The sequence below is a fragment of the Lissotriton vulgaris genome, chromosome 2_1 (genome assembly GCF_964263255.1).
Source record: "Lissotriton vulgaris chromosome 2_1, aLisVul1.2, whole genome shotgun sequence".
NCBI lineage: Eukaryota > Metazoa > Chordata > Amphibia > Caudata > Salamandridae > Lissotriton > Lissotriton vulgaris.
The window spans coordinates 1,694,702,728-1,694,774,816 of NC_141687.1; positions in this window are offsets into that span (position 1 = coordinate 1,694,702,728).

Here is a 72,089-nt window from a genome sequence, read left to right on the forward strand (position 1 = left end):
AAGAATGGACGTAGTAATACTAATCGCACATTATGAGTGTGGGGAATTCGCGATCGGTATTCTCAAGCGCCATCTTTAATGCCTGTAGTTCAGCTCGCTGAGCTGTACAGTTTCTGAGTGATTGAGTTTTAGTGACCATTGGTCTGAATTTACCTATGCGCCAGCGACCTTTTACAATCGCGCACGCAGCACTATAGGCTTGTTTACCCCCAATTGCGGGCTGTGCTGATCCGTCTGTATATATTATACAGCCATAATGTTCAAGAGGCAGAATTTCGGTCGTCAGAGGAAATTCGTACTCATATTGGAGAAATTCTTGTGTTTTCAAGCTAGGGTCAAAAACGTATTCAACATCTGTTGCAGCAAGAGAATTAACCCATTGTATCCATCTTGGATGTAAAGCTTTAGCATTTGGAATGCTCGCTCTTGTCACTGCCTCTAAGGCAGGTACAGGTGTAACGACCGATATGCGTTTTCCCTTTGCTAGGGCTCTTTCTTTTGCTATAGCAGTTTGAACCGCTGTCAGAATTTTCTCAGTGGAAGTGAATTTTATTTCAGCTTGTGTGTACAAGTGTGATTTGTAAGCTATGGGTACTGTTTCACCTTCGTTATAGGTCAGGTACGTGAATCCGCATCTTCCTGAGATTACACGCATTACAAGGTTGCGTTCGTTTACGCGTGTTTGCAGCTTTGTTTTAGCTAACATGTCTGTTTGTATTGAACGTAAAATTTCTGTGTGATTATGAGTCCAATTAGTTTGTTTGAAATCACGTTTTATTAATTCGTAGAGAGGTTTAACCCTCTCTGCGTAATTCGGAACGTAAGTTCTTCCAAAATTCAAGAAACCTAGAATTGATTGCAAGTTTTTCAGCGTTTTTGGTGCTTGGAGCAGCGCACATTTCTCTAAGACATTGGCTACCAGGTTTTCCCTTCACTTGATAACTCATATCCTAGAAATAGGACCGTGAGGTGGGTAATCCGTGATTTATTAAGTTGAATTTGTACCCTTCAGATGCGAACCCAAGTATAATGGTGTTCACTCTTTTCAAGTGCCTGTCCAAATCATCGTCTGTTAGATAGATGTCATCGACATAAGATAATGCCTCATCATCATACATTTGTAGTAACTCTGTTACTCTGGCTGAAAATAATCCTGGGCTATTCTTGAATCCCAGGGGGAAACTGCAAAATTGCCTCTGAACGAAAGCGGTCAAATACCTGATTTCTGGTGCAATGTTTTGACAGAAGAAACTATTTGAAATATCTAATGTTGTTTTATATTTTTTGCGCACAATGTTATTCATCGGTGCTGCACTATGTGGATTTTGTACTGAAAATGTTTTGCAACAAGAGTTTAAATGTCTGTATTCCAATACTAGACGATATGAATTGTCTGGTTTGGAGACAGGAAACAAAGGATTGTTCATTTGTGAGGTGCATGTTTCAATCACCTCCTGGTACTCAAGTTGATTTAAGATCTCCCTGACTTGTTTTTTAGCTTCTTGCTTAACAGTATACTGCCTTTGTGCAGTAGGTTGAGTTTTTTAACTGGATTTTATGGTGAGGAGAATCCTCAACCCATCCTACATTATTTTTTATATAATGCAGGGGCTTGGTCCACTGCCCATTTTCTTGCATATGTGTATTTTTTATGAATTGGAATATGATTTGAGAAGGCAGGTATAATCATTTCTTAGCCATGTGGGCACTCCCTAACAAATTCTGGTGGCCAGTCTTTCTCAGCTAGAAGAATATCATAGCCTTTAGATAGCTTCTCCCAAAAGAGAGTTCTTATTTTGCTAGTTATGTCCCCTTCTATACGCAATGTTATTTCATATAATTTATGAGGTACACTGAGTCTGGTATCTGCAGTTTCCACTTGAATGTACTCATTTGTGTCCTTTGTCTCCAGAAGATTCATCAAGATCTTGCGAGCTATGGTCACTTCTGCTGCACTGTCTAGCATTGTTTGGGCCCACTCCCCGTTCTTGAGTTGTGACCATAGGATCCTCGGCATGTTTTATCTTTATGCTTGCTACCTTCTTTTTTGGAAATTGGGAATTTTTACTTTGGTGAGCGGGTTACGTGTCTTTGGACTTGACGCCCTCTTCTTTATGTTCTGACAGTCCTCTAGTTTCTGATTTCTGTGAGGAAGTCTGAAAAGATCGAGAGGGACGTGTATAAATATCTTGATATTCAGTCAGGTTTTTTCAAATTATCCCTTGTTCTAAGGTTATATCTTTTCTCAGAGGGCTCCCATTGTGGAGACCTACCCCCCCCCCGTTCTGGAGATCTGTCTCTCCGTTTAGGAGACCTTCCGCTGGACTGAAACTGTTTTTCTCTAGGAGTAGTCTGTCTGGTAGTTTCCCATTTCTTTTTAGGAGTAATTAAACTATTTTTAATGAAAGTTTTTTCAGGATTTTCTGTTAGTTGTGGTTTTAGTGGTTTCCCACCCAAACTATCTCTACCTAATTCTTCATAGGATTTTTCAATTATTCTGGCAAGTTCAAAAGGTTGTTCTGCTAGATCTGTTTCTTTTAATTTTTGGCAGATCGCCACTGATGCTGCTTCTCCTTTTATGTTGGCTAGTAGTATAGCCGAGACTTGTTTAAAATCTTTCAGTAATTTCATACCTAGATTTAAAGCAGACTCTGGACCGTGTGCATTTTGAATCTGTCTTAGTACATCTGGTATAACCGCCATAGACGGAACCCCATGTGTTTTTGTGTAGATTGAAGCAAAGACTGTTCCCTAAGTGTCACAGTCCTCCACATGTGGTGCGATCCCCATTGGTAAACAGATTGTCGGAATTCTGTGTTTTTCATGAGGTGTACTATCGGGGAATACTGCCTATATTTTTAGTAATCTTTTGAGCCAGCCAGAACAGAATTTGTTCCCGTTTTGCGGGTAAATTACCAATGACTGATTGTATAGTCTGTGGTGTAATTTTATTTGTGTTCCCCTGGTGAGGGGTGTGCTGTGGAATTTTTATAGCAGGTTGGACTGTTAAAGTCCGCATGACATATTGGACCAATTGTCTATGTATTTTAATTAATTGTTTTAATTGAACTAACAGTTCTCTGTCTGACATTTCTTTAATGTCAGGATGTGGTGTATAGCTCGCTAGAACCGGCCATGTGGCTCCTGGTCTACCTAGTGGACCGAGCCTGGTAATATGATTTTGATGTTTTAGGGCGCCATTAAACCAGAGCTGATACTCCTGGTAAGTTAGTGGAATTTCAACGTCCTCGAAAGGAACGTATTCCGCTGGAGTTTCCCCTGCTTTGCAGTAGTGGAACTCGAGTCTCACAGCATTTGCTGCTGGAAAAGTTATCCATGAATAGAATACCTCTGTCTGCCAATGCTCATGTGCCTCTACCACAAATATGACTGTACCACCTCTCGATGATACACCACTATTTATTAGTTTGTAAGTTATACTCTTTCTTACATTTTCCAGGATGATTATTGCATCCAGGTCATTTTCATTAAACCCTGTAATGTCTAAACCTGGTTGATTTGCATCTACTGCAGCTCCACCGGTTGCGTTGTTGTCACCGTTAGTTGACATTGTTTAATGAAAGTTTGCAGAGCAAGTTTTAAGGAAACAAAGATTAGGTCACAATATTTTGGAACACTGTATCCTTCAACGTTGAATAAACCAAAAAACTAATACATAGGATTCTCGTCCTACTTAGTTCTGGCGGATACTAACCTTTTACCCACTCCAGACGTCTATTGGAGTTTTTACGGAAAAATGGGTTGGTGTGAAAAGCACGACTGAGTTACTTTAGTATCTAGCGTTAAATTATCACCTTACCAAACGTTGGCCGCCATGTAGTGTAGTTTCTATATTCCCAATAGGCTCTGCGCATTGGAATAACATAAACGATAGTTTAGACATAGGACTGAAGTCGACTAGGTCTCTATTGAATATCTTAGACTTAATTGTGAATGCCAGCTAGCTCAGAGGTCACTAGAAACTTTCTCGAATACACAAGAAGGGAGTAGTTTCTGAAGTCGCCCCAGGTTGGGCGCCAACTGAAGAACCGGGTTTTAGAACCCAGCGGCGCCAGGGGCACGCCCAATGTCTTCGGGTTCACCTGTCTTAGAATACAGAGACACGGGATACTTCTCGGTGACGTCAAAGATCAAATTTATTGGCTGCAACCAGGAACAGAGGTCTACGAAGCACAACACGGGTGGTTCGTCAGAGACTGTACAATTTTCGTATTGCGAGACATCGTCTTTTATGCCAAAAATCATATTCCTGACTAGCATCAATTACTTACGAACTGTCCAATCACACAGTGACATTTCAAAAGATATCGCATAACGACAAGCCCACTTTCAGTTGTCCTGCCCACCATAAATGACAAGGCAAAATCCAACATTCTTGCTCGGACAGGCCAGACAAACCCATAATAAAAGGACCTCAATCCAAACCATAAATAGGCCATAAAAGAAGGAACAGAAACAGATGAGAAGCAAGATAGAAGGGTGTGTGCATGTACCATAAACTCAGCAATGTCCTGCTCTTAGATCTCTATCTGACCAGCTGCCTAACAAGGAACTGGCTCAACAAGGTCAGCTTCGGGCAATGGAGTCAGTTCGTTCAGGTCACACAGAAGTCAGCTAAAGGTGTACGTGTCCCAAAGACTCGTTCGGCCGTAGTCATCGGCCTATGTGAGGGCAACCACAAAATGGCTGCCGCGCACAAAATAGAACCCGGAGGTTCGAACGAAATCCCTGAATACACAGTGTATCCATCAATCGAACATGACGAAAACACTCGTATATACCGCACTCGTTATTTGCGGTCCGCTGATACCAAAAACGTCTTGATACAGCGACCTTTATTGAACGGTTTCAGAATCACAGAACCTCACCATTAAATATATTCGTAACCAAGGGATTAGATTGAAATGGGACAGGGTGGGCCATGTCAAATTGTAGTGTAGTTCCTATATCCCCAATAGGCTCTGCGCATTGGAATAACATAAACGATAGTTTAGACGTAGGACTGAAGTCGACTAGGTCTCTATTGAATATCTTAGACTTAATTGTGAATGCCAGCTAGCTCAGAGGTCACTAGAAACTTTCTCAAATACACAAGAAGGGAGTAGTTTCTGACAACCATATCACATGACAACTTTGTTCCCCAAGAATAAGGAATATATTTCCAGAGTCGCGGAAACAATAGATGGCTATTTCACTCAGTCAATCGTGCATGCTTCATTTCACCAGAAGTGCAGAGAAATAGAGAGACGGGCTTTTTCAATTAAAAGGTTATTTATTGAGCAGTCTTCTTTCTCATGCAAGAGAAGCTAATTGCTACAATCGTAATACTTGCTATGAAGTAAAGTGCGTACAGTAAAAGGAGTGTTATGAAATAGTACTGTAAAAGCATTTGTATGGTTTCTAAGCCATAAGATACTTAAAATAGATAAAATACATACAATGATAAATAATGACTAAAAGTACTCAACTGGTGCATCTAAAATACGCCTAACCTAAGCCTAGTACAAGGGAACAAGTAAGTGAGGTGTAGCTTGAGTTAAATAGTTTCTGCCAAGAATCTATCCAAAAATTATCTAAGGGTCTCATCAGCTCGGTACCTTAGTTATAGAATGAAGGAGGTCTTGTATCTCTCTCTCAGGACTCGACCTCCCAGTAACCCGCAAGGGTAGCAGGGAAACACTGGAGCTGGATTTCTCGGCAGAAGAAAAGAAAGCATCTCTCTCAGTGCGCCAGCAGGGAGGGTCGGCTTCCTTCGGCACTCGCATACAGCAGGGAGTCGGGCAAGTAGTTAGTCAATCTGCTCCAAAACCACTGTGTGTTTGTTAGGGCAGATGTTGGCATATTTATACCTGGAAGGTGCCAAGTTCGACGTAAGGGTGGACATAATAACGTCACTAAGAACTCTTTACACACTCCAGTAGTTCTGGGACAAATCAATACTGAAGCAGGGGGAATTCCCGTACTGCTGAAGGCTGGTTGTCTTCAAGAACTCGTTGTACTCCGGGAGCTTAGTGAAAGTAGCCATGCCGTGTTTGGACTGCATTGGCTGTGTCTAAATATGGTTTTGATTCGTATGCCTATATAAGGATATGATAAGTTATATCTATATAAGGACATGAATCGGGAAATTTAAACTAGAGCCCTGGATACGTTACAACAAAATTTGAGGAGAATATTGTCAAGTGTAACCTAGCTGAATTTAGGACATGCACAACTTACCAGGCCCCTCCAAATGCCCTTATAAGGCGATACGAGACCATTTGTGAAGAGGTAAATAAAAACCTGTCCAGACCGTCTAAGAAATTACATCAACCTGAACACAAGTGGTTTAACTCAGAGTGCTCGAAGGCGAACAAACTTCTTAGAAAGGCCCTTCAATCTGTACCCCGAGAAATTAACCTAATTAAGGCAGCCAGACACTCACATAAGCAGACGCTAGAGCTTAGGAAAGAGGAATTGAGGGAACAGGCATGGGATGACCTAGAGAAAGCCAGTGCATTAAGGGATTCAAGATTTTTTTGGGAAGTAATAAATCACCCACTTTTTTCAGATGACAGTAGGTCGGTAGAATCAAATATATCAGCTATGTCTTGGGTGTCCCATTTTTAAAACATTTTTAACCCACATGACATTAATCTTAAATTTATCCGGTGAGATATCGGTTTTTATGTAGACACAGCACGTCAATTAAGTGCCTCCCTAAGGGTGGATGAGATAGAGGCAGCTCTACAAAAGGGCATCAATTTTAAAGCCCTGGCCCAGATGGGGTCCCGTTAGATCTTTTTAAAAGAAATCCGGATCTATGGGCCCCCATACTTTTAAATGTTTTTAGAGCCTCTATAGAGGACCACATTCCAATATCATGGAAAAAGGCGGTGCTCGTTCCGATATTTAAAAAGGGAAATAGAAACGACCCAACCTGTTATAGGCCAATCTCCCTTATAGATGCGACATGCAAGATAATGGGGAGGGTAATTTTAGCACGCCTGAATCGTGGTCTAATACTATGGGGTTATTATCTTGTACCCAATATGGTTTTCGCATAGGCATGGGAACAGAAGAGCAGTGCCTCAACCTCTCGATGATTATGGGCAAGTACATGAAGGCAAAGGGAACGGCGATTCACCTGGCATTCATGGACTTGTCCAGCGCCTTTGATACGGTTTGTAGGAGTAAGCTGTTATCTATGATGAAAGACCTACGCATTGAAGAACCTTTAGGCACGCTGCTCCGTAGACTTCACGACTCTAACTCAGTAGTCATTCGCTATGGCCCAGGGGGAGAGAAGACTGAAGCTATTGCCTCGACAAGGGGGCTTGCCAGGGCTGTATTCTGGCCCCGTTTTTATTTCTGGTTTATACAAACAGGATGGAGCAGTTCCTGCTAAGTAAAAATCTTGACTCCCCTAAAATAGATGGCGTTAGAATACCCCTGTCGTCGTACGCGGACGACACTGTCCTGATGGCCCTAACAGCCAACGGCCTTCAGGGCACATTGGATGCCTTTATGGATCACATGTCCGCATTAGACCTGAGGGTAAACTATAAAAAATCTTTTGTGATGGTCTGTGGCCCTAAGGCAACAAAATCATGAAAATGTATGCTGAATGGCCAAGAAATTGTGAAAGTGAGGGAGTTTAACTATTTGGGTAATACTTTTAAAATTGTCTAATTCAAACGTTGTTTTTAAAAACTGTCTGCTCTGCACTCTATTATTGACAAACACGTAGATTTAAATACTGTTTGCATTTGCACTTTACAAACACGTTGATTTTAATAACGGTTTGCTTTTTGCACTTAACTATTAGGCACGCTGACTTCCCGGTCCACCGCAGCTTTCATTGCTGTTTGATGTGGAGGGAGGAATAGCGCTGGCACTTCCTGGTCGTTCCACGACGGGCGGCCATCTTGTTAGGGTGTCGGTTTAGTCTCCCAACCCTCCCAATCTACTAAACCCCTGTCTTCTCGCGCAGCGGGGACGCGCAGCGGAGTGCCATTGACACGCCGAAGAGGCACCAAAGAGAAGCCAGTCTGCGCCAGTCCGCGCCTCCAGCTTCCTGCACTCCACTTGGCCTGTCACCATGGTATGAAATCGCCTCTTCTATAGTTCTTCTACCCTGCATTCGTTACGTCCCCCCGCCAACTCTTTGTGCTTTCACTCTATCCTCCCGTCCAACATTGGGTCTCATTGTACATCATGTGACTGGAGTTTATCTCCCGCATACACCGATAAACCCCAACCCTCTCATAAATGGAGAATGCTTCTCCTTAACTGTCGGTCATTACCAAAACACCACACAGAGCTTTCCATGTTGATAGAAGAGCTCAATCCCGAGGCTCTCTTCTTGACAGAAACGTGGCTTCAACTTGAAAGCGATCCATCTACTGTGTGGGCCACCCCTCAAGGCTACACCATGAAACGCCTTGACCGCCAGACTGGCAGAGGCGGCGGACTCGCCATCATTTATAGAGACATCTATAAATGCCGCATCAACCCTTCCACTATACCGACGTGTGAGAGCTTTCTTTTTACCTTAGAGTTCTCGCCCACCACCTCATTCTCCGGCATGTTGGCCTATCGCCCTCCTGGCGCCCTTAGCAACTTTGTTTCTGACTTGACAGATATTGCCGCTAGCGCCCTGCTTTCCTCAGCAAATTTTACTTTGCTGGGTGATCTCAATCTTCATCTGGACGACCCGTGTGACACCTCAGCCAACAACCTCAGGTCTATCCTCCAGGCTATGGATCTCTGCCAAAAGGGCTTCCTTGCGACGCCCAACAAGGGACACCTTCTGGACCACATCTATAGCAATCTAGACAATCTAAAAGTTGAGACCCCCATTCCACTTCCGTGGACAGACCATTTCTTAATACCTTTTACTTGGTCCATAAGTCCTCCCCCTATTTCTCATAATCCTAATAAGCACCTGGGAAGGAAATGGTCTTCTCTTCCGTTCCCTGAGTGGGAACTGGCCCTCACTGAACATCCCCCTCAGAGGTCCACTAACCCCACTATTGCCACAACCAACTTTGACAACTGGATTCCCAGTACCCTCGACCAAGTTCTCCCTTTCACCCCACTAAAATCAATAACAAGATCTAAGGTCGCTCCATGGTACACACCCTCCCTTAGAACCATGAAGCAAACATGTCGCAAACTCGAGAGAGCTTGGAGGCAGGACCATTCTCAACAGAGGAGGGCCGACTACAGAGCCGCCATAAAACTCTATAAAAAGGAAATCTATGCCACACAATCCCGCTTCTATGATGTAAAAATTAATATGGCTGCTAATGCGCCTAAGGAAATATTTAAAATAGCTAAATCTTTAATTTTCCCACTCCCGGAGCGTCCATCATCCGACGGCGCACAAATCCGGTGCAACAATCTTGCCACCTTTTTCTCCCAGAAAATCCAGGCTATCTACTCTTCATTCACCACTGGTGATGGTAACACAGAACCCATCTCCCCCCCCCGGTCCCTGATTCCCTCACCCCTTGTATGCTCGAAAAATTCCCACTACTTGACCCCTCCTCATTAGATAGGCTGATCCCTAAGATCACCTTGGGATCTCCTAATGACCATGCACCCCCCAGACTCTCATTAAGGTCTTAGACGTTATTCATCAGGTCATCTTAGATGTCCTTAATGCCTCCATCGCTTCCAAAACCGTTCCGCCCTCTTGGAAGTGTGCGATGGTCAAAGCTTTGCTGAAAAAGCTTACTTTGGACCAGAATAACCTGGCCAACTTCCGACCCATCTCCTTACTTCCCTGGATGAGCAAGCTACTTGAGAGGCACGTTAACAACATCATAGTGGACTATTTAGAGTCCAATAGCCTGCTCCGTGCCTCTCAGACAGGGTTCCGCCCTCAGCACGGAACCGAAACCGCTCTTCTGGCGGTAACAGAAGAAGCTAGAGCTGTGTTGGACCAGGGAGGCAAGGTTGCCATCATACTACTTGACCTCAGTGCCGCGTTCGACGGTATACAACGTTTAGCACGCATTTTTTACAACGCACTACCATTACAACGCAGGCATTACCACGCATACCATTACAACGCATTGCGCTGGGGTGCGCTCTAGGATAGGGAATACATTTAATTTTATATCCAACACCTTCCCTAGTGTCCACGGGGACTGGAGTTGGAATATAAAATTATACTTACCACTATCCAGCACCTCAAAGCGCTATGCGTTGTAACGGTATTCGTTGTAAATACCGCGTTGTAAAGGTATGCGTGGTAATAGTATGCGTGCTAACGTCATACATCCGCGTTCGATACGGTCAACCACTCCACACTATTACATCGGCTGAGTGGTTTGGGCGTGTCGGGCGCGGCCCTGGAATGGCTTACCTCCTTCCTGGACAATAGATTCTTCCAGGTGTTTGAGGGTGAGTCGGTCTCCCCTAAACATCCTCTCAGCTGTGGAGTACCCCAGGGCTCCTCCCTGAGCCCTACTCTTTTTAATGCCTATATGGAGCCTCTGGAGAGGATAGTCTGTCCCTTTGGTGTGCGTATTGTTTCCTACGCAGATGACACCCAACTGGTGGTCTCTCTTGACCACTCTGCGGGATCATCTTCCACCTTAGATCCCTGTCTAGAGGCTGTCGCCAGATGGATGCAATCCTCATACCTCAAGCTTAATGGGGAAAAAACAGATATTATGCTGCTGGGCAATCCCCCTCCATCTGCCCTAGCATCCATCTGGCCTCCATCTCTCGGCCCGCCTCCTCCTCCCAAACTCCAGATTAAGAGCCTGGGAGTCTGGCTGGACAAGGCGCTTGATTTTTCAGTCCAAGCTACAAAAACTGCCTCCACTTGCATCGGGATGATGAAAATGCTTCGTAAGGTGCTTCCCCTGCTCCCATTCCAGGCTAGGAGGATCATGGTCCAGGCCCTGATCCTCTCTCGCCTGGATTATGGGAATGCCCTTTACATGGGAGCCCCAGCATCAGTGACCCACAGGCTTCAGGTCACACAAAACTGTGCTGCCCGCTTACTGTACAACATCCCCCGTTGGCAGTCAGCTAAGAAAGCTCTGAAAGAGCTTCATTGGCTCCCAGTAGCGGCCAGAGTGCAGTTCAAGGCCATGTGCATTGTGCACAAATCTTTTCACCGCACTGGCCCAGCAATCCTGCACCCTTTAGCTACACCTTATGCACCGTCCAGAGCCTTACGCTCCAGTTCCTTGCAACTGGTAACCACCACCAAAATCAACAAAGCCCGTTGGGGTGGGCGATCCTTTTCTCATACCGCGGCTAGGCTTTGGAACTTCCTCCCCCTCTCCCTTAGAGAAATCAACAACCCCCTGTCCTTCAGAAAGGCTTTAAAAACGCACTTGTTTGCAAAGATGTGCTGATCTCCCCTGAGCACTCCACCAGTATTCAGTCTAAAGCGCTGCGAGGCCTCCGGGTAGTTACACGCTATATAAGTGCAATTTTCATTTCATTCATTTCATTCACTTTTGATTGTAGACTGAACTGGAATCACCTGTTGGTGAGTCTAGCCCAACAGACTAGCAAATCAATAGAGGGACTCTTTCGCTTTGCAGTGAAACTGGGACATAAACCAGTCGCTCAAATGCTAACCTTAAATAAATCAAAGTGTTTGCCAGGAACCATCTATGGAGCCTGTGTGTGGGGATATCAAAAGTGACCCCAGCTCCAAATTTTGGAGAACAAATTCTTAAAGAGACTTCTACGCCTCCCAATTTGTTCCCAAACATCTTTTAGTCACACGGAGGTGGGCATGGATTATCTCATAGACAAAATCCATCTGGCCCCGCTGCTCCTTTGGGTAAAAATTTGGACCACAGGGGAACTTTCCCTTTCGCAAAGGGTTCTGAGGTATTGTATGAACCTGGATAATGCTATGGAAATCCCTTGGCTCTGCTATGTCAAGCAAACCTTTAATAAACTAGGAATGATTGCCCTGTTTAATAACCCAGAAAGTATTGAACCAAACTTGAAAAAGATTATAAAAGAAGCTTTTGAAACCAAGCTGAGCACAGCTGATGGTCAAATAAGCCTATCGGAACATCCCGTCCTAAAACAGCTTTTTACTAACTAGATTACGCCTAGGCACGTTGCACTTTCAAACGGTGCACATTGCACTTAATGCTCTTTTGTACACTATATAAAGATCCGAGGGCACGCTTTTTAAAACCCATACTAAAGGAAAATTGTATTCGTTCACACATAGTGGGTTTTAATTTCTATGTTCATTGTCGACTGCTCGTTTATGTATATCTGTTCTTAGCTTCTAAAAATATCTTTTAACTATAAGGAAAAGATATGCAATGTAGTACTAAATGATTTCTTTTTCATGTATTGCTGTGCTGTGGTGGTTGTCTCAAAGCTTTTATTACTTTTAATATATGTCTATCTGTACTTTTATGGTTCAAATTTGAAATCGAATAAAGAAATCTGACTGACTGACTGAGAATTGGTGTGCATGTATGTTTGATTGGGGCTTTTTTTTACCTATAGTTTTCTGGGCTTTTCATCGTTTTAAAAAATTATTGCTGTGGGTGGCCTGTACTTTCAGTAGGGGCCTAGTTGTATTTCTTTGAAATGTAAGTCAGTAGGCCTAGAGGTACCCATGGGTCCAACCATATTTCTGTGGTGTCTGTTGAATTTCAAGTTTTTAACATCATTTCTAGCAGATTTAACGATGTGCCTAGATGAAACAAACGCACACCCGCCGAAATTAGCTTCCAAACACATTTCTAATCTGCTATTTGCTGATGACGCCATCCTTTTAAGCCAAACTAAAGAGGGTTTGCAACTTCTAATAAACTGAATAGCCATATACTCAAAAGAAAATGGAATGGTAATAAATGAGACAAAGACTACAATCATGGTTGTCACTAAAAATGTAGGCCAAAAACATAAATATAAGTGGTATATGGAGAACACCCAACTCGAGCAAGTGGAAGTATATAAGTACTTGGATGTTATATTCGATGAAAAGGGAAACTACCGCCCACAAAAATTTGACATACAAAGGAAGGCAAACGCATTGACAGCAGCATTTAGGATTCTGCAGAAATCACTCGGAAATCTCACTTATCGTCCCCTTTTAAAGGTTATATCGGTAAAACTTCTTCCCACACTTACATACGGTAGCTAGGCAATAATTTGGAAAGATTCTGAAATAATAAATAATGCACTTTCAAAAGACTTACAAATCCCTTTTTTATCTTCCCAATAACTCATCACCTGCACAAATCAGACTGGAGTTCGGTCTTAATAACCAGCACTATGCAAAAAAGGGCTAATTTATTAAAACATGGACTAGAATTAAAAATGGCCATGATAACCAGCTGTCTCAGTTATTATGGCAAGAAATAAATAATTTATTTATTTATTTATTTATTTATAGTGTTTTGTATAGCGCGTACAAGACCCGTGGGTATCAGAGCGCTTAACAAGGAAAGAATAACAAATAGACATTCTAATAGCAATAATAACAGCAAAATATATATGAGGTAGAAGGCAATATAATGAATGGACGTGATTAGATATATAAGTTCTTAATGTCTGTGCAATTAGTATTGGTCTCAAACCAAGCTCGGTGAGGTAGGGTTATATGGTATTCCAGTGCATATCAGGATAGTATGGATAAATAAATAAGGTGAGGTAGAGGTTATATAGTTTTGTCTATGAGATATAGTTATAAGTTCACAAGTATATGAGGTAGCAGTATGTGTCTAGCCTCGGCTTGAACATGGACACAGTCAGATGTCAGGTATTGATCTTCCAATATTCATGAAGTGGACAATCCTCTGTTAGCGTAAATGATCGTCTCAGTAATCCGTAGGTTTCTCTATGTAGGGTATTTACTCATCAAGTGGCTCTTAAGTTCTCGTTTGAATGTTACTGTATTTTGAATCTTCCTGATGCTTGGTGGGAGTGAGTTCCAGATTCTGGGGGCAGCTCCAGAGAATGCTCTGTTGTAAGTCTTTTTCTTGTGGAAAAAGGCTGGTCGCAATAGCAGCTCTTTTGCGCTTCTAGTTGTTCTGTTACCTCCTGATAGCTTAAGTTTCTTGGCTAGGTATCTAGGCGTGTTGTAGTGTACCGCTTTATGTGTAATACAGGCCATCTTCATTTGAATTCTGGCTTCGTGGGGTAGCCAGTTTAGTGCTTTCAGGCGAGGAGATATATGATCGAATTTCTTCGTTCCCGTGATGAGTTTTGCCGCTGCGTTGAGGCAGGCTTTTAGTGGTGCTGTGGATGTTTTCGGTAGGCCAGCTAGTGTGGTGCAGCCGTATTCGATCCTCGAGATAACTAGTGATTGGATAGCCAGTTTTAGATCCGACTCTGAGATAAAGGGTTTCAGTTTTCTTAAGTAATTTAAGTGGAAGCGGGCGCTCTTGGCCATTGAATTAATATGGTCTTTCATGTCGAGGTTTTCATCTAACGTAATTCCTAGTGATTTGGCTGAGTTAACTAGTGTCGGGCGCAATTTAGCGCCGTCACCAATTTAGTCCATTCCTTAACATCAGATTGGCTCCTTGTCGGTGAAATTAGCAGGAATTCTGTTTTCTGGGCGTTTAGTTTCAGATGGTTCATTGTTAACCATTGCAGAGCTCTCTTTAGTGTCTTGTTCATTAGGTCAATGTCCTCAAGGGAGGCGATCTTTATGTATAATTGTGTGTCATCTGCATACATGTGATAGGATATCTGTGATTGTTGAAGAATCTCCGTGAGAGGTTCTACATACAAGTTGAATAGATCTGGGGATAACGTTGAGCCTTGTGGGACCCCGATTGCATTGGGGCTCGGGGAAGAGATTGCTTGATTCACCAAGAATCGCTGAGTCCTGTTTTGTAGGAAGGAGTTGAACCATTTCAGCACGTTTCCGGACAAACCCATCCTGTTTTGTAGCCTGGTCATTAGCACTTCGTGCTTTACCGTGTCAAATGCTGATGACAGGTCTAGGAGGATTAGTAGGCATGTTTGATTTCGGTCTAAGGCTTGTAGGGCGTCATCGACAATATGCAGGATCGCAGTCTCAGTACTGTGTCCTGTTCTGAATCCTGATTGGCAATCGTCAAGTAGCGAGAATTTAGCGATATGTTGACTTAGTTGGCCCTGTACGCATTTCTCAATGAGTTTGGCCAGTAGAGGGATGTTGGTCACTGGTCGATAGTTGTTCGGGTCTGTTGCATCAGCTGTCGGTTTTTTGATGATGGGCACTACCTGCCCTGTTTTTAGGCAGTCCGGGAGGGTTCCTTGTGCAAGTGAGGCATTTATTATCTCGGTCCAGATCGGAACTAGAGTGTGGCTGATTTTTCTTACACACTTTCCCGGTAGAGGGTCTTGATAGTGGTTGTTCGATCTGAGTTCCGCCAGCGTTTTGGCGATCTTTCCCTGGTCATATAATTCAAATGTATCCCATTTTGCCTTATTTTTTGTTTGGAGACCTTCTGTTGAGACATTGGCCTCATTTTTAGGTGGAGGAAGGGTCATGAGGTTTGTTGCTGCATTTGAGAGTTCAACCTCAAGCAATTTGGATTTTTCCGTGAAAAATGAGGAGAATTCCTCGCAGCTTATGGGAGTTTTTGTATTCTCTTGAACCGTTTTGGCTAGTTTGTTTGACTGTTGTTTTAAAATCTCGAAGAGTTTTCGCGGTCTGTTTGTGGCACTGTCCAATTCCGATCTGATAAATTCTTTTTTGGAGTTGATTATCTTTTTATTGTATTTGTTTCTAGTTTTTCTGAGGGCTTTCAGCTCCGGGGAGGAGGGATGTTGTCTCGATTTCCTTTCGGCCATTCTCAGTTTGCGCCTGTCCTCGTTCAATGACTCATTAAACCAAGGATTTTTTGGTTTCTCTGAGACTTTTTTCAGTTTTTGGGGCATGGTGTCATTGACGATATTACCGATCGCGGTTATGTAGTGATCCGTCAGCTCATTTACATTTTGCTTATTGTAAGGTGGCTTCAGATCTTTCTCACACCTTTCAACCAGTAGTTCAATATTAGCCTCTTTTGTGTCTCGGATCAGTTTCTTGAGCTTGCGTGGTTGCACGGTCCTACCCTTTTTCATTGTCGGTATCGCGAATGTTATGACGTGATGGTCGGACCAGTCACATGGGTCTATAGCGAGGATTGATGCCTCATCCTTTCTTGCAATAATCCAGTCTAAGGTCGCTCCTTGTGAGTGAGTGGGTTGGTTGCATGCTTGTATAAGTTTTAGCTCACTGAGGAAGTCTTTAAGCGAGTTGACCAGTTTGTCATTGCCGTCATCCCAGTGGAGGTTAAAGTCGCCGGAGAAGGTGGCAAATTCCCCTCGAGTCGGGCCCTTGGTAGTACTGCCTGTTGTGGAACGCCGTGATCGGCGCCCTGTGAACCGTTACCCCTCAAGACGCTTCGCAAGCTACGCGTCTTTGTTTGAGGCGGGTGGCGAGAAGAAGGAACACACGGCCATGTTGGAAATACGTTGGATGCCTGCTCCTATGGCTCGGTGAGGCGACCTGTGGCGCTGCAGTCCTCAGTTTAGATAGCACAACCTTTATCGTTTTCACGGGCTTGCAGCCCTGTGCTGTGGACAGTTTGCGCTGCTCTCGCCTTCCAACTTGCCCTGTGTCTCGATCATCAGGATGGGCTCCACTGCCTCAGAAACTGGGGGCGAACACCCGTCCCTGTCTACTGGATACGTCGCCCGCCGAGCACTGGGGGCCAGTTTGCTCGTTCCTTTCCGGGAACATGACCGCGAGAGGCTCCAACCACCGCTCTCCTACGGATCTATCCTGGCCGTCCTCACTGAATTTCGGACAGAAATGCGTGTGGGTTTTCGAGCGCTGGGTGAGTGCCTCGACACAATGGCGTCTGATCTACGGAGGGATCGTACTGTGGGGGGCCAGCCACTTCTGGGTCTATCCTCATCTGACCCTACGGGGGAAGCAGCGCCTTTCTTTCCTGGCGGGGGAGACGTGATCGCCTCTGCCTCTACGGACGCTTGCCACCGGCCGACCAGTGAATTAACCTGTGAGACTTTGTTTCCCTTGTCTCCGGGACTTGCTACTCTGCCGCTTGCAACAGTGTTGCTGCCTCATGCCCGGGACTCGCAACAGCTAGCCCCCTCGGCGGATTTCTCATTGTTGCCTCCATCCTGCGCTCCGGAGACCCCACATTTCCCCGATGGTCCGCGGAACTTCATTGAGAAGGACAAAGGATTTGCTGGTGACGTGCAAGTGCTGCTATGTGTGACTGTTTTACTCTCCTTCGCCATGCGGCCATGTTGGTTCTTTGTCTTGATGGGGGCGGGCCTTCTTCATGCGCTTCATTTTGAGATCTGTCCGAGGTCGGGTCAGGGCTAGGTTCTTCTTGTGCTGCCGGTTGCTTAGCTGGTTGGACCGGGATTAGAGGTGGCACACATTGGTTTAAGTCGCACACGTTATAATGTCCTTCCCTAACTGCTCTTGTGCTAATGCCTGATTCTCAATAATCGCACATTGTGTGGGGATTGTGTTTTTGACGGGGGGGCTGGGAATGTTTGGAATGGCTCCTCCTCCCGCTTCATTTGTAGTTTTTGAGAGTCGTAGATTAGAATGGTCTATTCTCACTCTCTATATTTCAAAGTAACTTTTATTATTTTTTTTTTCTCCTTTTTTCCTTTCTTCTCTTCTTTTCCTTGAACTGCATTTCGGGTTCTTTATGGGGCGACAGGCACATTGTCGGGGGGGTAGGCCGTAGCCTCCGCATTGGTGTAGGGTGGGGGGGTAGAATTTATTTTTCTTTTTAATTTCTATGGGCCTTTTCCTACTTTCCTGCGCTTTCTTACACTGTTTTCCTTTCTGGGTCTGTGATAGGGGATGGTTGGGAGTGGGCGGCGCTGGGAGTGGCACGAGCGTGGTTCCTGTTGTCCGCTTTGTTTTTCTACTGTATTGCCACTCTGAAGGGGTGTTTCCTGTAACTGCTGCTGTTAATCCTGCTGCCTACTCATGTGGAACTAATGTACGGACTCGGATCTCCTTTGCACCTATCCTTCATTGACTTCTATTTAATCGAAAAAACCTTTAAAATTTAACCTTCACTGCTCCTTCTCCCTGGGGACATGTCTTTTCTGGCGTACATGCTGATAATTGTTGCTATGCCACCTGCTGCCGTTGGGGGACTATATTGCTAGCACTCGTGCTCAAAAGTATTGTGGCCGGCCGGATGGTTGTAGGCCCGTATTTGTTTTTCTGTAACATGCACAATAAAGGTTTTCAAAAATTTAAAAAAAAAAAAAAAAAAGTCGCCTAGGAATATGTTATTGGCATCCGAGTTAGAGTTGGTCGTTATGATCTCCATCAATTGCTCTGTGAACTTTGCATTCTCTCCTGGTGGATGGTAGAATGCATGCAAGATGCAGCTTTGATTATTTGGTGTTCTTACATTGATACCAAGGTATTCACAGGAGTCTAGGGGGTCAGATTGGAATTGGCAGACCTCGATCTCTGAGCGGTGAATGCAAGCTATGCCTCCTCCCACATTCCTTGGTCTGTCTAACCTGACGATGTTATATTGTGGTGGTATTAAGAGGTCCATGGTAGGAGATGATGATTCATTGAGCCATGTTTCCGTGAGGATGGCCAAGTCAATTTCCTTATTAATGATGAGGGCAGCTATGTCTGATGCATGTTTAGGTGCCGAACGACAGTTAAGTAGTAGACAATTCAGGGGTTTCTGTGATGTTACGCATTTTCCATTATCGGAGTCGGGTGCGGTTAGCTGAATTTGTTGTAAATTTTGGTGAATTGCTTTCCTGTCATTCTTTCTGGACGTTCTATTAGGGTCAGTAGGTACTACTTTGATATTCTCCTCCCTACTCTGGGCAGGTTGTTCATAAGATCGGAGTAAAGCCAGAGCGTCTTCATTTGACACGGGCTTGGTCCTGTTAGGTCTGTTGGGTCTGAGTACCAGATTCTGGATGTGTGAGACCTTGGTGTGCGTACTTATCGCCATCTCCCAGATTTTCCCAATTGTCTGTGAGATTTTCATCGAGTTTTGTGCCAGGTTATCTACGAGTTTCTGAAGTTCATTGAATTGTTTCTGTGTTCGGGATGATTTCATATGTGAGATAGCCCTGGCTGGATTGGTATTAGAGTTTGCTCTTCTTCGTGAATAATCTGTTCTGATTGCCGCAAATCTTTTCTTAGTAACCTTGGTTTGGTTATGAGTTCTGGTTCCATAAGAGGTTCTATGAGAGGTGTCCCCATTAATTCTAACGTTATGGGATGTAAGGGGTGTTTTTGTGGATAGGGGTCTCTGGGGCTCAAGTCTCATCTTCGAGGGAGGATGGAGAGGGTCAATATCATCTACCTTATTCATTTCGTTAACTTCATAGAGGGACTCGCTTGGAGCTGGGGAACAATCTTCAAGCGCGGTGGAGTTGTGCGTTGGCGGCAACGGCTCTTTCCTTGGGGCCTGGTTCTTCTCTTTATTTCGAGGGTTAGTGGACAGCGCTGTCCTTACTATCTCATTCTCTGGTATTACCATCACGTTTTCGATTGAATCTCCGGTGTTACCGATTTGGTTGTTCTGGCCTTCCGTTTGAATGGTGTCTCTAGTATTAGGGTCGTTATTTTCAAGTGTGACATCTGGTAATGTCAAGTTTTGTTGGTAGCTTGGTCCTTCTATGTATTTCTTTAAGTTTTGGAAGGCTATCTCAAACTTTTCGAGTTCTCTGTTGGTTGCTTGTATCAGCACTATTCCAGTTTTATACATGGTAATGCATAAATCTGTCTTACTTCTTTTAGTTAATGAGGTCATTATTTTTGTGCCATATGGTATGTTTTTTATAGTTTTAGTGAACAGCATTTCTGTCAGGGCGTTACGCCATTTAGCTGTTTTGTCAGTGTAGAATATAAGGTCGTTCATCATGATGCCTTTGACTATATCAAAATATGGGTCAGAGAACAGCATGTCCGGATTTTTTCTCAAAGTATTGTGTTTGAATTTTTTGGCAGCATTTTTGGATAGAGTTGAAGGGTAATCTACACTCTTTGCATTGAATCCATTCGATCCTTGGTATCTTCCATCCATTTTCGCTTCACAATGAGGGTCTGCAGAGGCTTATTGACAGTTTTTCACTGAGTAGTTCCTAGCTAGTGTATCCAGGGGATCTAGAAATCAAGTAACTCAGTACTATGGTTTCCAGATGTAAGGTATAGTTTCCTTTGTGGTATGGATTGCTCTTATTATTATACCTTTGTAGGCATGTAGGAGGTGCAAGTGACTTCCAACCTACTGTTTTATATTGGATCTTCTGGTTAGATTGGTCCTTATTAGTTATGTTACTTTATTCTAATCAGTTCTTTGAAGTTATTATTATGGTGCAATTCATAATGATTAATTAAATAATTAAATTAATTAACTATCCCTAATTGTGAGAGCTAGTTGTCTGGAGATAAGTAACCAGTACCAGATGGTAGGCTAGTCTATCCCTGACGATTTCCTGAGAGGGGGGAGGATTCTCTCTCTTTTCCCTTGAAGCTGTTTAGTCCCTTTTTCTTTCCTTGGTCCTTTATATAATAACAATGCAAAGTCACAAGCCTGGAATTACTTTATATGGTGCTAGAAGAGTTTGCTGTCATGCCAATTTGGAACACCACAATAAAAACAGCATCATTCAAAAAGGTAATTAATCAAACAACTAATCAACTGTCGATCGTACAAGAGAAAGATATATTGGCAAAAAAAATGCATGGCTAATTATAAATGGGCAAAAGTCTACGGTTGTGCACAGCTTCTTTTTTCTACTAGTGTAATTATCTTTAACGTGCTGCCAGGGTATCACTCCCCGCCTGGAGTGTTGTCAATTCATTGGTTGGTAGCAGTTATATATCCATATACAACTGTCCCCCTAGGCACTGGTCATGTTGCTGACACAAAATCCAGCTCTTTTTTTATAAATGATAAGTTCCTCACAATCGATTCTTTGTTCAATTTTATTTCATTGAATTCTGAATCTTAGTTTTCAATCCACATCCTGTGTTGATTCATCAAAGTTTAAATTTCATCCAAAGAATAATTTATATCCAATGCATTTCGGTGGTTAAACCACCTTCATCAGGGAAACCATCTGCAAATAACAAACAATAATCGCTAAGCATACTATATAATAACAGTTTCACTTATTACAATCTTTAGTTTACATTCCCGACATGCTATACAATGCAATACTCTTGTCTGGTTCAATATCTGACTACATCGTGTTTGTGAAAACTAAAAGGTTGATACGAGTAACTGTTCTGACTGTTGCTTAACTCCAGAGCCTCTATTCTCTATGGTAATTTATACTTGATAAACACACTCTTGTTGCCAAAATAAGCTAGAATTGTTAACCCTGATGTCGTATCTGGGGAACATATTGCTACAAAGTTCCGAGTGAATCAAAAAAAGACGTGTAGTCCATGCGCTTACTATCGCTGTAATTTAAACTCTACTGCCTGCCGTGAACAACTCAATACAAACCAGTTCTAATTCAGTGGGTAAGCCCCTTCGGTTACCGTCCCCTCTCCTAAAAGATGCAAATTCCCTCATTTACGTTCTGCTCTTACCTGCAAAAGCTTCACTTCAGATTACGCGCTGCTTGCATTTCCGGGTTTAAATCATTGCGTGGTGTTCTGCGCATGTGTTGCCTCACGTCTAGCATTACTAGGGTACGCGTAAAGATGTTTTTTTTATGCATTCATGGCTAACTTTATTGACTATTACTCTTACTATCGTGTGTCTGTTTATCACTGTATCGCTCAACCTTTTTTACATGGTATACGTGACTCAATGCTCACGTGCTTGACTTGCCTTCACGATGCCTAGGGTATAGGAGATCAGTGTAACCTACTAACGCTACATTTGAGAATCCATGGTCATAGCGGCAGAACTAACATCTGCCAGCATAATGCTACATCTTAAATACAGGCTTGTAAAAGGAGAATATTTCATTCTGTATATTACGCATACATTCCTAAATAATTACAAGTAACACATAAATTCTGTCCTGTCATTTAGCCCGTGTGGTATCAAGCTGTTCAAATGAAAAATCCAATGATTTTCTCGCTTGGTGGGTCCTTCTTTTTTGTCGACTTGCTCTAAGATACATGCCCTTAGTTGACTGATATGGTGTTTTTTCTCCGAAAAATGTGTCGCCCCTGTTGAATTAAGTGAACCTGTACGAATGTTGCTCTTGTGTTCCGTCAGTCTTATTTTTAGTTTTCTCTCTGTGTGGCCCACATACACAGAGCCACATGGGCATTTCAACATGGAGATTATGTTGGACGTATCACATGTTGCATTGACTCTAAGGTAGATGTTGTTTCCTTTCATAGGATGGGTGATGACGTTACCCTTCATTATATTGTGGCAATTGCTGCAGTGCAATTATAAATGGGTTCATAAAAATGCAGGTACTAGTGTATTTGGAAATACCTTGGTCAGAAACAAATAATAATAATAATAATATAATAATAATAATAAAGAAAATTCAAGGCGCCAGACAAAGCAAATCTGAGGTGACATGTCTCAGCATCGTCGTCATCAGCGTCGTAATAAGCATATATTCATCAAAGCAAGTTTTGGTGTACTCCCGGGACTTAGTCATCTCCCCCCTTGGATGAAAACGCAGGGGTCTACACTATGCAGACTGTGTAAAACCGGTGAGGAGAATATCGTCCATTTGCTATGTGTTTGTCCTGGACCTCAGATTGAAAGAAAAAGTATACTCAAATCATCTTTTAATATGGGAGGAATAAGGACATGTAGACAAGCTCTGATAAGGTATGTGCATTCTAATGACATAAGTATGAATTCTGCTTTCGTAAATTTTTTATTGAGAGTTAAAGCAAAACTGTGAGATTAAGATTGTGAAAATATTATGAAATGGTTTTAAAATCCTGTGAAATAGATTATAACTGGTTTAATATTTAGTGATGTGTTTTATAATTAACTTGGTTTTAGTGTTTTTTTAAATTATAGTATATGTATATGTATTTGTTATATTGTAAGATTTTAAATAATCAATTTTGGTGTCTTTTTTGGAACATGTCTTCACAAACTATATTTTGTTGTATGTTTAGTAGTATTTCAATAGTAGTTACTCATGTACTACATAATAGTAGTCTTACGCTTTTGTGAGTGAGTTCATGTCTCACCATAAATCCCTCCTAAACCCTAAAACGTGTTGTAAATATGAATAATTTGCATAACTTCAATAGTACTACTGGAGTACTACTCAATGTACTACAAAATGCAGTTTGTGAATAGGCCCTTAAAGTTGGTACAGCCGTAATTACTACAAAAAAAACCAACAAAAAAAACATCATGGATGGCATTGGATTGAATTGCAAAATGTGTTTTTTCGAGTGGAATTTAAATTTTGGGTGAGTGTGTTAATTAAATAAGGGCTTTTCAGCCAGTAGGTATCCCTATGAGTTCATATAGTGATATAGGCCTGCTTGACTTCATTGTATATACTTTCTTGTTAATGTGGGTGGCCTGGCCATGTGGTAGCGGCCATTTTGTGGGACCATCCACTGTGCTTTTGCTATAAGCCTTCAAGCCTGTTGCCTACTCTGCCAGTAGGCCCAGATGTACTACTCATCGTCAGTCATCATGGGTGCATGAAATTTAAACATCTATTTTTGTGTTGTCTGTTGATTTTTAACATCATGTATGGCATGGATGGCTTTGGATTGAATTGCAAAATGTGTTTTTTTGGGTACAGCTTCAGTTTTTGGATATGTTGTAAATAAATAGGGCTTTTCAGCCAGTAGGTAACCCTAAGAGTTCAGCTCACGTACTATTGGCAACTCTGCACAGCGCAACAACGTTCAATCTGCGTGTTCGAGCATGCGATAACAACTTTTTGTACAGTTTGCAATGTCGAACATGCTGAATTTGCAATCTGGCAACTAATATCTCTCGAGCTGCATAAAACCTTCTAAAAAATTATGATTTTGTTCATTTTGCTAAAAAAACTCCTCAAGTTGTCATTTGGTTGTAGTTTTTGGAGCATGGAGTAATTTTTCTTAAAAGAGGAAGGAAGTTCCCCAGAGACTCCAACTTCCTGTTCCTGTCCTTTGTATGTACTTTCTTGTTATTGTGGGTGGGCTGACCATGTGGGTGACGGCCATTTTGTGAAGCCAAGCATTGTGCTTTTGCCATAGGCCTGCATTGTCTGTCTTCTCTTTCTTTTCATGTTGTTGTGGGTGGCCAGGCCATGTGGTGGCGGCCATTTTGTGGGACCATCCACTGTGTTTTTGCCATAGGCCTGCCTTGTCTGTCTTCTCTTTCTTTTCATGTTGTTGTGGGTGGCCAGGCCATGTGGTGGCGGCCATTTTGTGGGACCATCCACTGTGCTTTTGCCATAGCCTCCAAACTTGTGGCCTAGTCTGCCACTAGGCCCAGACCCCCAGAGGTACTCATCAGGGGTGCTTAAAGCAACTGTTTCTATGTTTTCTGTTGAATTTAAACATCATTTAGGGCATGGATGGCATCGGATTGAATTCCAAAATGTGGTTTTTGGGGTGTAGTTAACTTTTTGGGTGTGTGTTAAATAAATAACTTTGTTGCATGTATATGTGTTGTTGAGTAACTTTCCAACCTTTTTAGCCATGCGGATTGCCTTGTTTGCATTAAAGCTGTGTTGTTTAACAGGCATCCTTTGTCTGGCCATATAGGGACATAGGCCTGCTTGAGTTTATTGTTTTCTGGGCCTTGCCCTTGTGCCTGTGATGAGTCACCATGTGACTGGGGGCCATTTTGGTGGTGGTAGTAGTAGTGTGCTGTTTTAGCCACAAATGCCTGTGTGTCTTTCCATTGTTCCTCTTGGCTTTCTGCTTCCATCCCCATTGCCAGCTGCAGGTCCCTGATGCTGCATCCATTCCACATGGTGCACAAATTAAGGCCAAACAGGTTCCACTATGTTTGTATTTTTGTTCTTTGCTATTCTTACTCTTCATGAGTGTACACTGTACACTAGTAGTAATTAAAATTAAAGCATAACAAATTCCACGTTTGACTGATGTTCTTCTGTTTTTTTTGCTTTTAGGTGAACAAAAGACTGATGAGGAAGTCTCTGTCATCATCGCCCTTTATACTGCCAGACAGACGTCCTGCTGTTGTACGCGATGCGATGTGTGGTGTGACCTAACCAAACACCTCTGCAACTTGTGCAACTGAGTGCTGCTGACATCTGAAGAAGATGGGCCCAAAGAAAGCAGGTATCAGATCCTCCAAGACCAAGAAAGTTACTGAGAAGAAGGAACAGAAGAAGTAAGTGACACTTAAGTCTGGTGTTCCCCCCAACACCTTTTTTGGGAAACCAAAAATTACACCTGCAGCAGTGGTGTCCGGGGGGTAAATTGGGGGCAGCACCTACGCATCAGTGGGCCCGACCGACCAACCCAAGCCCAAGCCGATGAGTGGGGAAGAGGTAGCCAGCCTAATGGTGGAAAGCAGTGATGCTGAGTCTGAACTAAACTTATCGCTGTCTCAAAGTAGTACACAATCAACACATGAGGGAACAACACAGCAGATAAGTGGTCAACAACAACAGCCACAAACACTGCCCGCAATAGTAGATGTTGTTCCTCCCGAAGTAGGGGCAGTTCAGGAAATTGAGCCTCATGCAGAGGAAGAAGAAGAGGAAGCCACTCATTCAGGAGATCCATTGTTTTCCAAATCCCCAGCAAGGAAAAGGAGGGTTAGTCCATCGAGTTCTTCGCCAAGCATCCCTTCTGATGATCTAGATGCCACTTGGGAGCCACAACCTGACCATGAGAGGAAGATACATCCCAAGACCAGGCTAGGGAAAAGGATGGTTCCAGAAAGCCTTACACTTATGGAGGTCGATGTAGAACAGCAGGATACTGATGATGAGCCAGTCATCACAAACATCACTCCCGACCCCGAGGACATGGAGACCAACATTATTACCCTATCCAGAATGGCTGCAACTAGGGATGTAGTATGCATACCTCCAACACAGGTAACACCAACACGACCTCCAGCTTCCATATTTACATCAGCAAAGGGCCGGCAGCATCCTACATCCAGCACAAGCACCACATTAGCAGAAGTTCATCCGGCATTGGAAGTGGCACCTCCAGCAGCAGACACAAGTTAAGCTGCCCAGTGTGGGACTGCTTTACGGTTAGCGAAAAGGAGGAGAACATTGCTATATGCTCCATTTGTCATACCTCTGTTAGTCGTGGTAAGCTTGGTACAAACTATGGTACCGGAGGCCAAATGACCCATCTGAAAAAACACCACACAATCAACTGGGAGAACCACCTTCGTCACATAAAAACTGGAACTATTGTTGTTGGGGGGGATAAACGAGTAGAGGGTCAACACACGGTGGAACAGGAAGAAGAATAAGAGGGAGACATTCACTCTGGTAGTGGTACACAAAGTAGCCCTGTCCTCAGCACTGCAGTGGTACCGCCCACATCCTCAGCAACATCTCAGTGGCACAAGAGTAAGAGTCAGCCCGAGACACTAAGAAGTACTGCAATGCAAAAAAGTGCGGCGTTGAGCCGAACAGAAAGGAATACCATGCAGCCTACCATTCTTAGCATGTTTACTAGGCCTAAGGGGCAGTAATAACGCAACCACCTAATAGCACGTTTGTACAATGCGAAGGTGGCTAAAATGTTAGCACTGGACCTTCTCCCTTTTTCTTTTGTTGAAGGGTTGGGTTTTCTGGAATTTGTGACAACCATCTGCCCAAAATATAAGGTTCCCACCTGCTACTATTTCGCCAGAGTTGCTGTTCCAGCACTACATCCTGACGTGCTGGAATTGTTTGGAAAAACCTTAAAAAAGAGTGCTGTTGAGAGTATCAACCTGACAACAGATATGTGGACCAGTTGCCAAGCTGATTACATGTGCATCACTGCACACTGGATCTCTTTTTCAGGTGTTAGAGAAAAGATATCTGCAGGTGTTAACACTGCTGAGATTTTTAATGACACTCGCAAACATGCAACTGTAGCCATGTTTGCTATGGAGAAATCACATACTGCTGCAAACATTTTGGATGAGTTTAACAGCAAGGTCCTTGAGTGGCTGCAACCAAAAGGGCTTAAAATTGGTTTTGTTGCCACGGACAATGGCAGTAATGTTGGTAATGCCATGCAAGATGGTGACTATTTCAGCGCCCTGTGTTTGGCACACTGCATTAACATTGTTGTTCAAGACTTTCGGAAAAATTAAAGCAAAGTCAGCAACTTACTGACCACCTGCAGAAGAATATACACACATTTCAACCATTCTTTTAAAGCTCAGAAGCAGCTGAGGGTGATTCAACATGAGCATAAAATGCCAGTCATAGCACTCATCCAGGAGATGTCAACACGTTGGAACTTAACATAATACATGCTTGATCGTCTGTTTGAGCAGTACATACCACTTAATGCTTATGTCATGACAAAAAGATTAGGGGATCCCACTAATAAAGCCATGACCATTGAGATGGGCCAATAAGACCTCGTTAAATGCCTGACAGAGATGCTACTTCCTTTTGAGGTCTTCACACGTGAAGTAAGCAGGGAGGACTGTACTATGGACCAAGCTATCCCATTTTTGTAGATGCTAGAGCAACAGCTGAAGGAGGTGTCTGAAATGTACGAAGGTGTGGTTGACAAAGTAGACGCATATTATTTGGTGGACGCCTTAGCCGTTCGCTTATCTGAAAATACAAGGATTCAAAATTACATTGGGTCACATCGACATTACATTACTGCCACAATTTTGGATCCACGGCACAAAATATTTCTGAACAGTAATTCAATAATTCCTTTTTCAGAAGTGGATGTTGCCAAGCACAAAACTGTGATAGCTGAGGAAGCCACTGATTGAGAAAATGAACTGCTCTTAATTATAGGCCTGCCACCCCAGGACAGAGCAAGTGCTACAGGGCATCCAGAGTCAAGTTCTACTTCAGAGCCTGAGAGCAGTGCGTTTGCCTCCCAGCAGTCACCAACACTACCAATAATAACATCAACAACTGCACCAACAGGATCATCAGCCACATAAAAAAAATGGTAACTGATTGGTTTCCACGGAAAGGGATGGGTAAGTCCATTGCTGATGCAAAGCCAAAAGAGGCCAAGCAAATCAGAGCACCCCTGATTATTAAGTGGATGGTTCAGGCCTATCTGGATGACACAACAGAGGTTTTCATGGAGCAAAGCTCATTGGTGTATTGGTATAGGAAAAAAAAGCCAATGGCCAATGCTCAGCAGGCTGGCGATAAAGTATCTGGCTTGCCCTGTGACAAGTGTCTCTTCTGAGCATGTTTTCAGTGCTGCTGGTGCCATTGTAACTGTGAAAAGGACCAGTCTCTCACCCAAAAGCATGGAGAGGTTAACCATGATCAAAATGAATCAGCACTTCATACCACCAGAGTACAAAATACGTGAATCACAGCAGGAAGAGGAGAGCGACTTCGAACACATAAGTAGTGGGTTACATGACCTGGATCTGTCCGAACCACCAGAGTATGAGGACGAGCTCCTCTTCCCTGACAGCTAGGCTTTCAAATTGTTACTTTATTTCTTCCTTTATTTGTGTGTATATCTGTCTTTCTGGTTCAAATCAAATCATAACAAATCCATCACCACTGTTTCCTATTTTTATTTCCCTATTGAAGTTGAACGTCAGTGCATTTAACTGTCCACTCCACTCCTTAGAATCCTGCTCCATCTTCCTGACTCACCCTAAATACATTTCCATCGAGCCAGACATTGGATGGAGAATAGTACAATAAATGTTGCCTCTAACAGTCCCTCCATAAAAAGTGAAACATACGTGACAATAGCTATCTACTGTTGTGTTTCCGAGCCGAAACGCATCACTGTCCTAAGGCTACCATCTCTATCTGCAGGCATCCACAACTCTTCACTGTCAGAACTTGAACAGGCATCCAACAATAAACTCCTCACTGTCAGAATGCTGGGCATCTGATCTGACAGCCAAAGAAAAGAGCAAGACAGGTAATGATTAATGAATGATGCCATGCATTGCATTGGATGCTTGCTGACTCTGAGCAAAAGTGCATGAAGTCGAACTATACAAGTTAATCTACAAAGTAAAAGTGACTCCAGTGACCGTCAATGTTTCCTTGTTGTTTAATAAGTTAACCACATTGTACTCCTACTACTGCAGGTGCAGGCCAATATCCGTTGCAATTTTTCAATATGGGATGTGGATGGAGTCACTCACTACAAACTGAGTTGGTGTTGGACAACACGTACACGTACCACACCATGATGATGATTGACCATACTATCTTTGCACGCAGTCAGTCAGTAGCATCAGAGATGATTGATGGAATAACTGCCTTTCAGGAACTGGTATAAAAGGTAAACAGTACACAACAATTCAACAAGAACCACATCAGACCTAGGCTACATGTCCTTGTAGTGGTGGAGTCAAGTGTAGTGGTATGACTGACGGTGGCGCATTGATTTAGTCACTTGATTTGGAAAATTCTAGGTTGCTGTATATGCCTTTTGTCTGGCTCTGTCAAAATTTAAGGTAAATTGAGGTTGGGTCACGGCCCGGTGCCATAGGCCTGTTCTGTGATGCCTGCTGTCCTGTTGTTGTTGTAGCTTAATGCTCTCTAAATAGAGTAGACATGATGTATCCAAGCCACCTCAGTCTGGAAGTTCTCCACCTTAATTGATTTTTTTAAATTCATTTATTTATCAATACCCCTTTGTTTTTTTCATCTACACTTACAGGTCTTTACCCACTGTTATTATACTGGGAGCAACAACTCACGTGTACCTTACCAATCCACATCAGGCAGGCAGTGGCACCCAAGAATGATGTGCAGAGTGTCCATGGAAGGGAGGACCAAGATGAATGACGAGATGCAACTCCGAAATTTGACCTAGATAACACTGTTACTTTAGTATCATCCAGTATTCGTCTTTTAAATAATTTGATTCCTTTTTTCTCTTCAGTCATTACGACTGTGTTTTGTTGTGTTGTTGTTTTTTTGCTAATTGATCCCTACAACTATTTCTTAATTTTTTATCTAGCTTTAAAAGTAAGCCTGGTACGGTGTGTAATTTAATTTGGGTCTCTCTGAGGGCATACAGGCAAGGCTAATTTCATATAATACTGCTGCCCTGTACTGTCTAATTGTCTAGTAGTAGTTAGTAAGTACTACTCATTAACCATCAAGTTATCTTCATCATTCATGCATTTCCTTTTTTTCCCTTTATATATTTATTGGATAGTGGATCATGGTCATCTTCCAAGATTGGGTTTTTCTTTTGTTGTGTCCATGCGTGCTGTTTTTCTTTGTCAAACCTTTCCCCAAACACCCCTTCCCATCCATTCATCAAACCCTAACCCTCTTCCCCCGGGCTATGTGATTTTTATTGAGGTGTGATGTGACTTCATCAAATGTACACCAACAATTGATCCCACGCTTGCTGGGGCAGATGTGGTAAAAGCAATGCTACTTCAATTTCAAGGCAGGGCGAGGATCTTCTTCTGCTAGCCCACTTATGCTCAGTCTATGTACAATCCAATTTGTTTTCCAAAGGGACCCACCAAATACATCATATTATTAATTGCCGGCATTGATTGGATTCAACATCAAATTCAACATCCTGTCACACAGCAGTAAAGTTTACGAATTACAATTGTGTTAAGTCACTCACTCAACACAACTACAGTTTATTATAACTTCTTAACTTCTTGTACTAGGCGGTCCCGCCACCATTTTTTTATTTTACTTTAGCAGTTGCAATATTGTTTGTTTCGCAGTCTTCTTCTATACTGTACTTTATTTTGTTCTTCTACTCCTCCCACAGTCTCTCTCAGGCAAGTGATTGTCTCTTTTTTTTGTTTGCAAATGCTAGTGCCAGTGTCTACTACTACCTACCCCAACCATGGCATCTTCTCCATTGTCTTGGGAAACCATGCAGTCATTGCTGTGCCGAACTTGATCATCATCAATCACAGGTAAGATAAGTTTGGTGGGAGGTATAATGGACTAGGAGGAGAGACTGACAGTACTAGTAGGACAAATATAACTCAGTAAGGGGTACCGCATCTATCTGTTTGTGTTTTACAAAATTGGCAACTTATTTAAATCCAACACTGGCTGTTGCCCTGCAGCAGCCAGAAAAACCATGTGACATAAATAAATTCGTAAAACAGTAACCCCCCCACAAAACATTAACATCGCATGTGTAAGTATAAACAAATATAATTTATTTCCCTAACAAAAATAAACTATCCCACACCTGACCCGCTGGCAGCAGTGCTTGAAAATGTGCGCCGGTGGGTGGCTGCCTGACCGCCGCACTGTACCACTTAATATATATATGATGTGCTTGCAAACTACTGAGTCAACTGTATTTCTGAAAATGCTACTTATATATTCCCCTCCACGTTGCTACTGTGGCGCAGTTTCTTTTACATTCTCTTCAAAGTAAGACTCTGCATCCAGTGACAGTCTCCACCTATGCTGTCTATGATGATTGAATACATCCAGGCATCCATACATTAACAGTAAATGTCTATCATTCTTTTTTATATATCTCTTAACAAACCTTAGTTGGTTTCACCAACAACCATCCATGTGTCCGCTCCTTCCTTGCTTGCCTTGGCTTTGAGTTTGACCCATAAACCAGGCTGATGATTCTTGCTATCTAGTATCCACCCATACTGTGTCGCCCACCCAGGCAGGCATCTTCTTTCACCTTCCACCCATCCTTCAACAACCCATGCATCTGATCTGATTCATATCAGCCACCTATGCATGCTTCCAACATATCCATCTTGCCCGTCCTTCCTCCTTCAACCCTTCTTTCCCTTTCACATCCATCAAGGTCATCTGATCTGACTTTTAGTCTTCTCCATAAAACTTTCACAGCTGAGTTGGAGTCAGATAGAAGAGGCCATTGGTTACTAAACTCACGCTGGTAATGCTACTGCTAATGCATTGCTAATGCTAAGTAAAGGGTATCTTCTTCAACCATTGTTTAATGTTCACTACAACTTCATACTTCATAAGTTTCATGGTACAGTGAGTGAAGTGACCCTTCCAGCTAGTAGTAATGCCAATAAGTAATGAATATAACTTACCACCGCCTGCCACTGCTGCTGGCTCCCCCACCCTGTAGCTCCTGCAGCTGCTGTATCTTCACCTGCCCCTTCCAGAATGGCAGCATCACCATCGCTGCTGGCCCCACCGGCACTGGTGATTGGTACTGGTAGTACACCTAGAAAAAGAATTACACATTTTTAGATGCCTGTACACCTCCTCCTATTTTATTTGTTTTCACTAGGAAGATTGAAAAAAAAGTTAATAGTACAACATGTACAACACATGTACAGCACACATCACTAGTCCAAAATGGGTACTAGACTAGAGTCAGTAGACAGACATTAGTAGTGTCATGGTCCCTATGACCATGGTCTCTAGGGTCATCTCTAGTCCTACTCTACTCTTTGGAAAGTTAGCCTGAGCCATGTAATCATTTTAGATTCATGTTGACTCTTTTGCGCCTGTTACCTCGCAGCTCGTTGTGCAGTAAAACTCCTTTGGGGCCACATGACAGTTGCATACAAGTGAAGAGGTCGAAAACAAGCCACTTTATTTTATGGAGTTTGGTTAGTCCATATTGCTTAGCCATAACATGTTACTCTTTTTGGCATGACTGCAAAATGCTTGCAAAATTGCATTATACTGTCAAACATGCACCATTTTTCCCATAATAGGCGGAAGATTCCCTAAACCAAAGATTTGCAGACCTTATGATGCATTTAACCAGTATTTCTACGTTCTATGGTGAGGGGTCTCCTAGAATTCACACAGATCTTTTGTCTTCTATCATGCACTTGTAACAAATGTTTACTGTTTTAATCTTATGCATTTTGCTGTTGGAGCTGGCTGTAGTGCTAATGTCATAGAACAACGTACAGAGCTTGTTATTTGAAAATAAATAAACCTTTTGAAATTACACATAGACTCTGTGGTATTTGGCATGGTGGGGTGGACTTACACTAGTGAGTGAGCAAAAGGGTGTCATGTTCTGGGTTGTGGAATCATTGGGTATCTTTGTGTGGGGGTTCGGGACCTAATGAGACACTATAGCTAGTCGGTCAGGGGATTGTGGGTTCTTCTGACTGAGGTGTGAGTAAGGTCCAATCTCCCATCACCAACATCCTATTTTCTTGTGCATAGTTCTGTATGTGGCTGTGCAGAATCCCCACAACAGTAGTAGCTAGTATGTACTATCCTAACAAAAATACTAGTCAAATATCTGGTTGGGCATTTTGTTGGTGTGAAGTGTCAAAGCCTCAAGATTAAGGGGGGCAAACCCAACGGACAGAACCCAGTGGCTAGAGCTTTTGGTCAATCTGAGTTTTATTCAAAAGAAAACCTTAAATAAAGAGTGGCCAACTAAGCAATCTTACCCACAGACAAACTAATTGTAGTAGTACAGAGAGTCATAGCAGAGGCAGTTAGAACTTGAAGGAACTTAGAGGCAGGGATAATCAGAATTTGGAAACAGAGAGTCAAGGTCAAAGAAGCTTTTGTAAAAAATAGAATTAGGAAGTGGAACCATAATTAATAGTTCGGAAAAAATAAGGTGCAGTAAAAGATAGGGAAATATAATTGATAACATTAAATGCCACCGGAGGACTTACTGGGGCCAGCAACAGGGCCCTCGGTAGAGGAGCGGTCCTCTGGTCGTTGTCCCACCGTCTCTGACCCTGTCTTCTTGCCTCTGGGTGGTGCTGATCATGTAAAATGTAATAAAGAAAGAGACAAACATGAATGAGTGCTGTGAAACTAATAAATCATTTAAAAAAACAATCAGAAAAACATTTTAGGGAACAACAATTGCAATAAAATATACTTATCTAATCAGATCGACTACTGGCTTGCAGGATTCATGGACTGTCTACTTATTTATGAACACTAATCCAATGTTGCATAATCATTTTGATTCCAGAATACTAACGAAGCCTGAGTACCACCTGACCTAGACCACCTATTCCAGACAGGCCAATTGTTCAGTAAGTTTGCATTTCCATTTTTTTCTTGCCTTCAAAAATGCATAGATGAGATGGTAGACACATCACATGCATAAATTGTGCATACACCAAATTGTTGGTTGGTTGTGTCTGATCGTTGTTCTGCTACTGACAGACACTGATGAGCCTAACACTCACTAAACAAACTACAAGGTTCTACTGAGGACTGGGGTAAACAGCACTCAGTGACAGAGGAGGCGTCACACAGACCACTAGAAAGTTCTGAACTAATACTAACTAAACCTAGTATCCATCCACCACTATTTCACAGGAGGAAAATGGAAGGATTAGAGTCTCTCCAGCAATAGCATTACCTAACTTCTGTTCTCTAAAGTAAACTTTTACATTAATCAGCCCAAGCTAGTGTAAAGTTGCAAACAAGTAAGAGTATTGCTGAGCACCTGTGTCCTATAATCACAGAAGAGTTTTAAACGTAATTTACCTGCAATGTAGGCAGCAGTAATCTTGTTATTCATCAAAAATTATACACAACAACAATACTTACACTACTATATATTAGCTACTCACCAAGCCCCAAGACCTCGACACCTAGCAGGTCCAACAGGTCCTGCTCCCGGTCCAGGATGTCTGACCACCGGTGGGCCAGCTAGTTATGGGTGCGCCGGACACCAGAGCAGCAAAACACTGCCCGGCGCACCTTCGCCCACCGACGGTGACGCTCCTGGGTAGAGTACCCGGAGCCGGGCCTGCCGCCTGCTGCCAAGGTCAAGGGGAGATGGCGTTGGATAAACAAAACAAGGGCTGCCACCTCCGCCTCGCCAAAAAGCTGCCGGGCCTGCACCCCTGCAGGGCGCATTCTGCTGCATGGCAGGCGGATCTTGGGCGCAGGCGCCTTGCCCTTGGAGCCGCTGCTAGTGCTGCTGCTACACTTGCCCATGGTTCTGAGTGTGTAGGAGGCGGAAAAGAAAAGTTAGAAGGAAAAAATAAAGTTAGGGGGAAGAAGTAGGAGCTTAAAGAAAGAATAGAAAACAGTAGAAAAGTTGAAAAAAACACAGTAACAGTAGAAATAAAATGCAAATTATAAACTTAGGGACAGAGAGAGATAGATGATAAATAAAAAAAGCAAGAAAAACAGTGTAAAAAAACTAAGGATTGCAAGGGTTGAAGGAGGATAGAAAACTAGGCTCAGAACCATAGCATAGAGTGAAAAACAAGATGGCTGCTCCCATTCTCGACCACGTGGGTAGGTTCACGCGATATTTCCCGCGAGCATGCACTAATGGACGCGAACAAGTAAATCGCGTTCCCAGACATGACATGCGCATCGCGAACTCGCTATACGCGACCAGGAACAGGAAATAAGTCATTACGAGCAGGTGGTTCAATTGAAAAACAAGATGGCCACTCCCATAGGCAACCGCATGGGTAAGTTCAATAGATACTATCCACTGAGCACGCAAACAGCGCCCCGAACACGCACAACGTGCTCCTGAACAAGAAAAACGCGCCAAGCAACTACGCACGCTCGCAAAGCTACGCGTAGCTCGCGTAGTGCAATAACATCTTCGCAAAGCTTCGCGTAGCATGACTACGCGAATTATACCCAGGGTTCATAAGAATCTCACTCATAGTCTTATAGACGTCTTACCAGAAGCTTTGGATCCCAGAACATTTCATAAACACATGTATATTATTTGCCTTCTCAAGCCCACACTTGTACAACTCACTACACTTCCTCTTCCCACCTCTGAAATTCTATAGGGTGTCCAATATGCTCTGCGGAGGGAGAAAATGATGATTCCTCTTTAAACAAGCAGGCTTGACAGTGGCGTACATAAGATCAATAGATAGTTGCCTTATATCTCTTATCTGAATTCCTGGCAAGAGTTCTCCCCAAAGCTCCTTAAGCTTCACTTTCTTGTAGTATTTGAGATCTCAGAATTTGTATATAAAATGAGCGTCTCCACCCTGAACATCCTTTAACATAGCCTTGAGCATACTTCCTATCGCAGAGCTGTCCAGATTATTTAACAGTATTCTCAATCAATCAATCACAGCATTTGTAAAGCGCGCTACTCACCCGGGAAGGTCTCAAGGCGCTGGGGGAGAGGGGTATGTTACTGCTCGAACAGCCAGGTCTTGAGCTGCTTCCTGAAGGTGAGATGGTCTTGGGTTCGCCGAAGGTGGGTGGGGAGGGAGTTCCAAGTCTTGGCTGCCAGGTAGGAGAAGGATCTTCCTCCGGCGGTGGCTCTGCGGATGCGTGGTACAGTGGCGAGGGCGAGGCTGGTCGATCGTAGCTGGCGGGTGGGTGTGTAGAAGGTCATGCGGTCGTTGAGGTATTTGGGGCTCAGGTCATGGAGAGCCTTGTGTGCGTGGGTGAGGAGTCTGAACATGATTCTCTTGCTGACGGGGAGCCAGTGCAGGTCTTACAGGAGTCCGGTGATGTGGCTTTGTCGGGGATGTCCAGGATGAGTCGTGCAGGGGCGTTCAGGATGCGTTGGAGTCTTTTTTGAAGTTTGGCTGTGGTTCCGGCGTAGAGGGTGTTCCAGTAGTCCAGTCGGCTGGTGACGAGTGCCTGGGTCATGGTCTTCCTGGTTTCTGTGGGGATCCATATGAAGATCTTGCGGAGCATGCGCAGGGTGTTGAAGCATGATGAGGAAACGGCGTTGACTCCCATTCTTTAGAAGAAAAGCCCAGGCATAAAACTGCAAATCTGGAAGAACCAAACCCCTTTAGTATATACTTCGATGTGTCTGTACTTTGTGGGCTCTGGAGATCACCCCTAGGACTTGTCTGCTTCTGCTTAGGGACTTTTTTCTGTTCAACTGTCTCTATTTAACTGTCTTGATGGAAAACGACCAGAAGAGGTCCTTAAAATACCAGAATGGCTTTCTGCGGAGGGACTTTCTTTTTCTTTTTTTTTTTTTTAAATACCAGAATCACTTTAGCATTCTCTAGATTCCAGTCCATAGAAATTGTCTTCCACAAGCACCCGTGGACAATAATATTTTTTTCAAATCTTGTATTTTCAGTGATTTGACCACTGAAGGCCCTGCTTTTATATTAACAACAGAGCATTGGACTACACAATTTCCAGCTAAAAGGAAATATTTATCTTCATGTGTTCCCATACCAGGCGTGTCACGCAGTTTGGTGCCTAATTTCCCTCCATGTTAAAGAATAGTAGATGTTTCAGCGCCCAGGCTAATGTGCTGCACAGCTAAATACATATAAGGTCCCAAATGTGAGACCGATTGTATTGCAAATACTTTTTTTTTTCTTCCTCCGCAACTTTTTCCAGGATACACATGCCCCCTTTGAGGTCAGATGAACAATGTATCCTCTGTGGCTTATCTAACTACTCCTTTTTAAACATCAAGGGAATAGAATAAAAAATTATCATAAAGTTAGGATGACTACACATCTTAACCCCTTAAGTGCTGCTGACGGCCAATGGTCGTCAGCAGCGCTACCTCCCCAGTGCTGTGCACGACCATTGAACGTCCATTCAGCACTAGTTCTAATGGACAGCGCAGCACTGGGGAGAAATGTTTACACGCAGCTAAGGTGTTAACCAGATTTGTTCTATTGAGTATTGTGAGGGGTGAGTGAGCCCAACTCGTCATCAGTTTACATGACTCTATCATGGTTTTAAGGAAATGTACCTGTGGGAGATTGCTGATGTCCTGTGTGTTTCTTACACCTAGATACTTCATTTCCACTTTAATTAAGCTGTGCCAAACCATACTTTCTATCTTTGTGTTTTTGATGGAGTACCCTGCAATCTGCCCAATGTTTAGGGTCAATCTGTCAGTGATTAGAAAAGCTGTCTCCAGGTCTGAAGTATAGACCATAAGGTCTTCCCCATACACACCCTCAATACAGTGGCCAAGAGTTTGAATGAACATGAGGAACATGAGCAAATGGGCTTGTTGTAGTCTTTATAGCCCTCCCTTGTTTACTAGCTATCTCATTGTTCTAATTACCTACACGAACTTGGTTGCATAACTGTGTATCACCATGTGCCCGACCACAATTACTTATCTCATTTCTAGGATGTGTTAAGATGAATAGCATTAACCTCAATGAATTACCACCCTTATGCTTTGATTGTTGACCACAATCGAATCTGATTTCTGTACTATGTAGCCATCGACATTGCCCATCATTTTAATTTGCTATGAAATTGACCATGTATATACTTGTTAATCATTACTCAGATGATAATGACTGGCAACTTAAGTTTCTGTAATTAACTTACCATTTACTGCATAACACTTTGTGATTTTAACCGTGTTGTTATGAATTCTGTGCCATCGAATATGCCCATCTTTTTAATCTTTTCAATTTGCCATGTACTTGATCATGTATATACTTCTTAGTGATCACTCAATTGACAACGACTGGCAATTTAAGTTTTTGTAATTAACTTACTATTTACTGCATAACACCTTGTGATTTTAACCGTGTTGCTATGAGCTCTGTGCGTGTTATATCGTACGCACTATCTAGGATCAGCATATGTTTCCCCACGATCATACATTATTCGTATACAACCTAGCTGTCTCCATGGAAAGATAGCTTGACACCAATGCAGCGATCCACTCGTAGAAAGCCGATCCCCGATAGGTTGCGTCCTCCCCTCACACCCATTGCAGACTACATTAGAGGCGCCACGCGGTTGCCTAGCGACCTTGACGTTCCCTGTTTTTGGCGGCGTCCTCGAGGTTTCAGACTGTTTTAACTAGCCCCCTCGGTTTAGCGCTCTTCATTCGCCATTGTACCGGATGGTTGAGACGCTGCTCCATCCATCGTTGCTAGAATTAGACTAAACTGTAAGAATGATGGTCGATATGTGCTGTTTGCTGTAGTCCTCTTGCCGCTCCACTCATAATTGTTCTGGAGGATTCTGGAGGATGACATGCCTAGTGGGTGACGGGTTGCTTCTACCTTTCATCATCTTTTGTCCTGTTTAACGATTAACTGGTCTGGTCTCTATGCCGTTCCTTACCAATTTAGGCAATTGACTTTCACCCCGCGGTTTGTAAATAGTCCCAAACTTTGACATATGGTTTTACACGGTTCCTTCTTCAATCACGCTATAGTAATTGGTGTACACACAGCCAATTAGATGCCTCTATTTGAGCATGCTAGATTTTTAGAACCTGTCTGCGGGTAATATTGCACCTTTACTTAGACTCTTTAGAATTCAGCCCTTTAGTTTTTACATAGTCACGCAGCGCTCGTTAGAATAAGGGGATTATCAGACTAAAGGGTAACTCTTAACATGACTTTCCGTATATTTACAGCGGAATGTAAGCATATGAGCTACATTGCACCGGGAAAAACCGTATGGATCTACAGGCCCCTGTACCACTGCACTTCAGGCAAATAATCCCCATGCCTCGCAGGGTGAGTAATGTTCCAGCCCCGTTATAAGACCAATCATTTGCCTCTTGTCAGCCTCTCTCACACGTACTTTGTCATTCACTTTCAGACAGTGTACATATAATTCTCGCATCCCCGTCTTGAAAAAGACCCGCCGTGACCACCAACAGGGGCACAGAAGGGTCGAAACGTCGACGCATTCCTTAGGTCCAGAATGACTCGGTTTCCACACTAAGGATTCAACCAAAACTCTGGCCTCCACTAAAGAAATAACTTTAGATAAAACCTTGTTGACACTGTATATAGTGCTCACTTTGTCACTTTTTCACTATGCACAACTGTCACTAAACAGTATTTTGTACATGATTTGAGTTTTCTTGATACAACCAAACAGCTCATAACTGAATGAAGGAATTCTGATAAATAATGAGCACAAACTTAATGAGTACTGATTTTCTTGTCTTTTTCTTTGTGTGTGGTTTTTCTTTAAACGTCTTCCGCATACAAAGCCACCTTTTTCCCAACCATTACACTTAACCCCTCCCCTGCTGGTGATGGAACCACTCCGTCATCAGCCGCGGTCGCGCTGTGCTGATGACGGAGCAGTTCCGGCCATCATGAGCACAGTGCAATCGCGGCTGGTGATGGAGCGGTTCCTTCACCAGCATGGGCACGCCGCGCGGCCCCCCCGCCCCCTTAGCACTGCGGCGGAATAGCCGCCGCATTGAAGGGGTTAAATGGCATTATAGATTTTTCTTTTCTGATTTGACCTGGTAGAGGCTCGATGTAGAGTTTGAACAATAGAGGAGACAGGCGGCATCCCAGCCTTGTTCCTCTCGTTCGCCTCGTTCTGCCTCGTTCCCCTGGCTATTTTAAAGGCGGAGGTGGTTCTGATAAATCCTTTGAATGTCCTACTGAAATTCTCACTTAGATGCTTATACATAGTTTTCAAGTATGTCCAATTCACTCTGTTAAAAAAGCTTTTTCGGCATCCAATATTACCTCTGCCAGGGGATTCTTATGTGCCGTGACCAGATCTAATGACCCTGTCAATTCATAGGTCAAGTCATGCAGTGCTTTGCCCCTTAAAAGTCTTCTTTGGCATTTCCCTGGCTTCAAGATTAGTGTGACTGTGGCCTCATTCCAAGACAGAGGTAAGCAGAGCTCTTTCTCAAATATCTCAGAAAAAAGCTTAGTCATTACTGGCAGAATGCTGTCTCCCAAAGCCGTATATAATTGTAGTGGAAGACCATCAGGGCCTGCTGCTTTACCTGATTTCCTGGGTTTGATTGCCCCTTCAACTTTGGAGATTGTAATATTACTATTGAGATGGGTACTCTATTCTTCATTAAGTTTCTCACAGTCTTCTATGTTAACCAATCCTTAACCTTCTGCTCTGTGGTGACCAAATCTTTGGAATCTTCGGAGTATAGATTTTCAAATAACTTTTGGAAAGTCTTTTCAATTTCCTCACAGCCTCTAAGGATTGCCCCTGTGTTAGTACATTATATTTCATTAATTTGGTTCCTTGCTATGTCTGATTTCATTTTCAAGGCTAATCGCTTCCCACAATTGTTTTCTGTATTCGATGTGGGTTAATTTGATGGCTCCCCATATCTTCCTGACTCTACTTTCCATGACTCCCACCAGCTTTCCTTTTATGGTTTGTAATTACTCCTGCAGTGATATGACCTTGCCTTGGTCAAGCATCTGTTGAGTCAATTTTCCTTCTACCTCCCGGAATTCCAGATCCAACTTGTTGACCTCCTTGTTGTATTTTTCTTCTCAAATGAGAGTAAACTAGTAATTCTACCCCTTCAGAAAGCCTTGGAGATGTCCCATACTCCACCTAAGGTTGTTGAACCAAAATTATGAAATAACTCCTATGTTTATAACTTGAGCACCTTTACAGCCTCCGTATTCAACACAAGTGTGTGATCTAAGGTCCACCTCTTCTGAAGCGCCCTAATAGCTGGAATAGGACCCTGATGTATTGCCGAGTGGTCTGACAAATTAGCACTCACATCTAGGATGTGAACCAGCTCCTTAAGCTCTGGTTGATTAAAAAGTAATCTAATCTTGAGTGATGGCCATCTTTTTTATTATTATATGTATATCCTTGTCTTTTTCCACCCTTTCACTCCATACATTGCACATCCCCAACTGCTTCATTATGGTTTTGGGAGGAACATGGCGGCTGGCTAGCAGCAGGTCGCTGGAGCTCTAAGCATCAAGGGTACATTTGCGCAGACGAGAAGCCCATGTTGAGAAAAGCTGGCTGAACATTCTTTCATAATAACACCTAAAAGCAACACATACCTTATGTTAAAATTGCTTGTGGCGGTTGTATTTAGTTTTTTGGTATCGATACAGCTTAATCAGTAGAAGCCATGGTGGACGCTGCAGGTCTCGATGAAAAATCAGAGTGCTTGTCCAGGACTGCTTTCAGGCTCTGCAGATGGCACAGAGCTTCTGCAAGGATCCCCTCCCGGGGGACAAAAGGCAGGGGCAGCACTTCCAAGAACAGAACAATTGCCACAAGCAGGGGACCATTTGAGGAAACACCTCCGGAAGCAGAGGCTACAGTGGCTGTAGATTTCACTGACCTTCTTCCTTCTGCAAGTGGAGACAAGGTAAAGAGTTTGGTAAGGGGGCATGGTTTAAAGGAGGACTGGGGCTGAATCTCAAAAATGTGGTGCCTGGAGAAGCAAGGGAGAGTGAGATAGTGGAGAGGAATAAAATATGCTCACCCTAAGAAGCACCTTTAAAGACATTATTAAAACACTGTCATGAAGGAAATCAGATTAGGTAGCAAACACAGCTGAGCTAGAAAATGTATTGGACCTCCCAAAACACCAGGCATTGTTAAAAAGTCTTGTTTCAGTAACAAATCTTATCCTGAAAGAAGTAGACATTTAAGACACTTAAGAGTGAGTGACTCAGCACACAAGCTAAAGAATAGCCCCTCATTGAGTACCTACTTCAAATTATTGCCTAAGACACTTGTTTTGATTCAGAGGGGAAGGGAGGGGGTTAGGGGCAGTGAAAGAGGGCCTCACAGAAGGCTACAGGAGGCATTGTCAAGGTTTGGAGTATTAGCAAAGCTCCCTGCAGCTGGCAACATGGTTACTGGTGGTCCCTTGAGCTGCATCAGCCCTGACAGGTTTCAAGTCTTGGAAATGAAGTACCTGAGGAGCTTAACATAACTACACAGCTAGAAATCATGCTCCATTGCCATGAGTCCCCCATGGAAGGTAGGTCTATGCCTAGGTAGACTGTGGATACTCCAAATTCTATAGTAGAGGGGGCAGGGGCAAACAGAAGCCAGTCTGTAGAACCTATGATTTCTGCCCTCTCCAAAGAGACTAGGAATAGATTTGAAATCTCTGAGGGAAATCAGAAGGAGAGCCAGGGAAAGTGTGAAATCTTGAAGAAAAAACTGGATGATTTGGCAAGTTGAACTGCCACCCTGGAAGGAGTGGTGAAAGAGCTTCACTTTACAGTCGAGACAAAAATCAAAAGGATCTGTCTGTTGAATGCAAATGAAGAGGGGTGCCAGGAAAAGCTAGGGGTCTTGGAAAATAAATAAAGGAGGAATAACCTGAGGATTTAAATGTCCCGGAAGGAGTGGAGGGTGACGATCTGAAAACATTTGTGCTTAGATGAATTAAACAAGGGGCACAAAATGAGGTTTCAGAATGGGCTATTCTGAATGACAGTCAAAGAGTACATTGTGACCCTTTCAGAGAGACCTCTAATAGAACCAAACCTAGAAAGACCATGGTAAATTTTCAGGATTAAACTTTAAAGTAATGCGTTTTTGTGACTGTGCTGAAACAGTAGTCATTGAAAGTGGATAGTCGTTTTTTAAATCAGGTTGTTTGTCTCAGTTCTCGCTTAATTGGCAGTGGGAGCTGGGTAAGAGGATAGATCCTCTACGAAGTTTAGGAGCCAAGATACAGCTAAAATTCCCTACCCGCTTGGAGTCTTGCACAACAATAAGATGTATAATTTCAGAGGTTGTAAGGAGACTGATGAACTGATCAGGGATATCAGTTACAATAGTGTTAGCCGGGAATAGCAAGCAGAGTTTACTGATAGAATATCAAAGTCAGCAATATCGATGTTCAAAATATTGAGAAAAAAAATATAGACTACAAAAATATTAACTCCCATACCTAAACACGTAAGTACATAAATATTGAATCAAAAATATCAATGTAAAAAACATAGATGTGAAAAATATTGATTTAAATATATATATTTATAAAATTAAATAATATATAGTAAATATTAATATTATTTTAACAAAGGAAATTACATTTAATAAACATTTTCACAAAATATAACAAATAAAGCTAATTTAAAAAAAACACACAACCATTATAATTTATACAGATATATTTACTTTAAAATAATTAACTATTATCTTTTAATTTAGAACTTAAAAACTATATAAAAATGTAATATTTATATATATATATACACATAATTTAAAATATAAAAACATTCTAGAATAAATAAAAAAATTAAACAATGAAAAAATAATTCAACTTAAAATGCCTAATACAATCAGTGCAAATGTTGGGAAAGCGTTCGATAGCAAAATAATTAAATTTACTATTCCAACTCCAGTGAGTGCAACAGTTGGGAACATGTTGGATAGCAGAGGGGTAAAAATTACTATTCCCACTCCAAAGAGTGCAGCAGTAGGGAAAGTGTTGGATAGAGGAGGGGTAAAAATTACTAATCCCACTCCAGTGAGAGCAAGAGTAGTGAAAGTGTTGGATAGCAAAGGGGCAAAAATTACTATTCCCACTCCAGTGAGTTCAACAGTAGGGAAATTGTTTGATAGCGGGGGGGGGGGGTAAAATTATTATTCCCACTCCAAAGAGGGCAACATTAGGATTAGTGCTGGAAAGTTGAGGGGCAAAAATTACAATTCCCACTCCAGTGAGTGCAACAGTAGGGAAGTGCTGGATAGCAGAGCGATAAAAATTACTATTCTCTCTCCAGTGAATGCAACAGTAAGGAAAGTGTTGGATACCGGAGGAAAATAAAAAATAGTATTCACACTCAAACACTTTAAAAAAATAGATATATAAAAAAATATACAGTAATAAAAAAACTATATATTAAACATAAAAAACACATAATATAATAATAATTACATATAACAAACACCTACATATATTTTATAACATAAAAATAAATTTACAAAAAAGCAATACTTTTAAACTAGAAAATATTTACAAACAAAAAAATTAAAAAAAACATACATGTATTTATGTTATTTCCTACCCTATAACACCACACCAATAACAAAACACTTCAACATTTGTAATCTAATTTATTTACATAATTTACATAATTAATAATCAGTTAAACAAAGATTATTAATGAAAGAAAACTAATAAACAAAATAATTAACTGCATACACTTTAACACTATAATACTCACATCAAAACACCTACATTAAACTATACAATAATAAAACAGAATTAACCTTATTTTAAAATGAAAAACTATTACTATTCGCAACAAATATTTAAATAACAAAATGTATTTAGTCCCTACCCTTTACTTCCTTAAAAGTGAAAACACACCAAAAATAAACATTTACCCAAAATAAATATCAAATAATTAACATTTATTAACAACTATATATTAATTAATTAAACACAAATTACTACCCACCTTTTACCCCTATAAACACCAGAACACACACATAAAATAATTTACAGTTCAGTTCAGTTCAAAAACTTTATTGCGGTTGGGTATAACCATAAAAACACATACATTAGGAAAAATATGCAATAATTTACACAATTACCATAATTAATTACTAGTTAATTTATTAAAATGTATTAACCAATTATTAAACCATCAAATAAAAATAATTTACTTCCAACCCTTTACTCCTATGAACACAACAAAACAAAACTAAAATCATTTACACAATTACCAAAATAATACATTACTTTACACATTTAACACTATAATAGCTCAACTAAACAAATATAAATAAATACAAATTAATTAATACATTTGATATAATTAAATTACTTCCCACCCTATTCCCCTATAAACCCACAACCAGTTACTGAAATAAAAGCGCAAAATTCAAATACATTTTTTTTTATAACAACTTAAAATTTAAAACACATTTTAAAAATACAAACAAATCTTATACAAAGATTCAAAGATTCAAAATAAGCTTTATTCGATATTCAAACAGATATCATGTAAGCATACATTTTAGTACAGAGTTTAAAAAACATTATATAAAAAACAAGAAAAAATATTTCAGTTAAAAAGTCATACAAAACTCAGGGGAAGGTTAAAAATCACTGGAGAAAGTTCTGTTTTAAAAAAAAAAAACTGCGATTAAAAAACAACAATTAAAACAAACAGGAATAATTGTTATCTCCCCGGTCAGTCTAAAGTTTTCCTAAATTTTATCAGTAATTTTAAAAACTGTTCCATTTTGGTTATCACCTCCCTATCTTCTAGTTCCTGTAAACGCTCGAAGGCAATTTTACACGACCTGACATTCCATCTCTTAAGTAGAGGTAATAATAGGGCTTTTCTCAATGTCCCACAATATTTACAAAAAAGAATGGTGTGAATGTTAGATTGTTGTGATATAGTATCACAAGGACAGGAACAGAGAATCCGCGACCAATCATTGCCTTTTGGGAATGTTACATATCGAAAGAAAGAGCCCAGTCTGAATCTGGTGAGCAGCATCCTTGAGTAACACGAGAAGTCTGTAGATAGGTATAATTGAAGACCCTTGTGAGGTGTCACCCTTTGATATGCCAGAATGGTGTCAGAATGCTTTTGTTTATTCCATCTGACTGTTTCCAGGTGAGCCATTAGAGTCTTTCTCAGGGATTTTTGCGGGATATTTTCCAGTGACCAGGGATCTGTAAACCACTCTGGGCGCCCAATTTCAAGAAAGAACTTTTTCACATAAACCAGCCATTTAGATTGATTGGATTGTTTAGCCCCTTCCAAATTTAGAATGTCTTGTAACACCTCTCTATTGAAAGCAGTTTCAGGGGTAGTCCAAATTTTGTGCCAAAGAAGGGGAGGTTCAGATTTTATAATATCTGCTATATACGGTAGATCCAATTCAATGTGCATTTGATACACAGAGGTTGCTTTTAAGGCGGCCAGGAGATACCTTACAAATTGATTTTCCACAGTTTGTATCGGTGAGATGTTTTTGTCTATTCCCCAGAGGCCAGCCCCATAGATAGCAGTAGAAGCACATTTTGCTTTATATATAGTTAGTAGTTGTTTCACCGGCCTTCCCCCTATCTTTCCTGCAAAATCACGAAGTCCGCCAATGGCTCTTATAAAAGCAAGTTTCCTCTTCTCTATTGCCGCTTTCCATGATAGTTTTTTATGTAGACAGATACCCAGGTAAGTGAATGCCTCCACTGTCTCCAGTCTTTGGCCCTCAATGAAGATGGGGCATGGGGTTTTTTTGTGCCTTTTATTACATAGCATGGTATATGATTTTCCTATGTTCACTTTAAGGCCCCTATCATTCATAAATTCTGTGAAAGCTGAAACTGCTTTTTGTAGACCCATTCTGGTCTGGGAGAGAATTGCAGCGTCGTCTGCATATAGCAGAGTTGGAATCGGTTGGCCTCCTACTTTGGGGAAATCACACTCGATGTTTTTGAGATGCTCGCCAATCGCATTTATATAAAGGGAGAAAAGCAGGGGAGCCAGAATGCACCCCTGTCTGACCCCTCTGTTGATGTTAAAACGTGGCGAACACTCTCCCCTCAGTCCAAATCTAACTCTGGCTCCGGCTTCTCTGTACAAAGCCTTAATGAAAAGCAGGATTGATGGATCTATCCCGAATTGATTTAAGGTGTCCCATAGTTGGTCATGCAGGACGCAGTCGAATGCTGAAGATAGATCTATGTACGTTATGTACAGACTGCGCTTTTTGATATCAGTATATTTTGACTTGATTTGATGTAGATTGAGGACCTGTTCAATTGTACCTCTGCCTGTCCGAAACCCATATTGTAATTTTGAAAGTATATTTTTTCCCTCCATCCAGGTGGTTAATCTTTTCAGGATTATGCGTCCGACAATTTTCATTAAGGTATCGAGGAGGGATATAGGCCGATAGCACGATGGCAAGTGTCTATCTCCTTTTTTGAAAATTGGTATTACTATTGCCTCTCCCCATGTTGGAAGGAGATCAACGGTGTTTATAGAGTTTAGGACAGAGGTCAGTAGGGGTACCCAGAATTCCATTTCTGCCTTGTAACCATCGGCAGGGATTGCGTCCGGTCCAGGTGCCTTCTCAGCGGGACTTTCTCTGATGGCCAGTTCTACCTCCTCGAGTGAAAAAAGAATTTTGCAGGGACTCTCCCGAGATGGATTTATGATTAGTGGATCTGGATTCAAATTATTTGAACATGTGGGTTTGGTATATAACTTCTGGAAATGCGCCGCCCACGTCTCACCATTTATTGCCATGTCCATATTCCTCTCGGGCATTTTTACCCATGGCAAGGGGGAATTGATAAGTCTCCAAAAAGCTGACATATCCCCCATTTCCGATGTTTTCACCAATTTCTGCCATGCTTCCTGTTTCAGTGCCCTTTTTCTATCTTTTATGGCTAGGCGATATTGAGTTCTAGCCTGGCGTATTTCTAATTGGGATTTGGGTATGACACGCAGCAAGTTCTTTAGGTATTTCAGAGCCTTAGAACATTTTGTATCAAACCACCCTTATGGCTGAGATACCCGCCACCCCCTCTCAACACAATCCCCAAAGGAGGGAAACCGGAAACAGTTCTTGAAGTTTTTGGAAGTGGGAGGGAGTGACCCTCCCGGCCGTATTTATTAAAACAAAAAATTAAAAACATTTAAACATTAATGTACAATTTCATACCACATTGCGATGTTTGGCTAACCTTAACAGATTCTCTAATACAGAGGTTCTCCTAGCCGAACTAACATCCTACAAAACATTTACTTGAAATATTGAAATTGTACATCCTAACGTTTAAGGGCCAACGGCAAGGTCGTAACCGGTGTCAAGATCCCTAACCAGACATACCCCCCCCACTTGGGAGGGGCGACAGCACTGAGGCGTACTCAAGTGCAACTACTACCAATTTCCCTTGACTTGACGGGGGCACTTATCAACTCGACGCCAGTTAAAGGTCGTTCGAAGACTCGTGTGAGGTATCTAGAAGGTATCGTAGACCTCCCCCCAACCCCACACAACTTACCGCATCTGCCGTCGCAGATGTCACTGGCCCCGGGAAATTCCCCAGGAGGGGGCTGTAACCCCTCCTACACAGGAAGGGGCCTTGACCGCCTTTCCTCTTCTTTCGGCGACCCATCCTTAGAAGGGACCGCCTCCCCGTTGAGGGGCCAAAGGCCACCTCCCCCGAGCGCTCCCATCCGTGTTGGGTGACGCCCACTCATAGGGATCTTCCAATTAGTGCTCACCGATCATGACCTTACCGCCACAGGCCGGATAGTTGACCGGCTATCCGGACCCCCCACAAAACTCCTACCTAAAGGTCATGTTTTAACAATTTTAACCATGCTAAGAAGTCTCCTAAGAGTAACTCATTCCCCACCCAAGACAAATGCACACCATCCCCCAAATACATACTGTCATCATTAATACAGCTATGAGAAATAGAATGCAATGTCCTGGAACGGAACAACCTACTCACTTTATTGTTAAGCTTTGTAACAGAATGGTTCAAAGCAGGAATAGAGATAGCCCCCCGCCACACCTTTCGTGGAATCAAATGGGACCATGCAATCGTGCACCCCGGAACTCTCCTCGCCAACCAACTTACAGTGGAAAGCATTGCCTCCAGGAGTAGTCGTCTACCGATGGTGACCAAATCATTGCCCCCAACATGCACTATAACTATCGACGGCGGTGACCTTGTCCGCCCTAACAAACCCTCGAAAAATGTTTGAAACTGGTCAATACAGAGACCGCCCCTTCCGTAGAAGGACATCCTGTACCCGTATTCCCCAGCTACGTGAATCATGTCACCTGCTTTGAATACGTCTGCGGCACGCCTCACGTATGAGTGGCCCACGACCCACACCTCCTTTTTCACAGCCGGTGATGTCTGACCGCTGGCCCGGTGTAGGGTCGACTGCATAGTCCGCCCCGCCTCGTGGGCTTGCGTAACTGAAAACCAAACAAAAACAAGAAGCGTGAGTACATTATTACAGCTTCACAACATGTGCAACCGCACGTATCTTTTATAACAATTGGAGGACCAACGCCCCACTCGTTTCACTTGCTCCACATTAAGACCCCTGGCTGTAGCTTCCGTAGCAGCCCCTATCCGAAAGGAATGGGTCCCAAATTCGCCCGGGTTCAAGCCCGCAGCGGCAATTGACATCGCAAGCACCCGCTGAAACTGAAATTTCGTCAGTGGGGTGGCGTCAGCGTGTCTTAACAAAGTCCCCCCCCATGATGCCACCCTTCGTGCTAGGTAATCCTCTAAACACTTTACCGGACATATGGAGGACCCAGGAATCCTGCGTATGATGACGCAGTCACCCATCCCATCTTGATCAGTCTTGGACTTTACAAAGGAGACAGACATTGTTTCTCCCCTGATCTGAACGTGTTCTTGGCACAAACCCCGTGCCACATCCAGTTTGTTCCTTGCAACTAGTTCGCTTACCCGCATTGCTCCGTGAAATGCTAGCGTAAAAGCGGCTCGGAACAGCACCGCCTCAAACTGAGATGAACATGTGGCCGGGAGTGTGGCCAACAACTGGGACAATCTATCCAAACCTATCGGGCGCCTTTCATCTACTCTGCGACCCTCAAGGCGTTGCCACCCACGCAGCGCTTTCTGTACAACGAAAGACGCTGTTGGGTCCTGGATAGCGTGTGCTCTGGCAACAAAGGAAATGGCAGCACGATGCCTCTGGGCCGTAGCCACCGATTTCCCAGCCCTACGTAAGGACATCAGGAAATTCACTACCCATTCCTCGTGACCCCAAAGTCGTTCTCTATCACTCCCCAAAAAGGCTAAATAGGCCCGAAACGCCCCTTCGTATGCCTTCCTCGTCCTTGGTGCTAGACTCTCTCCCACGAGGTGACGAAGTTCGGGGCACCGAGAGACCAGAGAGCTTCGGGAAAGGGTGCCGGCTCTGGGTCCGCTGAGGGGAGGAAACCCGAAAAAGCCTGCATTTGAAAACGAGACAGTGCGTCAGCCGCCTGATTCATCACCCCTGGAACATGCTTTGCTCTGAATAGCACGTTCAATTGCATACATAGCAAAACAATTTCCTTAAGTAGTCTTAAAATCAGTTTACAACGTGCTGCCTGACTATTGATGCACTCGACCACGGTCATATTGTCAGACCAAAATATGACAGAGTGATCTTTGAACCCATCGGGCCATGTTCTCAAGGCCACCAAGATGGGAAACAGTTCCAGGAAAGCAATATTACTCGTCAGACCCTTCTCATGCCACCATGTCGGCCATCTTTGTGCCGACCATTTCGTGCCGAAGATGGCGCCAAAACCTATGCTTCCTGCTGAATCTGTCCATAGCCCCAGCTCTTCAGAAGACACGGCTGGTTTATTCCAGACGATACTACCATTGAAGTCCGCCAGAAATGCTATCCAAATACGCATGTCCTGGCGGATCTCGGCCGATAGTCTCGTGCGATGATGGCCCTCTTTAAGGCCGACCATCGCTTGGGCAATTGAACGGGAAAAGGGGCGGGCCATTGGTATTACCCTCAGGGCAAAATTCAACTGTCCCACCAACTGCTGTAATTGTTGCAGCGTAACTTTTGATGCATTTATACACACTTGCAGCGCAGCCCTGAACTTCAACACTTTCTCAGCTGGCAAACGGAAACACCCTTCAATGGAGTCCAACTCGATCCCAAGAAACTCGAGGCAAGTCGTGGGACCCACTGTTTTACCCGGCGCCAATGGCACACCAAACTGTTTCATTAACACACAAAATTCGGCCAAGGCCCGGCCACATTCAAGATCCCCGGCTGCCCCAAGAAACAGAAAATCATCAAGGTAGTGCATTACATATTGGAAACCTGTTTTCTTTGTGAAGACCCATTGTAGAAAACTACTGAATTTCTCGAAATAAGCACAGGATATAGAGCACCCCATTGGCATACACCTATCCATGTAATAACAACCCTGAAACATGAATCCTAGGAGACGCTGGTCGTCTGGGTGTACCGGGAGCAATCGGAACGCTGACTCGATATCTGACTTCGCCATCAGCGCCCCGGGCCCCAGGCGATTCAAAATGGCTACGGCCTCATCGAAGGATGCGTACCGCACCGAACACACTTCTGGATCGATTGCATCATTTACGGAAAGACCTCGTGGAGCTGATAAATTATGAATCAGTCGGAACTCACCGGGGTCTTTCTTGGGGACTACCCCTAAGGGAGAACAAACAAAATTCTGGACCGGGGGTACACTAAACGGGCCGGCGACCCGACCTCGAGTCACCTCTTTCTGGATCTTATCCTGTACTACGGTCGTATGCTGCAGGACGGAAAGTTGATTTTTACACTTTTCCACACCCTGAAAGTCCCCTACCGGGATGCGGAAACCATACGAAAAACCGTTCCGCAGCACCCCAGCAGAAGTACGATCCGGGTATTCACTGAGCCATGGAATCATCGCCAGGGTATCAATCGGGGTAGGTAAAGGCGCCCCTCGGACTATATTAGACCTGTTTGGCACCTCCTCTCCCCCCATTATCACCCGTTCTGGCTCTGCACGAGGCCTCAGGATGGGACGACCCACAACCACTACATTCATGTTTGAATTTACACGATCCCTGGGGTCTAGTACATTTACCTCTGTTGAAATTAAAGCAGAAACCCCTTTTTCCAGTATTGCCGGCAGGTTTCGAGTAATCGTCGGCACCCGTACCTGATCGAAAGGGCGTCCCCGCATATTGCCGGGAGGATTCGCCAACATTACTTCCCACCAACGGCATTTTCAACATTCCTGACTCCTTCATTTTATCCCAAGTCAAGGAATCATAACAATCCCAGGTTAAACTTTTATTATGCTCCTTTTCCTTTCTGAACAGATTATCGTAACAGAACCAATGATTACCCTGGTGCGATGTCGAATACCCCATGATTCGTGATTGATAGATTGGGAACTCGGAAAGCAACTCAGGTCTACGTTCCCCCAAGATTGATGTAAAGATTCCCCAAGCATTGCCCCAATTGCCGATATTCTCATTCACTTTAAAGGCGGCCATTTTTGCGCGCCAAACACTCGGATGCATGAGATCCTTCTGACTCTTTACATGCTCTACCTCATAATGATCAACAAGCAATGAGAAAATGTTCACATACTCCCCCGCCCAAATCTTTTCCTTAATTACCAAAGGAACATGTTGCCCCAACTTTTCTCTCCGAGAGGGTGTTGACTCATCCCTCGCAATCGGCAATGGCCGCTTACCTGCACCTGACGCTGCCTCTGTGGTCGCAATCGTCCCTGGTGTCTTGTCCCCTACTGCAGCCGGCACGGGCACCTTGGCTGCTTCCCGTTTCTCACGCAATTGCTTTATCAGCGCCTGCGCATCGACAGCCGTGGCGCCCTCGTTACCTTTACCCAACCACGCTGCCAATTGTGCTGCCAGCTCGGGCGGCATATCATCCTCGGACACGGGGGTGACCACAACGGGAATCGGATTCCCCTCCTCCGGCACGGGAGTTGGAGCCTCGAGCGGGGCACTGGGACCCGGGATGTCTTCACCCGCTGCCCCCCTCCTGGGCCTCTTGTTTTTCCCTCCCGGGGCTGCTCCCGCCAAAGGACGTTTTGGACCCCCTTCCTCGTTCTTGTCCACCCGCTTCTTTAGCTCGGACATCTCCTTCATGAGAACACGCAGCATCTGGTCAGTAGTCATGCGCTTTCCCACCTTCTTCGGCATTCTCCAACAAAGTAACTGTAAAACAAACAAGAACGATTAAAACGCTCAAAATTGGCTCTTCGTTCCGTCTCGAGCTCACGTGCAGCGAGGAGGTGCAGCTTCAGAGCACAGGAACAAGAGGATGTCTTCTGGTCTTGCGTCCCTTTTTATCCATCTTCAGGGCGGGCGTAAACCCGCCCCTGCCTGCCCCGAGGGCGTGGCCGGCCGCGTCAGTGTCTAGGCCAGCCCACTCTAGGGCGGGAAAAAAGCGCGCCCCGGCTACGCCGCTTCGGGCATACCAGCCGAGACGCGCCTCCCGCCCAAAGTGGCTTCCCGGGGGGATCGAGGCACTCTGCCATACGTTCGGGGGGACCGAGTGGTCGCCCCTTTCCATTATGTTCAATAGTACCTGGTTTGAACTGTCTCGTCAAAAGTTCTTTCAAGGTGTCCTGAATTTTGATGAAAGCATTACAGATGTCAACGGGATTGTCCTTATTAGAAAGACAAATATAGATCTCCTCCCTCCTCTTGGTGACTAGGTTTTTGAGGAGATTTTTTGGATTGATTTTATTCCATTTAACACAGTATCCGTTTTTAGCTCCCATCATAATTGGTTGTTCATAGATAACCTTATGTGAGTTTTGACTCAAGGATGGCGTCGGTAGCTCAATGGTCATGGACAGAGGGTAGTGGTCACTGTGTGGATGGTCGAGGGTGTTCCAGTCTCGTATTAACGGGGCATGAGCTTTTGAGAATAGTATGAAATCTATGATAGTATTCATGCCTCTGCCATGAAATGTGGGTTTGAGGGGGCATGGGGTATGAAGAAGCTCATTTGCAAAATGTAGGTTAAATGAGGTCACAAAAGTGTTAAAGAGATCCCCTGATTTTGTGTGCAGAAAATGGTTAAAAGTAGCATTACCAGAGTCTGAATCATATGTCTCAAAGATGTCACAATCATCTCTTACTGTGTTTGGGCAGATATGGCAATTTAGATCGCCAGAAAAGACAATTGCACACTCTCCGCCCGACGTTTCTTTGATCGCTTGCAGGACTTAATGTAAGTTATCCATGGCTTTCTCCAATTGTTCTACAGTCAGGTTGTTGTAAAAGTTGATAATTAGCAATAACAGTGACGGGGCGATATCCATAACAATTACCTGAAAAGAATCTCTCAGTAATGTTTTTCTGATCCTCTGACTAACTGCTACACTAATATAAGTGCATAGTCCCCCTTTGTGTCTGCCCTGTTTGCTCGCGGCTGCCGGTGAGTGGAATGTCTGAAAGCCTTGAAGATGGATAGGAGAGATCGCCCAGGTTTCCTGGAAACACAGGATGGAGTACTGATTTACCACCTTTAACCAGTCCGGTAGAGTAATTTTTGAAGAGAGTCCTGCCAAATTCCATGAGAGGAAATGCAAATTGGAGGATTTGTCCCTGTGTGCCTTATAGATCGAGTGTGACTTAACATTTGCATTAGAGGCGAGACAAGATAGTCTTCTCGCTTTGCCCCTATCGATAGTTTTTTCTCTATTACTCGCCCCGTTAACTGGGGAATTTTTATTGGGCCCATTTACTGGATTGTCCTGCATGAGATAGGGGTGATCAGTTGTACGATCAAATCTCCCACTACCATGATTTACTTCCTTGTCTTGAAAGAGTCATTCTACGTCATCCAGCCCGTAGAGCGACTCATAGTAATTATGACAAGGTAAGTTCCAGGTCGGATTAAAGAAGGGTGGGGGTTGGGCATAGCCCTCTGGATAAGGTCGTGGTGCCGGCAATTGCATATAATCATTAAAAGGGAAAAATGTCTGATCTCTTACTCCATGCCTTCGTTGGTAATTTCTGTAATGCGCAGATGAGGGTTTGTCATAGTAAGGTTTGGGTTGATGTGGTTTAGAAGGCATTAAAGCTTCAGGGTAAAAGTAAGCTAAGGGTTTTGGCGAAATTGGTCCCCTGTTAAAGCCAGAGAACCAGTCTGTAATGTGTGAAATGACCCTTGGATCTTTACAGGTAACAATTACTACATCCCCTTCTATGTCTTTGGGACGAATTCCGACCCAGTCAGTTCTTCTTACCATTATTATGTCGCCGTTTATGTGAGGAGGTGGGGCCTGTTTTCCCTGAGCCAGAAAATCACCTTGTTTTTTAGGCTGTGATGATTTTCATATCCTCCTGTAGCTGATAATGGTGCAACCCCCGTTAGAATGATAACATTCTGTGATGCAGCAGGGGGTAAGTCAACATATCTTTTACCTACACGTTTTTCATGTTGGACGGCAGGCTTAATTTTTTCAGAGGTGGGTTGTGCATTGCCCATTTTTGCTGAAGCTATGAGGGAGTTAATTTGTGTCGAGTGTGGATGGGTATTAGAAGACGTTTTTGGAGGGGGAACTGAATTGTGGGTGATTGCTGTCTTCTTTATGGAGTCTGATGGTTGTGTTTTTTGCTGATTTGGGGCCGGAGTTTGCTTCATAGGATTCTGAGCTTTGGTCATTTTTTCACTGTTGGTTTTTTTCCCCCCAACTATCGATGTAGTGGGCTTTACTGTGGGGGTTGTAGTTTTTGCTTCGTGATTGGTTTTGTCTCCAGATTTTAACGTTAAATGAGCATTTGCTACTTGGGTTTGGATCAGGGCTTCTGCGAGAGTGTCCACTTGGGTAGCTATTCTTTTCACTCTCTCGAGTATTGGTATTAGTAGTGCCTTCACGAGATGTTCCATGGCATCCACAAAGTCTTTGATTGTAGGAGGGACACAGGAAGTTAGTGTTTCCCGCGGTAATCTGGGTGTTCCTTCTACAATTTGTAGAAGTTCTTTAGTTAGTAGGTCCTTAGCCGATGTTTGGGTTTTAGGAGTGTTTTTCGTTGGGGCTCTTTTTCGTCGTTTTTTGGGTGGAGATCGAATTATGACCTGTTTCTTTTTTGGTTGATTTTTGGGGTGTGAAACTTTGTCTAACTTTAATACCACGGGTACAGGTTGAAACATGGTCAACTTTTGTGTGCCCAAAGAAGAAGAAATTTCTATTATGTCAGGGGCAACGAACTCTGCAATCTTTGGCAAATTTGGAGTGACCAAATCAATAAGGTCAGAGGGTGCCGAGATTGTATGATTCACAGATTTTAAAGGGGATGGGAGAGAGGATCCATTGTTTGGTGGAAAATAGGATTGGAACACTGATGGGACGTTATCAGTGTTCATTAAATCATCGTCTGTGTTTTTTAGGGTAGAATTAAGTGAGAGGGGCTCAGGGGTAAGTGTCGGGGCTGGTACTAGAATGATATTTTTAAGTTGCTCTATGGATTGTCTCCTTGCAATGCGACGCTCTACCAGGGCCAGGTCTCTGTCAATTTCACCAGTGGCTTTGAAGAAGAATTTGTCTAGAGGGCCGAGAATAGAGCTCCCTTCTGTGGTTGGTTGAACTTCGATTCCCGATTTCGCCATGCTCTTAATTCGTAAGGGTATGCGAGACTAGAGCGCAGATTATGGGGAGTGGCCCAGCCCGGCCTTGTCAGGCCTTGGAGGGCCGTAGAGGGACCGCCCTTTGCCCGGGCTTCGCCCCGGGTGTCCCGCTCGCGTCCCGCGACGCTGAGGGCTTTCAGTTTTATGCTGCCCCACCCGGCGCGTATGACGCATCGGGGAACCCGCCGCCGCTGAGCCTGTCGGGATTTGCAGTCCCGAGGCGGCGGCGCGGCTGGTGGCGGTAGTTGGCGTCCTTCTCGGGTCCGCTGCAGGTAAAACAGTCCGCTCTAGGATTCAGGCGCTGTGAGGTCAAGGGATTGCTTCGTTACCCTGGAAAAGGCTCCCCCCGCTCCACCGAGGGCTTTCAGTTTTATGCTGCCCCTCCCGGCGCGTATGACGCGTCGGGGAACGTGCCGCCGCTGAGCCTGTCGTGAATTGCAGTCCCGAGGCGGCAGCGCGGCTGGTGGCGGTAGTTGGCGTCCTTCTCGGGTCCGCTGCAGGTAAAACAGTCCGCTCTAGGATTCAGGCGCTGTGAGGTCAAGGGATTGCTTCGTTACCCTGGAAAAGGCTCCCCCCGCTCCACCGAGGGCTTTCAGTTTTATGCTGCCCCTCCCGGCGCGTATGACGCGTCGGGAAACGCGCCGCGGCTGAGCCTGTCGGGATTTGCAGTCCCGAGGCGGCGGCGCGGCTGGTGGCGGTAGTTGGCGTCCTTCTCGGGTCCGCTGCAGGTAAAACAGGCCGCTCTTGGATTCAGGCGCTGTGAGGTCAAGGGATTGCTTCGTTACCCTGGAAAAGGCTCCCCCCCGCTCCACCGAGGGCTTTCAGTTTTATGCTGCCCCTCCCGGCGCGTATGACGCGTCGGGGAACGCGCCGCCGCTGAGCCTGTCGGGATTTGCAGTCCCGAGGTGGCGGCGCGGCTGGTGGCGGTAGTTGGCGTCCTTCTCGGGTCCGCTGCAGGTAAAACAGTCCGCTCTAGGATTCAGGCGCTGTGAGGTCAAGGGATAGCTTCGTTACCCTGGAAAAGGCTCCCCCCGCTCCACCAAGGGCTTTCAGTTTTATGCTGCCCCTCCCGGCGCGTATGACGCGTCGGGGAACGCGCGGCCGCTGAGCCTGTCGGGATTTGCAGTCCCGAGGCGGCGGCGCGGCTGGTGGCGGTAGTTGGCGTCCTTCTCGGGTCCGCTGCAGGTAAAACAGTCCGCTCTAGGATTCAGGCGCTGTGAGGTCGAGGGATTGCTTAGTTACCCTGGAAAAGGCTCCCCCAAATCTTATACAAAAAACATACATCACATACAGATAAAATATATAACAATAATAAAAAACGATATTTTAAACAACTATATTTTTGCAAACAATACAGAAAACATAAATATTTTCATAATAAATATTAATTATCTTAAGCCGATATTCTTGACCACAATATTCTTGCTGTTGATATTCCTAACCAACGATGATAATGACTGAAGATTTGTGCGACTCGATATTTTGTACTCGATAGTCTGTTTCTGCACCAGCAAGCAGAAGCTGGTAATTGTTTTATTTTTTTAATCTTTTGTTTTTTCTTTAGGTGTAGTTTTGGATGGGCTTTCAAAGCTTGATTTCTCTTTTTCTAATAAAGTGTTCACCCCGGATGTAGCGCTTTCAAAGGCTCAGGCCATAAGGGAAGGCAGGGAAGGTTCTCCTAGAGTAGGGTGAGTGGACAGGTGGGGGTGGAGGTAAGGGCACTGGGTGGGGAGCATTTCAGAAAAAATACAAAAAAGGTCCTCAAAAGCCTTAGGCATTTCATAGCGTCTGGCAACCTCTAGGTATCAGAGGGTTTGCTATAATGCACAAGATACAGAGAAGGAAACAACTGTGCCATGGCAGCACTCATAGAAATTCTACCATGAAACATAAATAGTCTCTGAGTGAAAGGGAGGCAAGAAAGATTGCTTCAATACTTAAGGGAGTCCACCACCCATATAATCATCCTTCAAGAAACATACTTGACTGAGTAAGAAAGTATCAATTTTTTTTAAAGCGAGAAACTGATTTGTACGAGCCACAATGTTAGCACGAAATGTGTGGTTATCTTGATAAAGACAATAAACATTAGTGGGTGGAAAGATGCACACCTTTTGTAATCCATACTTTTCTATGCTTGTTGTACTCAATGTTTCAACCACTTAAAACTTACGAGTGCTTTGGCACTCCGTGAAAATGGCGCAATCCGGTGTAAGTGATTGCTGATGTGATGCGGCAATATGGGTGGCTGAGCTCTTATTTTTACATGTTACGGTGAGTATAGTGAAGACTGATGGCAAGGAGGGATTGGTTGAGGAGGCGGAGGGGTAACAGATAGGCAAGATGGTAATGATTGAGGGGGTTATGGTTGTTTTTTGGCAACGTGTTATTGAAAGGAAAGAAAGGAGTTTGGGAGTGATGAAGGGCCGAGGTCTGAAGTTGGGATTTAATCAACTAAAATGGGAGGGTGACTGATGATGTTTTTAAAGGACGTTTTAGTGTGAGTAGACATTTCACATAAATGAACCACTCTGGTATAAGTAGTTTAAAGTAAGTTGAAAATGCAATACTCATATTGATTGTGGTCCTTTTTTCAATTGTAGATACCCCTGAAGAAGGGAACCAATCCCATAAAAGTCGTGACAGCCGGAAACATGCAATTCTCCTGAGTTTGTGTTAACAACTACGTATGGCAGATGTATGAGTAAAATAAATCGACGAATATTGAGTGAAACATGGTGAAGAATATGAAATCAAATAAGGATTAACAAGAAGATTAATTGGTTAACTTGATTTATACAGTTCTGGATTTGACTGTGCAGCCGGAACGGTACCCAAATGTGGTTCCTTCGTGTTGGTTATCTTGATAAAGAGTAACCCGAATGTGTTCATCAAAGAGAGCGTTACGGACAAGGCAGGGAGATGGGTTATCGCTAAGCTGGTTGTGTATAATCAAACTTACACTCTAGTGCATTATTATGGCCCAGTATCAATGACACAGAACCACTTAGGGTAATGTTCTCTAATCTACTGCGCTTTTCTGTAAGACACCGCCAACCATATCAAGATGCTTTTCTGTAAGACACCGCAAACCATATCAGGATGCCGGCGGAGAGCAGCCTTTCCAAGGCAGCGATAAGTTTTTGCTGTTGGGGGCCCGTAGCGAGCCCCCATGATGTCAGGGTGGTGGGGGTGCACATGGGGGGGTACCTAAGTTACACCCCTGCATTTGCATGCACAAGGAGGCAGACGCCGCGCAGTGCCTGCCACATTGTGCATGCAAATGCACTACATGCATTTTTTACATTGCAGTGGGTGCTGCTTTCAGCATTGTAAAAAATACGGGATGCGCCTGCCAGTGTGGTGGGCGCATCCTAATGTGAATGGCAGGACCGTCGCACCTAAGGCGGGCAGTCCCTTTGTCTGCCCGCTATCGTAATAGACCCCCTTATGACTTTCTGTCATAGTGATGAAAACAGGAGTCTTTTTAGGAATCACTTCTCCCTTACCAAAGGAGTATTGACCCACCATCTGTACCAACTTAAGCGGGGGTGCTACTGAGCCAAAATAATTTGTTTTATCGCCCTACTTAACATTTATCTTGGTTTGCACGTAATTGCAAGTCACAAGTTAGAACTAATGAACTTTGCTAAAATAAACTGTAAAGCATCCTAAAATGGTGGTACAAGGGAAAGACAAACTATTATAATGACATATTATAAAAAAGTTAGAGGCCAATGGAGTGAGACAGTGGAAGGAAAAACAGTTAAAATGCAAATAATGAAGGAAGCAAAAAGTAAGCATTAAGGAAAGAGGGTACAAATGAACACAGGAAATAAGGAAAAAAGTATAAAAGAAGAAAAGGAAAAAAGAAAAGAATGAATGAGTGAAAGAAGAAATGGAAAGACTAAAGAAATAAAAAAGAGAAAATGAAAAGAAAGAAGGAAAGCAGAAAAATATATTGAAATATCAAAGAAGAAATGTGAGATGAAAGGATGGATGATTAAAGAAAAGAAGATAGGTAGAATTGTCTAATGGAAGGAATATAAAAAGAAAAGATGCAAATAATGGGTGAAAGAATGTCAGGAGAAACATATGAATAAGCGGATAAAAAGAAGAATAGAAAGCTAGAAAAGAGGTATTGTAGGATGTTGGCAGCTGTTGTGCACTCTGTGAAAGGGGCGGGAATTCTTCAAGCATTTGAGTGCTTTCCCTGTGCAAAAATGTGCAGTAACTCTTGTGAGTAATATGGTTTCTCTGAAGGAGGCCCAAGCCATGCTCCTGTTTGTGAATAGATCTGCAGAAGGCCTCAGTCTTCCATATACCTCCTGTTACATTACACCGTGGGACGGGAAAATAATTTGCACCAGTTGCAAATCAAATTCTAAGGTATTTATTCAGTTAGCAACAGTTTGCACTTAAAACAACACATCTATGTTCACAGTTGTTGGGTGCCATTAGCTTACATTTCATTGTAATTGTCATTTGTACATTGTGATAACTAATGGAAGTTTGAAATCCTAATTAAGAATTGTAGTCTTTCATTGTTCCAAAATGAGTGGAGAGTACTATCAGCATCCCATAATACATTACTTTGAGAAAGGGTGTACCCATGCAACATCCATGGATTTTGATGTATTCCCAGATTTACAAGAACTTGTAAGTCTGGGAATGTGCCAAAAACCTATACCTCCCAATTAGAGCCTAACGAGGAGAAATATTTTTTCAGATGATAACGACTAGCAACTTAAGTTTCTGTAATTAACTTACCATTTACTGCATAACACTTTGTGATTTTAACTGTGTTGTTATGAATTCTGTGCCATCGAATATGCCCATCTTTTTAATCTTTTCAATTTGCCATGTACTTGATCATGTATATACTTCTTAATGATCACTCAATTGACAACGACTGGCAATTTAAGTTTTTGTAATTAACTTACTATTTACTGCATAACACCTTGTGATTTTAACCGTGTTGCTATGAACTCTGTGCGTGTTATATCGTACGCACTATCTAGGATCAGCATATGTTTCCCCACGATCATACATTAATCGTATACAACCTAGCTGTCTCCATGGAAAGATAGCTTGACACCAATGCAGCGATCCACTCGTAGAAAGCTGATCCCCGATAGGTTGCGTCCTCCCCTCACACCCATTGCAGACTACATTAGAGGCGCCACGCGGTTGCCTAGCGACCTTGACGTTCCTTGTTTTTGGCGGCATCCTCGAGGTTTCAGACTGTTTTAACTAGCCCCCTCGGTTTAGCGCTCTTCATTCGCCATTGTACCGGATGGCTGAGACGCTGCTCCGTCCATCGTTGCTAGAATTAGACTAAACTGTAAGAATGATGGTCGATATATGCTGTTTGCTGTAGTCCTCTTGCCGCTCCACTCATAATTGTTCTGGAGGATTCTGGAGGATGACATGCCTAGTGGGTGACGGGTTGCTTCTACCTTTCATCATCTTTTGTCCCGTTTAACGATTAACTGGTCTGGTCTCTATGCCGTTCCTTACGAATTTAGGCAATTGACTTTCACCCCGCGGTTTGTAAATAGTCCCAAACTTTGACATATGGTTTTACAAAGTTCCTTCTTCAATCACGCTATAGTAATTGGTGTACACACAGCCAATTAGATGCCTCTATTTGAGCATGCTAGATTTTTAGAACCTGTCTGCGGGTAATATTGCACCTTTACTTAGACTCTTTAGAAATCAGCCCTTTAGTTTTTACATAGTCACGCAGCGCTCGTTAGAATAAGGGGATTATCAGACTAAAGGGTAACTCTTAACATGACTTTCCGTATATTTACAGCGGAATGTAAGCATATGAGCTACATTGCACCGGGAAAAACCGTATGGATCTACAGGCCCCTGTACCACTGCACTTCAGGCAAATAATCCCCATGCCTCGCAGGGTGAGTAATGTTCCAGCCCCGTTATAAGACCAATTATTTGCCTCTTGTCAGCCTCTCTCACACGTACTTTGTCATTTACTTTCAGACAGTGTACATATAATTCTCGCATCCCCGTCTTGAAAAAGACCCGCCGTGACCACAAACAGGGGCACAGAAGGGTCGAAACGTCAACGCATTCCTTAGGTCCAGAATGAATCGGTTTCCACACTAAGGATTCAACCAAAACTCTGGCCTCCACTAAAGAAATAACTTTAGATAAAACCTTGTTGACACTGTATATACTGCTCACTTTGTCACTTTTTCACTATGCACAACTGTCACTAAACAGTATTTTGTACATGATTTGAGTTTTCTTGATACAACCAAACAGCTCATAACTGAATGAAGGAATTCTGATAAATAATGAGCACAAACTTAATGAGTACTGATTTTCTTGTCTTTTTCTTTGTGTGTGGTTTTTCTTTAAACGTCTTCCGCATACAAAGCCACCTTTTTCCCAACCATTACACTTAACCCCTCCCCTGCTGGTGATGGAACCACTCCGTCATCAGCCGTGGTCGCGCTGTGCTGATGACGGAGCAGTTCCGGCACAGCCCGCTCGGCACGCCTGCGCGGCGCAGATTCCGCGCCTGCACTGAGCGTGCCATTCAGCGGGCGGGGCTGTGACGGAACCGCGCCGTCATGAGCACAGTGCAACCGCGGCTGGTGATGGAGCGGTTCCTTCACCAGCATGGGCACGCCGCGTGGCCCCCCCCCCGCCCCCTTAGCACTGCGGCGGAATAGCCGCCGCATTGAAGGGGTTAAATGGCATTATAGATTTTTCTTTTCTGATTTGACCTGGCTCGATGTAGAGTTTGAACAATAGAGGAGACAGGCGGCATCCCAGCTAAGCATGGGCGGAAAATCCGTTCCGCTTGCGGATTTTGCGGATTTTCGGTAAATTCGCAATCCGCGAGATTCGCGAATTTCCCGCAAAATCCGCAAATCCGCGAGCAGCAGATTTTATGGCTTGCTCGCACTGTTCGCGTGAGTTCGCGGCTTCCCAGTTCAACTTCGCGCCCCGCGAATAAGCGCTAAATTGCAGAAATACGATCTTAGCAAAACTGAAACTACTTACCAGGTTCAAAAGTTCAAGCTCATCATTAGTAGCCATTTCCTGTAGTGCTTCCTGAGGGGCCCCTCCAGAGTTCAGTTGCCTACTTGCAACTATTATGTGACCCTGCTCTGACCCTCAGAATAGTTACACATATGCCACAAAGGTCCTGAATTACAGCTAAGGGAGACAAGCAGGAGCCAGGCTGGAAGTTCAAATTCAGTGACACATTAATCAGCCCCTAATTCATTATTGTCAGTTGGGGCAGGGCAGGTGTTGTAACTAATTTTGCAACAATGAAAGCACTTAGCAAGTGCAAAAGATCACTAATCAGGAAGCACTAAGGAAGCAGGTGCCAGCTAAAAAAATATTCTGTGACACATTAATCAGCCCCAAATTAATTCAGGTCACTTGAGGCAAGGAAGGTGTGCTTTGCTTTGCCACAATAATGTACACTGGACAACCAGAGGGTGCTGTGATGAAACAGAGGGTGGCATGGGTGGGCCAGAGGGTGGCATGAGTAGTCAGAGAGTGGCAGTGGTGACAGAGAGTGGCAGGGATGAAGAAGAGTGTCCTAAACAGGCTGGACACGTAGAAACAACAAGTTCGCAAAACTTGCGACCCGACAGGTAAGTTCGCGTTTGCGAAATAGTACAAAACCCTCGCGAACTGGCAGAAACCCGCGCGAACACAAAAAAAAAATCCGCAAATTCTCGCGAATTCGCGGATTTTGTGGATTGCGAGTTCGCAAATCCGCAAAATTCGCGAACGCGAGATTCGCAAAATTCGCCCATGCTTAATCCCAGCCTTGTTCCTCTCGTTCGCCTCGTTCTGCCTCGTTCCCCTGGCTATTTTAAAGGCGGAGGTGGTTCTGATAAATCCTTTGAATGTCCTACTGAAATTCTCACTTAGATGCTTATACATAGTTTTCAAGTATGTCCAAATCACTCTGTTAAAAAAGCTTTTTCGGCATCCAATATTACCTCTGCCAGGGGATCCTTATATGCCGTGACCAGATCTAATGACCCTGTCAATTCATAGGTCAAGTCATGCAGTGCTTTGCCCCTTAAAAGTCTTCTTTGGCATTTCCCTGGCTTCAAGATTAGTGTGACTGTGGCCTCATTCCAAGACAGAGGTAAGCAGAGCTCTTTCTCAAATATCTCAGAAAAAAGCTTAGTCATTACTGGCAGAATGCTGTCTCCCAAAGCCGTATATAATTGTAGTGGAAGACCATCAGGGCCTGCTGCTTTACCTGATTTCCTGGGTTTGATTGCCCCTTCAACTTTGGAGATTGTAATATTACTATTGAGATGGGTACTCTGTTCTTCATTAAGTTTCTCACAGTCTTCTATGTTAACCAATCCTTAACCTTCTGCTCTGTGGTGACCAAATCTTTGGAATCTTCGGAGTATAGATTTTCAAATAACTTTTGGAAAGTCTTTTCAATTTCCTCACAGCCTCTAAGGATTGCCCCTGTGTTAGTACATTATATTTCATTAATTTGGTTCCTTGCTATGTCTGATTTCATTTTCAAGGCTAATCGCTTCCCACAATTGTTTTCTGTATTCGATGTGGGTTAATTTGATGGCTCCCCATATCTTCCTGACTCTACTTTCCATGACTCCCACCAGCTTTCCTTTTATGGTTTGTAATTACTCCTGCAGTGATATGACCTTGCCTTGGTCAAGCATCTGTTGAGTCAATTTTCCTTCTACCTCCCGGAATTCCAGATCCAACTTGTTGACCTCCTTGTTGTATTTTTCTTCTCAAATGAGAGTAAACTAGTAATTCTACCCCTTCAGAAAGCCTTGGAGATGTCCCATACTCCACCTAAGGTTGTTCAACCAAAATTATGAAATAACTCCTATGTTTATAACTTGAGCACCTTTACAGCCTCCGTATTCAACACAAGTGTGTGATCTAAGGTCCACCTCTTCTGAAGCGCCCTAATAGCTGGAATAGGACCCTGAAGTATTGCCGAGTGGTCTGACAAATTAGCCCTCACATCTAGGATGTGAACCAGCTCCTTAAGCTCTGGTTGATTAAAAAGTAATCTAATCTTGAGTGATGGCCATCTTTTTTATTATTATAGGTATATCCTTGTCTTTGTCCACCCTTTCACTCCATACATTGCACATCCCCAACTGCTTCATTATGGTTTTGGGAGGAACATGGCGGCTGGCTAGCAGCAGGTCGCTGGAGCTCTAAGCATCAAGGGTACATTTGCGCAGACGAGAAGCCCATGTTGAGAAAAGCTGGCTGAACATTCTTTCAAAATAACCCCTAAAAGCAACACATACCTTATGTTAAAATTGCTTGTGGCGGTTGTATTTAGTTTTTTGGTATCGATACAGCTTAATCAGTAGAAGCCATGGTGGACGCTGCAGGTCTCGATGAAAAATCAGAGTGCTTGTCCAGGACTGCTTTCAGGCTCTGCAGATGGCACAGAGCTTCTGCAAGGATCCCCTCCCGGGGGACAAAAGGCAGGGGCAGCACTTCCAAGAACAGAACAATTGCCACAAGCAGGGGACCATTTGAGGAAACACCTCCGGAAGCAGAGGCTACAGTGGCTGTAGATTTCACTGACCTTCTTCCTTCTGCAAGTGGAGACAAGGTAAAGAGTTTGGTAAGGGGGCATGGTTTAAAGGAGGACTGGGGCTGAATCTCAAAAATGTGGTGCCTGGAGAAGCAAGGGAGAGTGAGATAGTGGAAAGCAATAAAATATGCTCACCCTAAGAAGCACCTTTAAAGACATTATTAAAACACTGTCATGAAGGAAATCAGATTAGGTAGCAAACACAGCTGAGCTAGAAAATGTATTGGACCTCCCAAAACACCAGGCATTGTTAAAAAGTCTTGTTTCAGTAACAAATCTTATCCTGAAAGAAGTAGACATTTAAGACACTTAAGAGTGAGTGACTCAGCACACAAGCTAAAGAATAGCCCCTCATTGAGTACCTACTTCAAATTATTGCCTAAGACACTTGTTTTGATTCAGAGGGGAAGGGAGGGGGTTAGGGGCAGTGGAAGAGGGCCTCACAGAAGGCTACAGGAGGCATTGTCAAGGTTTGGAGTATTAGCAAAGCTCCCTGCAGCTGGCAACATGGTTACTGGTGGTCCCTTGAGCTCCATCAGCCCTGACAGGTTTCAAGTCTTGGAAATGAAGTACCTGAGGAGCTTAACATAACTACGCAGCTAGAAATCATGCTCCATTGCCATGAGTCCCCCATGGAAGGTAGGTCTATGCCTAGGTAGACTGTGGATACTCCAAATTCTATAGTAGAGGGGGCAGGGGCAAACAGAAGCCAGTCTGTAGAACCTATGATTTCTGCCCTCTCCAAAGAGACTAGGAATAGATTTGAAATCTCTGAGGGAAATCAGAAGGAGAGCCAGGGAAAGTGTGAAATCTTGAAGAAAAAACTGGATGATTTGGCAAGTTGAACTGCCACCCTGGAAGGAGTGGTGAAAGAGCTTCACTTTACAGTCAAGACAAAAATCAAAAGGATCTGTCTGTTGAATGCAAATGAAGAGGGGTGCCAGGCAAAGCTAGGGGTCTTGGAAAATAAATAAAGGAGGAATAACCTGAGGATTTAAATGTCCCGGAAGGAGTGGAGGGTGACGATCTGAAAACATTTGTGCTTAGATGAATTAAACAAGGGGCACAAAATGAGGTTTCAGAATGGGCTATTCTGAATGACAGTCAAAGAGTACATTGTGACCCTTTCAGAGAGACCTCTAATAGAACCAAACCTAGAAAGACCATGGTAAATTTTCAGGATTAAACTTTAAAGTAATGCATTTTTGTGACTGTGCTGAAACAGTAGTCATTGAAAGTGGATAGTCGTTTTTTAAATCAGGTTGTTTGTCTCAGTTCTCGCTTAATTGGCAGTGGGAGCTGGGTAAGAGGATAGATCCTCCACGAAGTTTAGGAGCCAAGATACAGCTAAAATTCCCTACCCGCTTGGAGTCTTGCACAACAATAAGATGTATAATTTCAGAGGTTGTAAGGAGACTGATGAACTGATCAGGGATATCAGTTACAATAGTGTTAGCCGGGAATAGCAAGCAGGGTTTACTGATAGAATATCAAAGTCAGCAATATCGATGTTCAAAATATTGAGAAAACAAATAGAGACTACAAAAATATTAACTCCCATACCTAAACACGTAAGTACATAAATATTGAATCAAAAATATCAATGTAAAAAACATAGATGTAAAAAATATTGATTTAAATATATATATTTATAAAATTAAATAATATATAGTAAATATTAATATTATTTTAACAAAGTAAATTACATTTAATAAACATTTTCACAAAATATAACAAATAAAGCTAATTTAAAAAAAACACACAACCATTATAATTTATACAGATATATTTACTTTAAAATAATTAACTATTATCTTTTATTTTAGAACTTAAAAACTATATAAAAATGTAATATTTATATATATATACACATAATTTAAAATATAAAAACATTCTAGAATAAATTAAAAAATTAAACAATGAAAAAATAATTCAACTTAAAATGCCTAATACAATCAGTGCAACTGTTGGGAAAGCGTTCGATAGCAAAATAATTAAATTTACTATTCCAACTCCAGTGAGTGCAACAGTTGGGAACATGTTGGATAGCAGAGGGGTAAAAATTACTATTCCCACTCCAAAGAGTGCAGCAGTAGGGAAAGTGTTGGATAGAGGAGGGGCAAAAATTACTATTCCCACTCCAGTGAGTTCAACAGTAGGGAAAATGTTTGATAGCGGGGGGGGGGGGTAAAATTAATATTCCCACTCCAAAGAGGGCAACATTAGGATTAGTGCTGGAAAGTGGAGGGGCAAAAATTACAATTCCCACTCCAGTGAGTGCAACAGTAGGGAAGTGCTGGATAGCAGAGCGATAAAAATTACTATTTTCTCTCCAGTGAATGCAACAGTAAGGAAAGTGTTGGATACCGGAGGAAAATAAAAAATAGTATTCACACTCAAACACTTTAAAAAAATAGATATATAAAAAAAAATATACAGTAATAAAAAAACTATATATTAAACATAAAAAACACATATTATAATATTAATTACATATAACAAACACCTACATATATTTTATAACATAAAAAATAAATTTACAAAAAAATCAATACTTTTAAACTAGAAAATATTTACAAACAAAACATTTTTAAAAAAACATACATGTATTTATGTTATTTCTACCCTATAACACCACACCAATAACAAAACACTTCAACATTTGTAATCTAATTTATTTACATAATTTACATAATTAATAATCAGTTAAACAAAGATTATTAATGAAAGAAAACTAATAAACAAAATAATTAACTGCATACCCTTTAACACTATAATACTCACATCAAAACACCTACATTAAACTATACAATAATAAAACAGAATTAACCTTATTTTAAAATGAAAAACTATTACTATTCGCAACAAATAATTAAATAACAAAATGTATTTAGTCCCTACCCTTTACCTCCTTAAAAGTGAAAACACACCAAAAATAAACATTTACCCAAAATAAATATCAAATAATTAACATTTATTAACAACTATATAATAATTAATTAAACACAAATTACTACCCACCTTTTACCCCTATAAACACCACAATACACACATAAAATAATTTACAGTTCAGTTCAGTTCAAAAACTTTATTGCGGTTGGGTATAACCATAAAAACACATACATTAGGAAAAATATGCAATAATTTACACAACTACCATAATTAATTACTAGTTAATTTAATAAAATGTATTAACCAATTATAAAATCATCAAATAAAAATAATTTACTTCCAACCCTTTACTCCTATGAACACAACAAAACAAAACTAAAATCATTTACACAATTACCAAAATAATACATTACTTTACACATTTAACACTATAATAGCTCAACAAAACAAATATAAATAAATACAAATTAATTAATACATTTGATATAATTAAATTACTTCCCACCCTATTCCCCTATAAACCCACAACCAGCTACTGAAATAAAAGCGCAAAATTCAAATACATTTTTTTTTATAACAACTTAAAATTTAAAACACATTTTAAAAATACAAACAAATCTTATACAAAAAACATACATCACATACAGATAAAATATATAACAATAATAAAAAACGATATTTTAAACAACTATATTTTTGCAAACAATACAGAAAACATAAATATTTTCATAATAAATATTAATTATCTTAAGCCGATATTCTTGACCACGATATTCTTGCTGTCGATATTCCTGACCAACGATGATAATGACTGAAGATTTGTGCGACTCGATATTTTGTACTCGATAGTCTGTTTCTGCACCAGCAAGCAGAAGCTGGTAATTGTTTTATTTTTTTAATCTTTTGTTTTTTCTTTAGGTGTAGTTTTGGATGGGCTTTCAAAGCTTGATTTCTCTTTTTCTAATAAAGTGTTCACCCCGGATGTAGCGCTTTCAAAGGCTCAGGCCATAAGGGAAGGCAGGGAAGGTTCTCCTAGAGTGGGGTGAGTGGACAGGTGGGGGTGGAGGTAAGGGCACTGGGTGGGGAGCATTTCAGAAAAAATACAAAAAAGGTCCTCAAAAGCCTTAGGCATTTCATAGCGTCTGGCAACCTCTAGGTATCAGAGGGTTTGCTATAATGCACAAGATACAGAGAAGGAAACAACTGTGCCATGGCAGCACTCATAGAAATTCTACCATGAAACATAAATAGTCTCTGAGTGAAAGGGAGGCAAGAAAGATTGCTTCAATACTTAAGGGAGTCCACCACCCATATAATCATCCTTCAAGAAACATACTTGACCGAGTAAGAAAGTATCAATTTTTTTTAAAGCGAGAAACTGATTTGTACGAGCCACAATGTTAGCACAAAATGTGTGGTTATCTTGATAAAGACAATAAACATTAGTGGGTGGAAAGATGCACACCTTTTGTAATCCATACTTTTCTATGCTTGTTGTACTCAATGTTTCAACCACTTAAAACTTACGAGTGCTTTGGCACTCCGTGAAAATGGCGCGATCCGGTGTAAGTGATTGCTGATGTGATGCGGCAATATGGGTGGCTGAGCTCTTATTTTTACATGTTACGGTGAGTATAGTGAAGACTGATGGCAAGGAGGGGTTGATTGAGGAGGCGGAGGGGTAACAGATAGGCAAGATGGTAATGATTGAGGGGGTTATGGTTGTTTTTTGGCAACGTGTTATGTTATTGAAAGGAAAGAAAGGAGTTTGGGAGTGATGAAAGGGCCGAGGTCTGAAGTTGGGATTTAATCAACTAAAATGGGAGGGTGACTGATGATGTTTTTAAAGGACGTTTTAGTGTGAGTAGAACATTTCACATAAATAAACCACTCTGGTATAAGTAGTTTAAAGTAAGTTGAAAATGCAATACTCATATTGACGGTGGTCCTTTTTTCAATTGTAGATACCCCTGAAGAAGGGAACCAATCCCATAAAAGTCGTGACAGCCGGAAACATGCAATTCTCCTGAGTTTGTGTTAACAACTACGTATGGCAGATGTATGAGTAAAATAAATCGACGAATATTGAGTGAAACATGGTGAAGAATATGAAATCAAATAAGGATTAACAAGAAGATTAATTGGTTAACTTGATTTATTGGATTTATACAGTTCTGGATTTGACTGTGCAGCCGGAACGGTACCCAAATGTGGTTCCTTCGTGTTGGTTATCTTGATAAAGAGTAACCCGAATGTGTTCATCAAAGAGAGCATTACGGACAAGGCAGGGAGATGGGTTATCGCTAAGCTGGTTGTGTATAATCAAACTTACACTCTAGTGCGTTATTATGGCCCAGTATCAATGACACAGAACCACTTAGGGTAATGTTCTCTAATCTACTGCGCTTTTCTGTAAGACACCGCCAACCATATCAAGATGCTTTTCTGTAAGACACCGCAAACCATATCAGGATGCCGGCGGAGAGCAGCCTTTCCAAGGCAGCGATAATTTTTTGCTGTTGGGGGCCCGTAGCGAGCCCCCATGATGTCAGGGTGGTGGGGGTGCACATGGGGGGGTACCTAAGTTACACCCCTGCATTTGCATGCACAAGGAGGCAGACGCCGCGCAGTGCCTGCCACATTGTGCATGCAAATGCACTACATGCATTTTTTACATTGCAGTGGGTGCTGCTTTCAGCATTGTAAAAAATACGGGATGCGCCTGCCAGTGTGGCGGGCGCATC